Source organism: Megalops cyprinoides, chromosome 2 (assembly GCF_013368585.1).
Source record: "Megalops cyprinoides isolate fMegCyp1 chromosome 2, fMegCyp1.pri, whole genome shotgun sequence".
NCBI classification, from domain to species: domain Eukaryota; kingdom Metazoa; phylum Chordata; class Actinopteri; order Elopiformes; family Megalopidae; genus Megalops; species Megalops cyprinoides.
The window spans coordinates 19,148,256-19,217,405 of record NC_050584.1 but is presented as its reverse complement, the minus strand read 5'-3'; the positions used below and the strand labels follow the sequence as shown (position 1 = coordinate 19,217,405).

Genomic DNA, 69,150 nt, shown 5'->3' with positions numbered 1-69,150 from the left:
CAAAGGTCATACTGAACAGAAGCCCCTGACCAGGCCTTTATCTCTGAATGAATACATGTAACTGCCATTTGCACTTTTATTCTGTGGCTAAAAGTTTACACAGTTTATTTCCCTCGTGGTGTTATTGATCAACAAGCAGACATTCATTTCTTAATGAAAAGATTAAATGATGATGAGCTGGGGACCTGTTACTGCATCTGGAAATTGAACAATAGTGTACAATAACCTTTAGACCTCACCATGGGGATAAGACTGTAATAAAGTGCCACCAACACAACACGGCTGAATTTTCTTTCTATCTATCTATCTATCTATCTATCTATCTATCTGTTTACAGCAAACCATTATTGTATCTGGTTTGGTCTGTTTTCTGTCTGTTTGGTCTGTTTTTCTGTTGCTACCATGGATGTTAGAAACATTTTAACATCACATTGAAATGAAACCCTGGTTTCCCATACATGTAGCAGAAAGCCTTCAAATGGTCTCGGCATGTTCATTCTGTCGTCAGGGTACCACTGATACTAAAGAAAGACACCTTTATACATATGATGTAAGAGTCTGTTGGTGCGGTTGAATTCCTGCAGCGGGTCAATGCAACTCCCCTGCTCTCCAGCTCTTCTCCTTAACTTTGTTTCTGTACGAAAGACGAGCTCTTCTGGCAGGTATCACAGCTGCGCAAGAGCTGCTTGCACTCCATCTGCAGCCACTCCACCGTCTCTAATGCTGTTGGTGAAGCAGAATCAGACTTTATCGGCCACATACGCTTTTACACATACAAGGAGTTTGACCCCAGTTCCACTGTTTCTCGTTTTGCCAGACACATATGTAGCAGGATTAATATTGACATTATTATTTCACTAGTATTTCATATCCATGTTGCTGGGATTAGCTATTAGTTATTCATTTCTTTATGGTCGCCTATCTGCTTTTATTTTGTTGATTTGTTTCGGTGTTCTTCCTGTGTTGAGGCTTTTTGGGATTTTAGTGAATCATGGGAGGTCACTTGAAAAGGTGGTGTGGCTAACAAAGGGTTAAGTCCCCTGCGCATCCATATTTCTCCCCTTTTACTATACGCTCTGATGAGCGAGGTCAGTGTGACATGTACTCCATGTACAACTTCTTTATAAAAGTTGATAATATCCATCCACAATCAACATGTATAATCCCCTGTCTCACATTCTGTATGGTTCCGTATTTTTATTATCTGTGTATTGAGTGCAAATTTCGATTTTTACTTATTATTTTTAATACATTCGATCGTATACCGACATCACATGCTAAATGATTGACAAGCCAACTGCAAGCTGCAGGCTGTCAATCAGCTAGCTTGCTAAAATTTTCCTGGCTTGTCAAAGTCAAACATGAGTTTGGTAACATGGATGTTCCATTATATAAAGTGTTTGATGGTTGTGTCGTCGGGGCTATTGAAAGTGATTGCTGCGATGGTTTATTGACAGGTGGAAACGTTCATTCCACATCGTGGATCCTCTTTTTTTCTGTTACATGCACTCTTATGCAGGTATGCATTTATTTTCTTTACTTTTACAAACATTGTGTTTCTGTATATTTTATTTTGGAAAGTGTAAAGATATGGCGATCACATAGTTTTGTTTAATCACTAGGCTATACGTATCATTATTATGTATCTGGTCCACGTGGGTGTATGTGTTAGCCACCTGCGCTGCCCCCTCGTTGCGCTGTACGGCGCCCACTTTTACTGTACGCTCTGGTGATCGAGGTGGAAATGTTCATTCCACATCATGGATTCTCTTTTTTCTGTTACATGCACTCTTATGCAGATGACTGGCAATAAATGCGAATGCAGCTACGTCGTCGTGGGTCTCCGTCTTTAAAATACATCGCAGGGTACAAACTGAGCCGGTTACACATGCATGGAAGAGTGGAATGAATGAGGTATATAAAAATAAATATTAACAGGTACTCTACAATAGGTTAACAGCTGCTGTACAATAAGTTAAAGCGTACATGAGTGCAGGCTGTGGGTCTGTACAACTATTAGTTGTAGACAACTATTTGCTCTCACATTTGCAGATATTTCCCACAGCGATTTCAACATTTAAACAGAAAATCTTGATCCGGGAGTCTGGGGGACTACTTATAAAATACACATTCTGCCTGAAAGTAGGATACCAATAGCTAACTGTCAGTTCAGATTTTTGAAAGTGGCATTCATGCAAATCAAAGAAAAAGTTGATTTTTATTTTTGGTTGACTACGTGTTAATGATGAATTTTATAAATTAAGAAGCTAGAAATGTGATTTCAATTAACTGTCTGTTCATGTGGCACAGTGCAGCATACAACCTACTACACAGCTGTCTAGTTATAGTCTGCCTAAATGATGTGTGTTGGAATATATTTGTTACCTTGTAAATGTGAGTGTATTTTTTTATTTATTGATGTTATTTTTGCAAAATGTCCCCCAGAATTAGCCTCTTCCACTGACATCAGGTTTCAAAATACATCCTTCTGAAAGGGCTATGCTGGGGCATTTAGTCCCCTGTACTATGCACTTGCATAAAAGATTCCAGGCATGATTCTAAACAGTTAAAGTCTAGTAGTTTGCCAGCTAAGTCACCAAGTTGTAATTTCTGTAATTATTTTTCACATAAAACTTTAAATGAAAAGGGATGTTATAGTGACTGATGGCTGCATCTGTAACAATGGCTAGCAAGTTAGCATGCTTTAGCCATTAGCAGCCAGCTTGTTGTAGCAAGTCCCCTGTAATGCATATCTAACTAAAATAGCTTGCTGGAGACATGGTACAACATGAACAGCCACAGCAGAATCTGTAGGTAGTAAATGAGACTACTAGCTAAGAAACCTTCTACTCATCTATGTCTAATGGCTATTCATACTTCACCTGCTTTTGCTGCTGCTACATCCATATCTTGGGCATTCAAAAATAATATACACTGCTAGCTCAACAAAATGGCCCAGCTATTTTTTTCCACATACCATTACTTATGTTGATTTTCAGGGTTGGACAGAACAAACAAAACCCACTGAAGTCTTTGACAGGTACCCTCATGCTTCTGGGTTTTCAAATATGCACTGTGTGGTGTAGGCTTAAGCTCTTTACCAGTAAGATAATAGTCAATGCATAATTATAGTAAACACTTAAACTGATGTGACAGTAATATGTTGTACAGCGAGTGTAAATAATCTCAAGCTGTTTTGATTAGCTAATTAATTAATTTACATGTTGCTAAAATAATTAAGATTATCTAATGTAACAATGGATTGTTCTAGTATGAAATTTCACATGCATGAATCGCATAGTACTCAAAGACTAAATTAAATCTGTTGTGAGATAAGGAAATGTGCGCTCTCATTGATTTGTTATTTCACACATACTCAATGCATGATTCTGTACTTAACATAAACAGTAATAACTTGCTATGGTGTCGTTTGTCCAATTAGAGAGAAAATATTTTTCAACAGAGGTAACCGCTTGTCAATTTATGTTTTGTATGCATGAGTCTGAAAGAGTGGCTGATACATCATTTTAATTTGGGTTGCAGTTACGTTACAGCATAGTACACACAAAGCGAAGACCAGATTTTGTCTCCTACAGCATTTTTGATTACCATCATGTATCACTTTGCTTGTGTCATATTTGCAGCTTCAGCTTCAGAGTTAAATCAGATCCCATGGAAACTGTTGTAGCGTGAAATTGAGAGAGCAGAAATAAAGAATACGGTCAGATTGATTTTTTATGTTTTTGTTTGAGGTTACAGGGTGCTTTCTTTGACAGTATGGTGCATGTGTGTGTGCACATGTTTTTGTTTGTGCATGTGACACTGATAATTATTCAATGAAATGGTTTTGCAAAAATGTATTACCGATTAGTCTCTACTATGCAAGTCTTTAGCATTGTGTATTTACCACATGTAGAATGCCACAACATGACAAGTTTACCCTAACATCAAAATATTAACTGTCTTTGCAAACATCTCAAAATGCAAATACATGCATGAATTTTAAACAACTTTCAGCTGGCATGGCTGACATGATGGTGAGATGCACTACGATGCAGGAGCATATGAGTATGTCTCCCTGTGTCCAGCTCACTGAAAACAGCTGCCTGGTATATGAATTGCAGCTTCAGTCAAAGCCTCTGTTCTTCAACAGGGCCAGAGCTGCTAATGGAGCTTATGTTATCTTGGGGGTAGAATGCAGGCCTTGGGCTCCATTCAGGCTCTGCGCTCGCTAAATGTGGAGGCAGTTATTGTTTCTGCCTCCAGTGTAATCCTGTGCTGAAGGTTATTGGACAGTGCACAGCCCTTGAAAATGAAAAGGGGAATCTGAACAAAACAAATTCGCAACGTGACAAGGACAGTGCTGAATTATTCCCCGTTCACAGTCTCCTGTGCACCTTTTGCATGTGCAAAATAGAAATGATCCATGCAATAATGAAAAGGGTGATGTTCACTATCAGTGTGCTTGAAACAGGCAAATGGACTGAAGGCAAGCATGTAAGAGATTGAGGATAGTACAGTAATACTCCATAGGGACCTTTTCCAAATAACTGAAGTCATACAGGTATGAAACGAAATGACTAGGCCCTCCACACATTATGCTTGACTCCCTATTGTTCTGGGCTGAATTGAAATGATTTGGTTGTATCCATTTTTATGTCACCAGCCGACTCATTTGCCCTCATGATAGTTTAGTGATATCTATGTGTTTAAAGATTAAAGGAAGTTTAGCATAGTTAATGCATACAATTATTCAATTTTGGCTTTACCGGTACTGACTATTCACTTAATTTTACCAAAACCAAAATGATGCACATGTTAAGCAGCCACAGAAGCCTTGTGTAAGGATTATTAGGCAGGAACACTGTTATACTAGTATTCAATATTATCTGTAAGCGTAAAATGTAGGATGAGGTAGGGGAGAGCATGTGATGTCAAAGGTAATGTAACAGGTGGGGTCTTGCATTTTGTTCAATTTGATGTTACGTGGGTCGGCGAGCGAGCGAGTTTCGAACCGAGGTTCTCACTGCTCGCTGCCAACCCCTTAAAGCCAGCGTCGTTACCAGTTAAGCAAAAGGTAAATTGCCTTTAGCCTGTCGGCAACAATGCTACTTAACCAGGTCTCAGGGGAGTGACGTAGCTGCTGCAACCGCTCGGCTACCTGCTACCCGCTACCTAAGGCTTTATGCAGGACTCACACGAGCAACCACTCAGCTACCTGCTACCCGCTACCTAAGGCTTTACGCAGGACTCACACGAGCAACCGCTCGGCTACCTGCTACCCGCTCCCTAAGGCTTTACGCAGGACCCACACGAATAAATCACTTCAGCTCTGCTACAGTACTCTATCGGCTTTTGACGAACACAGAGCCACAAAAAGTCCTTGGGTGAGGGCCAGACATGTGGTCCCAACCTCTCAAGACATAAATCCAGGCCAAGACCCAACTTCTCAAGACCAAAAAGCAGACCAATGTTTACTTTGCCATGAATGTCAAGACCCAGACCTAAACCAAGACTGGGGTTACGTGGTTTTGAGAAGACCTGAACAACTAATCTGAGAGTTCATCTTCATTAACATTAGGACATCACTCGATTACCCTCCATTGAGAGCGAAGTGGTTGTTATGAAAAGCACGCTTTTATCAAAGTAATGAGAAAACCTTTGTTATGCATATTGGCATTGTAGCTAGTATATATGTCTGCAGTTAGAATATATGGATTTGTACTTGATTGACAGAATCTATCATTGTGCAACGTAAGCAGACCCAATGCACTTAGTACCAGGAATTACATGTATGTCAGCTATTTATCCACTTAAAAGGTCCCAATTACTTTAAAAGATATGGTCTGGCAAGATAGTTGTTATAATCTAAGACTATTATAAATCATTTTTGAATCCACTACAAATTATTCTGTCTTCCTCATTATCATTTGTTTCTTGAATTGTTTTCTGTATAGTCTTGTACCTTAGAAAATAACACACCTTAAGGGGTTTATCCTGTTGACTACATTTCTTAAAAAAAAGAAAAAAAAAAGTATATATATATATATATATTATATATATATATATATGTATGTATTAACAGTGTTACATTCCCAATGCTCAAAGTATGCAGTGACAAAAATGGCAGACAACCAGACATACACATTCACTTAAATCACAAATATAGAATCAGAGCTTACATATTGTACTTGCACTTGTAAATTTATTATATACATTGTTTGATAATGGAAAAAACCTGCAATGTGTGCACATTTATGAATAAATAGTATGAAACTGAAAGGCTTCTGCATACAGCCATCAGAATTCTATACAGGCTTGGTTATATACCTGAAAAAAAAATCCATATGAATTTTAAGTGAAAAGATAAATTGAACACCTTTGACCTATTTAATACAAATAGAATAGAAAGAATAGGAGATTCTTCTTAAAAGCAGTAAATAAATGTAATTCAACCTTGTCAGTTTATAGATTTTGGAGCATCTTAATTCATTACATTCTCTTTTTATTCTGATTTATGCAGGTAGTCTTGTAATGAAATTCAGTTTGAGATTAGTGAAAACTTCTCTTCAAAAGCTGTTGGCAAAATTTCAAAGCCATTAGTATAGTTTCAGTTTAGAATCATTTAATTAAGATGCACTTACTTTACATTTACATTTACATTTTACGCTTTTATCCAAAGCAACGTACAAAAGTGCATACAGTAAGTATAGCGACAGTATGGGGACAGGATGTGTACAGTTCCACAATGACACAGTTCCTGCTGAGAGCAAGGTCTGTTTGAGGACACAGTACTATCAGATTTGTACAACTACAGCGTATAGGGCAACTAATACGATACACCTTCAAACAGCAAACTTCAACAACTTCAAACAGCGCAATGAGTGTCAGGGTAAAGGCAACAAGAAACAATTCGAAAAGCACAGCAATTTACGACAGCACTGATTGGGGGGGGGGAGCAGCAATTTTGTGCTGGGTCAGTGCAGGTAGAGTCTGAAGAGGTGCGTCTTCAGGCCCCGTCTGAAGGAATGAGGTGAAGGAGCTGTCCGTAGCGGGACAGGGAGTTCGTTCCACCACTGGGGAGCGGGATAGGTGAAACGCCGATGTCCAGCAGAACAAGCACCTCCTGCCTTGACCATGCAAGGAGTGAGGCGTCCAGTTGCTGCTGAGCGCAGGGGTCAGGCTGGTGTGTAGGGCTGGATGAGTTCTTGGAGGTAGGTAGGGGCTGTCCTGTTGATTGCAGAGAAGGCAAGGGTCAGGGTCTTGAATCTGATCCTGGCAGCGACAGGAAGCCAGTGGAGGGATTTAAGCAGGGGAGTAACATGGTAGAATTTGGGGAGGTTGAAGATTAGTCGGGCAGCTGCGTTCTGGATGAGCTGGAGAGGCTGGGTGGTACAGGCTGGGAGGCCTGCGAGGAGAGCATTGCAGTAGTCCAGGCGAGGGAGAACTGTGGCCTGGATGAGGAGCTGCGTCGTGTATGTTGTCAGGAACGGACGAATGCTCCTGATGTTGTGGAGGAGGAGTCGGCAGGCCCGTGACGTGCAAGCAATGTACTCCTTGAAGTCCAGGTTGCTGTCAAGGATGACGCCCAAGCTCTTTGCTGACTGAGAGGATGGTATTGTGGTGCCATCGACGGTGATGGAGAGGTCATGCAGGGGGGAAGGGCCGGCTGGGATGAAGAGCAGTTCTGTTTTTCTGAGGTTTAGCTTCAGATGGTGGGATGACATCCATTTGGAGATGTCAGCCAGGCATGCAGAGATTCTTTCGTTGACCTGGGGGGTAGAGGGAGGGAAAGAGAAAAAGAGTTGGATGTCGTCAGCGTAACAGTGATAGGAGAAGCCATGTGATTTGATAACTGAGCCAAGAGAGTTGATATAAATTGAGAAGAGTAGGGGTCCCAGTACTGAACCCTGTGGAACTCCTGTAGTGAGGGGGGTGGATGCAGAGGTGGAGCCTTTCCCGTAGATCTGAGAGGATCTACCAGTCAGTTTTCAAACAACAAGTCCTCACAGGTTTTTTAATTTGTGAGGTCCTTGTAAATATTAGATTTTTTTTTCTCATGTTAAGTCTAGTTGAAATAAATGTCATTTATTTCTATTTTTAAAATAGATCAAATTATTGTAGGTACCCTTGACATTTCATAAAACAAACATATTTTACTGTATTTACAGCAATACACTATATAAAGTTTATTGTGATATGATGGCATATCTAAGCAAGATTATAAACATATTTTACTGGCAAATCCTGATGCAGATTGGTTGGCATTATTTTACCCTGAAAATTTTGCGCTTCATTTGTTTACTGTTGTGAAGCGACCTTATTTGCAAAAGGTCTCGCTTCCTGTCTGCCTCATATTTCTGTAACTGAGATATTATTTTTGCAAGTGTGTGCAGCAGTTGCCAGGAAACAAGAAAGTCTCTGCATTGTGCAGTTGAAGTGGAAGAATAGGATCAATTTTAAAAGCCTCTCTTTGAGACACAAGGCTTTGACATGAAGGAGCTCATCTCCCTTGATTACCTTTGCTTTGGTCCAACCCTAATCTCACATGAAGGTTTCTTAAAGGCCCCCCCCACCCCCACCAAAAAAAAAAAAACTGACACCTTTCAGAGACCTGAGGATTAAATAGTTAAATATTTAACCATATTTTACCTGCATAATATTAATATTTAATTAATATTATGCATGTAAAATATTAGCCTTAGCCTAATTATTTCACAAGTTTTTCAAAGTGAAAATGCCGTCACCCATGTTGTAGACTTGGTGGAAAATTTGCGTGTGTGATTCAAAGGTGGAATGTATGAACATCTGAAAAAGAAAAATCGTGGGTGACATTCTTGCAAAGGTCATCATATAACATGCGATTATTGAATAAAAAAGATGCTGACTCGGCTAAATGTATTTGGCCTTTTACATACAGTCAAAGGTTGCATTGATTTAAAAAAATATATCCCCCCTCCCCCAAATATTGTCTTTACACACCACTCCTGCAAAAAAGAGAGAGAAGTGAGAGAATTTGCTTACTTTTAATTAATTTTAGTTTAGGTTACCTACCTGGTGAAACAAATAAGGTGAAAAATTGTTGTACAGGTAAATAAAGCCATGAATGCACAGCATGTTTTCCTTAGAGGCTTTCCACAGTAGGATTGAGAAGGGAGGAAAATATTTCAATTGACCAAGACAAAAAATACTTCAAGAAAACAATTCAGTAACAGTGACCTAAGAAGCTACAGTGCCATATCAGCCAAATTCCCTGTTCACTTATACATTGTCAAACTCGTTATAGCTTACAGCACTGCTGTCAGTGAAGTCTGGAGTCACTGCTAGAAATGGCCCCTCTACTGGGAGAGAACACTTAATTGTTTCCCGGTACAAGAGGTTTCAGAGCATTTTCTATAATGGCTATAAACTGATTTTCTTTCAATATATCTTTCCAAATGAAATTAGTTTGAATACATGCCCAGAATGTATTTTAGAAGATACCATGCCATACCAAAACCAATCTGCTAAAACACATTTGTTGGAAGTGCTTCAAGTGTTGTTTTCCTTTTGTTTTAATTCCAGCCATATTCCCCACAAGGGTCATTTTTACTTTCCCTCATTCATGTAAAATGTGTTAAGTTTATGAACTAAGCAAAAAAAACTACTCAAAATGTTTTATTCTAGTCAAAGGTATTACCCTACTATTGTCTTAATTACTGATCAAGCCATCTTATTTAAAAAATGTCACCACTATCATTGTTATTTCAATGCCGACAGTCCTTCATTTAAAGACAATTTAAAACACCACATCTTCCCATCTCCATGTTGTTTCAGTGGCTGTGTTAAGATAGAGAACTTGTGTAACAGCATGCAAGCACAAAACTGAATGATTTGTTTGGAGCAACCATTTCACTCCTTTTGCTGGTGCCCCACTGATATAAAGAGTTACTCTCCTGGGTGCCAGGGAGCATCTTCAAACTTAATTATCTGAGAGCCAGCCTCTGAAGCCGAATGAAGAATTACAATCAATCTTGAGTACCTTGTAACCTTTTCAGGTGTTACAGAGCTGGCTCAATTACCTTGATTGGTTTCATCAGAAATGTTCAAAGCTGAATGACTGCTGTGTTTGTGTCTGTCTCACGGTTTATGTGTTAGAAACCCAATTCATTAATTTTGTTTTGCTTTAATATGGTTGGCTTCGCTGTCTGCATTCTGAAGACACTGTATGCTGTGTGTATGTGTTGCTAGTAAACACACCAAATTAGGTTCACATGGAAGCTTCAGATTTGTCATTTCAGGTGCCTTGGCAGGCAGTAGGGCATGAATTTGATTGCATCTGGAGAATTCCGTTCAGTGAACACTGATAGTGTGTTAGTGTGACTGTGTGTGTATGTGTTGTGTGTGTGTGTGTGTGTTTCAGTAACTGTAACATGCTTTCTCTCCAAGGCAAAAACCCCTTACTAAAAGATGTTTTTCAGAACAGATGTATTGAATAGTCTCATAATTCTCAACAGTTAGGCATTTAGTTGCCATACAATTGTCTTTTCTTTTGTGCAATATGTACTGGAATAGTTTACAGTGTAATGTTTCCTACAACCTTCCAATAGATACAATAGTGTCCGTGCAGGCAAAGAAAGCTCTTGCCCAAGGATAATGCTCTCCTCCTAACTCTTTCCAGTTCTCTGCAGTCCTCCATGTGAGTTGCATCCAGTGTCCATTTTGATTTTCCTTCGGTGTGGCTCTGTAGCACCCAGGCAAAGCCCTCCCACACAAGGTTTCAGTGTCACCTACATCCATCAGGAAATGAGTCCCACAGAGGGCTGTGGTGTTCAAAAAGAACCCATTATATCACAATGGATGAATGAATGCAAGGCCAGAAACTGCAGGATGAATCTTTTGTCTTGTATGCTGTGAAGGTGTCCAGCTGTGCATTCAGACATGGAATAAAGGCAAATTCTACTTTGAATGCAACTTCAGAAATCGAACATATCCACAATAATTAAAAGAATCTCAATATTCGAAGAAAATGAAGTATTGAAAATGCATTCCAAAATGTTGTCATTGATTGCCATCTAGTGGTAGCTAGTGGTATTTCTTTTCTTGTTTGAGCAGAGTTAAATGCATTCACCTTGCAGGAGGAAGAATTTTTTTAAAACGTAATTTTAAACTCATCCACTGTGTCACCACTCTCGTTATTGTGACACTGTGGTTACTGCAAACACAAAGCCTTACATTGACAGGTTCTGCCACGCGGTTCATTGTCATTTATTTATGAAAATGCTCAATTTAAATTTTCCATTTGATGTGTCTGTATGTATCCATAAAGGCACGACTGAAATGAGGAAGTATACATACAATAAAACATGTTACATTTATTTAATAAATGTTTGGTTAGCCTTTGTGTTTTATGACCGAGGAATATCAAGAAAAAGACCATAAATAATGATATATTCACTGACATTTGACTTATCAACATCTGAAATCATTGTTATCATAGAATAATACATAACTATGGGATCTGGTTGCCTGGAAACAAGCACCAGCATCTAATACCTACTACTCCAAATTCTTATCAGATCCTAGTTCAGAAAATATAAACGAGTAATCGTACATGCATATGTATGCTAATGATGGTGATGACTAAGTCAGTGTATGAGGCTGATACTATTGAAGCTCATAGAGATTTTTTTTCTTTTGCTCAGACTGTACTTTTTCCTTTTCTGTTGGAAAGAAAAGACTGAGGTCAAATATGTATTCATTAACCTAAATGTGCACTTCTCTGCAACGTAGAACAGGTGTATATTCAATACTTATCAAACAGACCTTTCAACAAGAGTATCTGAACTTTGCTTGAAATGACTGGAGTAAAAAACATAACAGTTTAAATTGGTCTGAAAACAACAACAAAAAAAAAAACTAGAGCTGTGTGTCACCTTGAATGAGGAAATGAGGAGAATATTGTACAGCCTGACAATTAACAATGTGGCATAAGAGGAGGTCCTTGATGGTGGTGAATGCCGAAGAAGACGGCAACCTGCAGATGAACAGGAAAAGGAAATGCATGTTTTGTTACATATGCTCAATATTTGCCCAGTGCGGAATGAACTAAGTTGTATAAAATATAACTTTACACAAGAGGCATAAATGTACTATGAAACATTACCCTAATTAACCTACACAAAGAGGTCCCTTTGCAAGAAAAATGGACTTTGTAAGACCAAAAGAAGAACCGGCACGGAATGTATTGTTTCACTAGTGCAGTTTCATTAATGCTGTGAATGTAAATGTCCTAATTGCATGTAATGGTGATTAAAGCCAACATTGTCAATAATGGTCACATGTCACTGATATGTTTTTAAGAACAATGAGCCATGGAACGCTTGCCTTAAAGTGGCAATGATACACAACATGTAATATATTTATAGAGTAGTAATGCAGTGACACATGCAATTGATGTTGTGTGCTTAGCTGTTTAAATTAAAACACTACTGGTGTGTTGAGTTGTGTTACAAGTGCCATAGAAGGCATATGTTAGTATTATAATGACAGTGAAAATTTAAATTCATGGTACTCTAATCTATGACCTGTAAAGGTGTATCTTCATTATGCTAAAAAGACTTCCTGAAATCCAGTAGAAACAGCAGTAGCGAAGTATGAAACATATCAAAAACATATACACCACATATACTATTTTCGCTGTTTACCAAACTGATTTATGTAAAAGAAGTTTCAGACCAATTGTGTGTGCGTTCTGTTCTTAAACATTGCATTTTTACAAACAATGCTTGTTAAAACAGGCTCCTTTCCAAACGTGCATAGTGAGGTAATGCACTATAATAATAATAGTAATAATAATAATAATAATAATAATACGTTAAACGCACATATGAAAAATGTATGCATGTGATCATAACTACTATCACTTCGACTTGCTAAAGAAAATCCATCTAAATAAACAAATAAGTGTTAATTGCAATGATATCAAAGCACTTTTCACCATCAAACCTCACAAATGGCTGAGCCCTTCCAACAATCACGGGTAAGCAACCGAAAACCAGATTCGAAGAAATTACGTGAATGCCATGTTTGTTTCGGCCCTGTATGCTCGCAGTGCACTTCATCTTGTGTTGGTTACTCGTATCAGATTGAGTGTGACGTTATTTAAGACGACGGAGGAAAAATGTCACTTGAATTGGTTGGACATTTAGGAACAATACTAAACAATAGAACAGACCAGTCCTGTTGAGGACCGTGCATTTAAATGAACCCTTTGAGACTGTGAAATGAAAATCACAAACAATATGCTTTTCGATGGATTATGCACCAAACACCCCCTAGAAAACAGGTCATGACCCCTGGAATTTGCCAATATGTCTTTCCTAACATACCCTTATTGTCGACGTAGTTTACATAACAGCCATACATTAGCTGTTACATCGGCTGCTACCACATGCGATCCCTGTGAATACACAATGCACAAGTCCTATGACACTATACCTTCCACCACACCATTGCCAGTACTACAACCACCACTACTACCCTTACTAGCACTACTACTAGTGCTATTCTTACTAGTGCGGGAGGCAGGAACGCATGCGCATGGATACTAAGCAGCCGGTTTCTGAAAACCCTGGAGCCAACGGATGTTATCAAGGCAAAGATTTACGTCCATCTGGCATACATGGTGAAATTGTAAGTACCCCGGGATGTGTCCGCAGACAAGTGTACTTATACAGTATTATGTAGAATTAAATGAATGATAATAGCTTTAACCATAGGCCTATATTATAAGTGTGACTGAGTAAAATGCAAATGATATATGTCTCTTCATTCGTTTGCCGTGGACGATGGAGCTGTATCGTAGCTAGGTCCTCTTCGCGGTTTACTTTCTAATGATCGGATGGTAATGCTATGCGTGTAACGGCTTTGTTTCATGTTAAGAACGGGTGTTTGCATATACTAACTGCATAATATCTATCAATATATATCTCTTATTTTCTTTTACTGTCGGTTATGTGCCGACAGTATCGGTAAGATTTCGTTCTTTTGGTTATTTTAGGCTCGGGAATGGGCTAAATCGTTCTGCAACAAATCTGCTTTTCCAGATAGAAATATACATGCGCTATTTATTGAACAGGGTTTAGGCGTACAGTCAGTAATTTAGACGATTTCTCGTTTGGTTTTAATATGTACAAATTTCCAAGATAAACTGCCGGTTAGGAAGACACCGGTTCGCGTAGGCTGTACAGCCTGTGATGCGATACATTGATGCTGGCGTTTTCATTCATGAGCAACGCCTTACTGCCACTGTAATCCCCACAGCCAAATACAATAGCTACTGTAACTGTCTTTTAGCTGGCCAGCCGGTATAGGCAAGTTTGTCATCATCTGCCGAGAAACAACAATCACATTTTTTATCTGAATATTCTCTTTGCCCGTCTTAAACAATGATATGACTTATTAGTTCATTTTCCGATATAAGGAATAGAAAATATTTAATCAAAAACAGTGATTTGATGCGTCTGTTATTATATAACGTTGGGCCTGTTAGACTTTCAAACAGGGCAGTTGATTTAGAGGAAAAGACACTGAATAAGACCTAATCTTGTTTTGATACCAGGGCAGGTTACAAACGTTGTACTTCATTATTAAACTTTACTTAAGCCAATTTTGTAGCCTGTGGAAGTTTGGAGGAGATGATTACAGAAAGGAACAGTTAGGCCTTAACTTTAAAACATGAATTTCAGGCAATTGTTTTGCAGCCTGAGATAATGAAATATTGTATGTAGGTAAGGGGAAAATGTACTAATGGCTTGAATGTTATGTTTAAGTTAAAGCCATCCCCTTTTTTCTTTTATGGAATTATCACTGAAAACCTGCGTTAATAATACAGTTATTTGCAAATTCTGTTGCATACATTGATTACCAATGGACCACCATGTAATGTCTTTTCCTAAGTGCATTGCATAAGGTTAAAATGTGTACCTCCCGACAAAGCCATTATGACATGATTATTTTATTAGTTTCTACTTCGAGCTTTCCTTCCCTTCTCTCTTGGCCCCCTCTTCCTTCTCTCTATTTCTCCCTCACTCACACAGACATTTTCAGTGTGTGGAAAAATCACCTTTCTTTGATAAGCTGACATTCACATCGGTATTAAAGGGCCTCAGAGATAACTGTGTTATCAGTTCGAAGTGCCTGTCCTAGAATTCACCAACCTCTCAGCACCAGTTCATTAATCTCCTCTTTAGCAGCGCATTTGTCAGACCCCTCCTGTCAAAAAGGATGTAAGATCATTGACTTGTGCTGGATAATTCCTTGGTGCACAGAGCTCCAAGAACTACTTACTTACATGTCTGCTGATCAAAGGCCAAATAAGTACCTTTCTGCCCGCCAGCTTTTTTGAGGGGCTTTGATAAACCAAAAGCTAGATGTATTTAAGCAGAAATGTGAAATAATTTTGCTTTACTATAGTTATCTTATTGCAAAAAAAGTACTGTACAATATTTTGCATACATTTCATGACTATATGAACTAAATGTAGTAAATGGCAAATTTACAAAATTTGTTAAATCAATAGATCTACATAATGTTAATTCCAAATGTAGAAAATTTTGGCAAATTAGATACATACTGACACAGATACAGTTTCTAATTTATTGTACAATATGTTTAGATAACAAATTAGCTGACACTGAATAAATTCATTTCAAGTTAATATTTTAGTGTTTTTATTTGTTGTAAATAACAGAAATCAGTATGTATAGTATATAATCAGTGCTATATTTTCCTTATTGATTCATGCATTTGATAAAGTAAGCTGTTATGATCAAAATGACTTCTGATCAAAATAAGCACGTGGAAGCTAATCCAACATGTTTTTTCATTATGTACCATTGTATTGCACATTGGAGAGGGATTGACAGCTTTATTCATGCAAGATGACATACATGAAAACAAAACCATATCCTAGAGGAACAAATCCTGAAGTGCATAGCAAAAGAGGTAGAGTCTGGGCTAAGCTAGTTTGTGTAAATTTGTCCCGTCCCATAAAATGTATGTGCAAAGAAATGTGGGCATGTCACTGTGATACATTTGTTTCTGTGGGTGAACCAATATATAACCCATAATTCAGCTGTATTTGGTGTCATGTAATATTGTATTTCCCCTGCTAGTTTTCCTATAAATCCTCTTCTTTTAACACCTACACAGCAGTGGCAATGTCATACGAGAAACCTCAGTACTTGATGGAGATGGAGCCACAGATATTGTGTATCATACAATCGTAAGTGCAGTAGATGGTACATCAAGTAAAGATGGCACATTTTAATCAATTTTCGGTCTGTGACTTCATCTGATTTGAATGTAGAATTTCCTCTTGGGAAATCATTTTCTATTTCTTTTGATTTTAAGCAATGACTGCACATTAACCCTGTTATTCTAAGCCATATGCAGGCAGTTGAATTTTCCATCTTGATTATCCCCACAGCATGCAGCTGGGAACTCAGTAAAGGCTTATGGGGAACACTGGTCATGAGTACAAAAGGAAGCGTTTGTGTGGTAAAAATGGACAAAACTGGGAAAGTAAGCAGAGGAGCAACATGTAGCAAAAGAGAACCAGAATGTCTGTTAGCTTTTGGAGATGGATAAAGGGGTGGATAGTGGGCAGCTATACAAAAGGATGGTGTGATTCAGCATACAGCTTCAGACAAGTGGTTGTAAAAAGAGGTTCTGAACCATGCAGAAGACAAGTAGCTAAAGAAATTAAGTTTTAAGTACACGACAAAGGGGGATAAATGCAAATGGTCGGTGTGGAAATTTTGAGACACTTACAAATCATACTACTTTGTCATCTCTGGAATTAGTATATGTTGCGGTAACAGGAAATGGTTTATGATGATTATAATTCAACTTCAAACCAGGATGCCCATAGCCTTTGTTTAAACTTTTGAGTTGTGTTGCTTGTAGTGGTGTAACGGACCGTGATCTGTACAGATTACCCCCCCCCCCCGGTTCGGCACGCCTGTGAACCGCGAATTAATTGCAAAGTTCAACCATAATAGTGTGAAATACAGTTTTACTGCTGCTGTTACTTTTTAAAGTAATAATTCCCTAAAATTTGAACATTTGTATGAAGATCTTTGTGTCTAACTGTGCCAGCTAGCTAGCTAAATGATTACCTAGTTACAACTGACATTAACCTGCTAGCTAGATAATACCGCTACCTGTCGAGCTATCACTAGCTAACTTGATGAAAAAACTAGCATCCAGCTTCATCTGTTCAAATTAGTTGAAACTAACCTTAGCTAGCTAGCTGGCAGTTAAGTCCAACGATCAAGTGTAAAATGTATATATGTATATATATATATATATATGTACGCTATAATAAATTGGGAGCGATTTCGGACACAGCCGAAGAACAGCAGAATGTTGCACTTTAATTTAACAATTGAGTATTGAATATTTTAAAATATTATTTAAACATTGGACATCTTGAATGTTGTTTTCATTTAAGACCATGGGCAAAAGTTTCTTGCTTTAAGTGTTCTTTAAGTTCTGTAAGTAATAAATGGAAAACAAAGTTATATTTGTCTCCCTCAAAAACCAAAACCATGATATTTGTCTCCCTCAAAAACCATGATCCGATCTGAACCGTGAGTTTTGTTTTGATGCGTTGCACCCCTAGTTACTTGTGAGTAACCTTCCACCAGGATGCCCCAACATTTGTTTACCCTTTGAGTTGTGCTACATGTGAGTTACCAGGTGGTGGGTTGCATGGCTAATTAGTCTCCAAGGATTATACCATGGTCACCATTTTCTTTCTTTATTTTTCATCCTTAAAGCAGTTATTTTCCAAGAAATTCACTGGGGAATGAACGTTTAGTTAATGAAAAATAATGGATGTACAAATTAGCCGGGAAGTTGTATTGTGTAATCCCTGGTTTTATTGACTAAACAGGAATTACCATGACTGTTGCTGTGTTATCTAAATTTAACTAACTTTATTCTTTTGGATTGGATGTGAGCTATTTTAAATAATCTTATTTCGCCTGCAACAAGTAAATTTTTAATGTTTCAATGAACAGACTAATAATCTAAGCGCATGTATGGAGGGCTAAACTGGTTCAATTAAAGTAGTGATAAATTGCATCAGTCCTGTAATTTGCTGGGTGGAAAAGAAACCTGTTGTATTGCAGCCCTCCAGGACCAGAGTGGTAAATCCTTGACATGGTGATACGGCTTTAGCAATGATTTGAATTTATGGATTGTATTAGAGGCTTTGCTTGAGGAACTCCATAGCCGAGCTGCCTGATAGCATTTTGAAAGATCTATTTATCTATCGTTTTTAAATGCATTGGGGACAGATAAATGGTCCCTGTCTTTGGAATAGATAAAACATGTCAGGGTACAGAGGTTTGGGGTGGAGGACTGAAAAACTTGGAAAGGTGGATGTTTTAAATAATCCTGAAGACTACAGTAACACTGTGAATAGGACTAGGCTATTTAGTGACCAGTGATAATCCAAGTAGGAGTATAACAGTCCACTGAAGTAGTCTATCCATTCTTATCCAAAGCAGTCGAGCAAAGAGTTTTAGGCAGTGTCTTTGCAGATGGCAACATATATTGCTCACCATTATTTTCTGGATTCTCTGTATGATCATGATTGTCTACAGATTACACGTCTTTAAATATATAGACCCACATTGTAAATCAAAATGGCACAATGTGAACAGTTAGACTATGAGATTAAAAGGTGGGTGAAAGGCACAGAGAGGGGCATAAATAAAGTTCGGTATTGTTAGCAAAAAGTAATTGAGTCCCGCTTGTCTTGCAGGATTACATGAATCTGTGTGTTTATTAAACAGTACAGGGCTTACTACTGAACCCTGTGGCAGTCCAGTTGTAAATGATCCTTAATGTACCATTTAGGGAAATTAAAAATTATCTATTTGAGAGATAAGAGAAAGTGAGACCATTGCCAGATGAGCCCATTTTATTTTATTTATTTTTTTTTTAATTATTTTTATTTTAATCAGTATTATGAAACTGATGTAGGGTTTACCAACCATAGCATTTTGAGGGGTCACATGGCAGCAAGCACTGATAACTATTAAGATGGCTGTGTCTTTGTTGTGACTAGAGCAGAACCGAGAGTGAATTGGAGCAGATTTTTGAAACTAACATGTATATGTACATATAAATGAGCAGCAAAACTCTTGAACCCTCCGAGTGAGATTACATAACAATTAACCCATTTGAATTACATTGAAACATCCTGCTTTTTCATGTTTGTTTCTGCAAATTTTGTTGTAATGTCATAAGGTCAATATATAAGGTTTGCCGACTGTGCATTTCCTGGACTACTGTGGGAAACCTGCTGGTGTTTGCGAGCATCCAGCCATGCCCAAACATGCAAACAATCACTTCAAACATCCAATAAATTCAACACCTGTTCGTTTCAGAAATTAATTTTAGGGGCACCTGTTCACACATAAAGGAGTAGGTAATGACATTACTGTTACCAGAGTTATAAATAAATTACCCATATAAATATTTTCCATTAAGATTATTAAGCATCCTGAAAATGCCTTCCCACATGCTTGCACACTGTCAGAATTTCTACATACAGTGTCCTCCAAAAGTATGTTAACGGTAGAATGGAATGTGTAATTTTTGCCATTAACTTAAGGTGTTTGCATTTGAAATGTAAAGATGAATGTGAAATAATAGTAGAAACTATCAACTTTTATTTAATAGTTTTCACATGCACATACATTTTACCATTTTAGAGAAATGGCTGTTTTTGTGTTGGTTGTCCCCATTTTGCAAAAGTAAGTTAACAAATGACTGACAGGTGTAACTCATTGCTCACATGTTTCTTTTTTGCTTGGATTGTTCACACATAAAAGGGCAGTGGGTGTCTAGCCTTGATTTAGATCTTTTCATCTGTGGAGATTGTATTTGGAGCAAGAAGACATACACCAGCATGAAAACCAGAGAACTGACTATGGCAGAAAAACAGCTATTAAGTCATTAAGAACCATAGCACAGGAAATCAAGTACAGCAACTGGGAAAGTTCTGAAAAAAAAGAAACCATTGGTGGATTTCAAAATAAACACAGAGCAGATCACCCACGGAAAACAACTGCAGCTGATGATAGAAAAATCCTGGTAGCTGTGAAGAAAAATCCTACAACAACGATCAGTGACATCACCACCAGTCTACAGAGTGCAGGTGTGAAAGTATCACAATCCACTGTTCACAGAAGACTTTATCAGCAGAATTATAGAGGGTATACTGCAGGATGCAAACCTCTTATCAGCAGCAAGAATCGAAAGGCTAGATTAGAATTCGCCAAAAAATACAGAGATGAGCCAGAAGAGTTCTGGTTGTATGGACAGAGAGAGACCAAAATACACCTTCACCAAAGTGATGGAAAGCCAAAAGTGTGGAGAAAGATAGGAACTGCCCATGATCCAAACCATTCCACCTCATCTGTGAAATATGGAGGAGGTAATGTCATGGCCTTGGCATGTATGGCTGCTTCTGGACCTGGCTCACTCGTCTTTATTGATGATGTAACAGATGATGGCAGCAGCAGGATGAATTCAGAAGTGTACAGACAGATTTTGTCTGGTTATGTACAAAGCAATTCCTCCAATCTCGTTGGCCGGCGCTTCATCCTGCAACAAGACAATGACCCCAAACACACTGCCTGTGCAACTAAAACCTTTATCAATGACAAAATGTGGAAAGTTTTAGACTGGCCAGGTCAGTCACCAGATCTAAATCCAACTGAGCATGCATTTTACTTGCTGAAGGGGAGATTGAAGACGGAGAGCCCCCGTAACAAACATCAGCTGAAAGCAGCTGCAGTGAAGGCCTGGAAAAGCATTTCCAAAGAAGATACCACACGTTTGGTAATGTCAGTGGGTCGTAGACTTGATGCAGTCATTGCATCAAAGGGCTATGCAACCAAATATTAGACCTTATCACTTTGATTTGTTTTGAAATTTATCTGTTAACTTAACTTTTGCACATCTGAAAAAGGGGACTCAACATTAAAATGGCTCTTTCTATAGAATGATAAAAACATATGTGCATGTAAATAGCGTGAAATAAAAGCTAAAAGCTAGTCTTTATTTTGCTCTCATAGTCATTTTTCGATCTCAAATGCAAACGCCTAAAGTAGCAAAAATATCACAATCTGTATATATCAAATTTTGGAAGGCACTGTACAAGTCCTTTCCAGCTCATTTTGATTTAATCAAGGACTTTTAAATGGTGACAGTCCTATATCTTATACCTGGTGACTCACGTTTTTTTTTTTTCCCTTATATGCTTTATATTTCCAGATGTTATTGCCAGCTGAACAGTCAGATATCACTGTCACTCGGTGGCATGACTCTCTTACCTGTTTTAATTCCTCTCTACTTTGTTAAATCATGCATTTGCACTTTTTCTTAATTTGGCTAAGTGCTATTTTGTACACTCCAGCAGTATGCTGTGCTTTCATAATGGACTAGATATTACAATGTGGAATCAAAGGGCTGGAAGCTGTACTGAAACTATACTAAGGATGATGCAAAGAATCCACTCCACTCCAATCCACTTGGATGAGCTGGTAATCTGTGGACTTCAGATGAACGACTACAAAACAGTTAAATGCATTTTTGCCAACACAACACAGCTTTATACAGCTAATTGTCCCTTTAAAGTGTTTCATTTGTGCTGCTGTGCTCTGACAGACTCACAGTGCAGATTCTTTTGTGTTCTATTTCAACATTATTTAGCTCACATGTGCAGCTCCTGTACTAAAAATATTACCTCCATTTGCTATCGCTATGTGATCAAATCTTATTTGTTGGCCATTTAAAGTGTGCGGAAAATACATTTTGGAAAGTTGCTATTATCCACAGGAACGTTGTCTCCAATGGTGTGTACGCAGCATAGGTTTGCATGTGATCTGTGTCCTGTGTGCATGTGGGTGTCTCACTGAGCCCGGGTGCTGCATTCCCTCCCACAGCCCATGGGATCGGAGCGGATGGAGATGCGCAAGCGACAGATGTCGGTGCAGCAGGAGACGACGAGCGCCGCCCGGACGCCGCACAACCTGGGGAACCGGGGCTCCAACGCCTGCTGCTTCTGCTGGTGCTGCTGCTGCAGCTGTTCCTGGTAGGTGTCACACGTGCCATTTTGCGGGATCTGGGGCTACAGACAGACTCTTGCGGGGGGGTCTGCACCCTACTCTGTGCTCCCATAGCGAACACTGGGCTCCCCAGGAAGAAAATGGATAAATACCTGCCCACGTGCCTGTGATTGAATATTCTGGGGAAGCTCAAGCTGAATGTTAGAGTCAGATCTGCTGACCTGCAGAAAAAAATCACATGATTTACATGACTGCAGATAAGGTATAGGGGTGTCCTAAATGAAATACTGGCAGTTTTTTTTTAATTCATTCTTTTTGCCATTGTGAAATTAAGTCATTGACCTTTGAACTGAAAGTCATTGAAAGTGTGACATAGTGATTGTATATACATTGTGCACCACTGTTGACTCTCCAGCAAGGTTAAGAGAGGGAAGAATTCAAAGTTATAAGGAGAATTTAAGGAATGAATAAGATGAACCACATCAGCAGTAGCACAATTTGGCTGTGCTGGGAAATAGGCTTGTGTTACAGTGAAAGGCAGTGTTTTATCTATTACACTACAAGGGGATAAAACCAAGTCCTCAGATAGGTGCTATTGCAATGTGAGATGTGACAAATCACCACAAAATAGAACCCAGACCCTCAATTACAAAATGTAATTGTTGCCTAAGGTTTTGAATGTGAGCGTTGGGATTTGGTTCAGTGTTTCCACATCTAGCCTTCATTGTTCCCCCGAATACTAGTTTCCTGTTTTTCTGCACGTGTGTGGAATGCAAATATGCCCAGATTACAAATGTCCTGTGTCCTAACTCTCTTTGTGTTTAGAACATAAACAAATGACCATAGGTGGGAATTACATGTTTGTTACTGCAGGCGATTAGATTCACAGATTCTGGCACTAAGTGCCTGGCTGAGTTTGTCGAAATAAATATGATAATTCTGTCCCTTGGCAGTGTTGCTCCAGTTAAGAATACAGCCTTGTTTTTTTAGCTCAATTAAGGGCTGCTAATGTTTCATAGCTACAGACGCGGCTACAAACCGGTCTGAAGTCCCACCAGGTTTTAATTACATTACAGCCAAGTGACTTCTACACCTGGTGGAAACCTGTGGCACTTAATTATGGCACAGCGGGGCCCAGAGGACTGGAGGATGCTAGTGTTTACATCAAGCTCCCCCAATGGAATATACGCACCAGGCTTTCTTTGCTTGTCAGGATGGCTGTTCGTTAGGGATTCAGAGAATAACACATCTTAAATTGGTTATCTGTCACTGAAATAAACTGAAACACAGTAACAACCAAGCTCATGACATCCTTTATGGGCAGATTATGGGACAGCACCATATGTGTATTATAGAGGAATTTGGTTGCAATTCAGCATAAAACAGTGTGTTAACCAAAGTACATATGGCTGTATTTTAGTTCTGGATAGACATACCAGGTGCAGTTTTACAGGGTTTTGCCTTTCCCTAATGAAATATGTATGGTGTGTGTTGATGTGTGGGTATGACGCAAGCACTTCCACTGAGGGAATGCAGTTTTCATGTAGTGTGCAATTTAAATGGATGGTAAACATCAGCTCACTCAGAAATGGTTACATATTCTTACTGTGCATGCTGAAAAGGGTCAGATACTTGAAGAACCAAATAAAGTTTCGGGGTTTTATTGGGTGCATTTTCTTCCTGGATCAAATGATTTGCCTTCTGGCCTGCAGTCTCACTGTTAGGAATGAAGAGGGGGAGGAGAGCACACGGAGACCCTCCTACGACATCAAGATAGAGGGGACCACAAACTGTGAAGAGAGGTTAGTCACAAGCCTGCCACTTCCCCTGAATGTAGCAATGGACCATTTGTACTGCCAATCAAACAGGTGATAAAAGCACTTTTAATTGGTATAAACCTCTGAATAGATGGAGCGTACAGAAGATCATGTGTGATAGAAAGCGCTGAAGCCTTCAGTGTGTTAGTCTACAGTGAAACTCAAGTTATCATTAGCAATCATGTTAATATTTTTATTGAACACAACATGTACATGTACCATGATAATATTCTACATAGAACAAATAACAATATAGATGGTACTGTATTGCGTTATACTTGCGTGTTGAACCAAGTACACACCTGTGATCTCAGTAGTGTGCTTGGCACTGACACATATTCAAATATGGTTAGCAGGGTCCCATTTGTACACCTTTTCATCACAATTTATTAGATAGACTTTTCACTCATGCTTTGTAAGTTGCACTGGGTAAAAGTGGCTGCTAAATGACTGAAATGTAAGTTTAAGTGTGTGAGTTAGAGTTGTGTGTGTCGCCTCCAGATGATACCTAAGATTTTCCAAATACTGGGGAATGGGTACATGTAGCTTCAAGACTTGCAGGTGTTTTCTCTGGTGTCCTGCAGCCTGAAGCCCACTGTGGAGGAGGTTCGCTCCTGGGGACAATCCTTTGACAAACTGATGACCAGCGTGGCTGGAAGGAATGCCTTCCGCGAGTTTCTGCGAACAGAGTTTAGCGAAGAAAACATGCTCTTTTGGCTAGCCTGTGAAGACCTTAAAAAGGAAACGAACAAAAGTGTTATAGAGGAAAAAGTTAGGGTAGTATATGAAGACTACATCTCAATCCTTTCACCTAAAGAGGTAAGTGTGCCTGAACTGAATATTGCAGAAATATTCAACCAAAATATATTCAATCATACATACAATGCTTTGCTGGTGTGTGGAGTGAAAAGTGCTGTCCATAAACTGCATAGAAATAAAGCAATAGTCGAGAGTCTTGATATTTTTCTGTTGAAATAAAACATAGATAAAGGTTTTGAGCTGAATTACTGTAGGGAAATACTGCGACTACCTTTGAACATTTGTGATGCATACAACTGAACACTCGAACAGCGCTGTTACCTCAGATATATCGCTGAGAGAGTATGACAGCATAACTGCTGTTTTTCTTTCTCATCTTGTAATTCTTTGCCTTTCCCCCATTCCTTCTTTTTCTCCAGGTGAGTTTAGACTCCCGGGTTCGAGAAGTGATCAACAGGAACATGCTGGAACCGACCTCCCACACCTTTGATGACGCACAGCTCCAGATCTACACGTTAATGCAAAGAGACTCGTACCCCCGCTACATGAACTCCGCAGCTTACTTGGGTCTGCTTCAGGCCTTTCCCGAGCAATCCGCAGAACCGTAGGTTCTGTCCTTCTGATCATTACTACTGTTCCTGTTTGTTTGTAACTTATTTAGAATAGAATAATGGGAGAGGGCCTTCCTGCTCCTCACAGGGATTTTACAGCTATAGTGATCTACACCTGAGGGACACTCAGGCATATCTAGCTCTGGACTTAAATGTCTCAAGTTTGCTGAGGGCTCAGTGCCACAAGTAGATATCTCTCACTTCAGATCAACAGAGCAAGACACTCCAAAGTATATGAGTTTTTATTTTTTATATTTTTATTGTCTGTCACTATAATTTTATATTGATGTTTTGGGGGAAAAAGAGCATGTTATGGGCTATATTTGTGAAAGATGAATTTGTAGTATATTTCTGGTAAGTTATTTTCTTGACTTTTTGTTTCTGTTTTAGTTTTACAAAGTACAGAAAAGGGAATTTTGGCAGATGTACCTGCCTGTTTCTATAAATTGCATATGAGAATCTAAGCTTGCCAAGGTAACATGTCTATTCTACAATGAAATAATGTGTTTGAAGTCATCTGATTGGGTTATATTCCTTTTTTTCCACATATCTATACCCATTTCTGCATATATTTTAACAGACTTAAGGTAGCCACCAAAAATTATTTGGAAACCCTTTCAAGAATTTTAGAATGGAGTAAATTATGGTAACTGAAAAACACTACTGTTTTAATACTTGACCTCACTATAACAAGAGATTCAGGACTGTCTTCCTGATAGCTGGGCAATTGTGCTCCCTTTTCCATTCTTAATTCCAGGTATATCAATATTGTTGTCACTTTACTATTTGTAACTGCATGCCTGTAACAAAGCTAAGTACAACAAAATATGCTGTACTACGTATAGTCCATGTAAACGCAATTACATTTATTGAAATGGCAATGGCATATCTTGGATATATGCTGTATTTTGACATATCCCTTTTTCATATTTTAACATACATGCATTACATTGTCCTAAGCCTCTGTTCACTTTACAACTTTATAAGTAAATACAGAAATGTTTGAGTGATAAGTATAAGCTCAATTAATGATCACTGTGACCACATGAAGTAGAGTAATTTTAAGGCCATATTCAAAAAGATTTTTTTGGCATTACACAATTTTAATGTAATTGCACAACAGATATGCCTGCTGAAGGTGAGACATTAATATTTATTTCTATGAAAGAATTTTATGGACATTTGTGTAAAAACAGGCCCTAAATTTGTTCATTCAGTGATGATGGAGACATAATCAAAGATCACTTATTGATAGTGATATCAAAGAACCTGCTCCATTTCCATGGTTTCTTAATTTTGATATATTGGGATTTGTGAAATTGGTGTTGTTGCGCTTTTTGCATTACTCTTTCTTTTTTTGTTGTTGCCTGAATTTCATGTCATGTTCTCAAAGACAAGAGCTACATTTGGGGAAGTGCCTTGACATTCAGTCTGTGACATTTATAACCAAGTTCTATCCTTATTTCAACCTTTTTGCCACATGAAAACGAACTATGGTGTCTTTGCCAATTTTGGTAGTTAAAGGTGGTGCTGTCATTTGTCTTAAAGTATACGTACTTGATATGTGCAATTCGAGCAGATGGAAAAATCAAGTAGATCAACCTCAAATAATCTAAGCCTGTGGTTTGGAGTTATACTGCCTATAAATGTTTTTCTTTGGTTATTGTTGTAAATTTTATTTTAAAATCAGAGTTTACAAAGAGATACATTTTTAATTAATAACTTGTGTATGTTTATAGTATTTGGTTTATATTTTACCACTGAATTGACAATGTGGGCATTGCAATTCTTTTAAAATATAATAAAGCACAATTTTATCCAGCGTTCAGTAGTCCTGTATCTGTTTTCTCAGAATACAAACACTGAGTAGAGACCACCAATGCAATTACAAACACAGAGCAGACAATGGTCTCACAATGATCTAATGACTAACAGTAAGTTTTAAAAGTCATTTACTCTTTTTTAGTTATCAAAACAAGAAACCGAATTCACTTCGATCACTTCTATCCATCTGATTGTAACGAAATTTCAAGAACAGACACAAAATGATGAGAGGTTCAGACACTGAATACAGTGAATACGGTATGTGGCCAGGCAGCGTTGTTGCTCAGTGTACGAGTCCAACTGGACAGAAAAAGCAATCTGTTGCTCAGCAGGACTTCCCAGCATTGACTGCAAGTCGATCGCTTAGCGGGTTTTGGAGCAGTGTACTCATAAGTGCTACCGAACCTCCAGGGAAACACATGCGCAACAATCAACTCTTTACAATAACTTGGGACACAAGAAGCACAGGAACGGGTTGGGTGGCTTGCTGCCACATGCTTCCCCGCCGCTCCTTAAAAGAGCAGGACTGTGATTTTGCATTATTGTTTTATTCAAGTGATAAGGTCCTGAGATACATGGAGCAGTTAGGTGATGACACATTTGTTGACACATGTCATTTGATGCTTGCAATAACCAAATTATATTCTAAACAGGCCTTTTTCCCAGAATAAAGCTGAACTACAGGAAAGCCAGACAAAAATCAATTAAACTGAATCAAAGCCGATCGTTGCCTAAAATTGAACAGTACCAATTAGGAGTATATTAGAGATACCAAATAAACACGGCTTCAACAAAGCAACACTGGGAACAGAAGCTGCAGAACTTGGTGCCGCTCAGTCCCTGCCGGCAGCATTTGTGACCAAAGGTAATGAGAAGACAGCCTCTTATTCAGCGCTGAAGTGGTTGCACCTGGGAAGATTATAAAGGAGAGATGCTGCATTCACCATGCCATTGTTAGCTTCTAGGCTACATTAATAATGCATAAGATTAAAATTCACAGCCCTCAGACCATCTCATTTAGACTGGCCACCCTGAGGTAAACAGCCAAAATAAATGTGACTTGTCGTTTCACACCAAAAATTAGAGGTTTGACAAAAAATGAGTAAATATTTCTTGAAGTGATACATGTAAATCCCCACAAAGAATGCTCCCATGTGCAGAAAATACAGCTGGAAAAATAATCAGCTTGTTAATATTTTCAGTTAACATTCAAAAATACTTCCTATATTTATGTGGAAAAAAAGAAAACACTCAAGACTTTCTTGGACAATGTTCCCAACTCCACATTAGGTACTAAATGCATTGGACACTGAAATGGAGCATTTCATTAAAATATCAACAATATTACTTTATTGTAATTCCAGTCAGAGGAACATCTGTTTGACAAAAAAGGCCACAACAGAATGTCATCTAATAAGAAAATTATTGTCACTTACTGGCTAAATCCATGTGATTCTATTTAATCATGTGCTGTAATCAATTTTATATTTGTGTAATTAAGTATGTCAGACAAGATCATTTTGTTTTGACTCAGCTAAAATGAGAAAAATGAATGAAATGGCTTTTTCAGGCCATTTTGGTGCTACTTATTCTGACAAACACCAGGAGAAAGGACACGCACAGTTCATGTGTGAAATAATGAAATTTCTCAAGGTTTTACAAATATATTTCAACAGGCCGCAAGCTATAGTCTATCTAATGATAACACTAGTTCTGATGAATTTCAACAGGAAAAGTGATGTTCTTGAAAATAAGCCTCAACCCTTGCCAGAGTAAATCTTTAACAGGCAGCAGTACATGAACACCATGCTTGGCATGGAAACAAGTCATACAACAGACTAGTACTAATTTTGCACGTTAGAAAGGGATAACCTCTGCAAGCCTTGAGGACATTCCTGTGTTCCCCAAAAGGATGAACTGCTGTAAACATAAGTGTTTTTAACTTCTAAAAATAAACAATTCACTTCACTTTGATTCTTTTTTTACTGTGAGCAAATTTAACAAAGACGGCAATTAATTTTTTAAGGATACAATGGCGCAAAACGGTACTTATTGATCAAAGTTTAATGTCAAACTACATATAAAAAAATGACAGTAAAAGAAAAACACATTAACATTAATCGTAGTTTGACAGCTGTACCTAATGTATACTTAAAATACAGGAAATGCGTCTATGAACAAGATGGTTTCAATAAAAACAGTGGTGGTTTCTTTTGTGGCTGTCCACTCTGCAAGTTTCACTAAATGTGAACTTTCAAACGGTTTCTGTTTACAAAGACAGGTACAAAGTGAAGTCCTGTGGTCCGGCAGTCTTGCTGCATCTCTTTCGTGGGCTCTCGTCTTCCGACTAGCAAAACTACAAGAGAGAGAACCAAATCAGCAATGTTGCACACTGGCACACGTTATAGTGCTTTCGTCAAATGCTGAACAGTATAAAACATTATTGTTATTTCATATCAGTGAACAGATCACAAGTGTGGATATTACGTATGACCATAGCAACATTACAGAAAACATAACAGAAAAGTAGGGTTATTACAACTGAAAAAATGAAGCAATCTCAGTTTATAACATTTAGGTAATGTTGACTGTAAAGGAATCAAAACCATTTAAACATTATTGCAAATTCTCCCATTAGACTACATGACATGCCTTACCTTCCACCTGTTGCCACATTCATTACAGAGGACAAATGTGGTCATTGGTTCATCAGCACTCCGGGTCTGAACCTGTGGGAAGCGAGCGGAAAGCCAAAGTTAATGCTAACACTCAATTCTAATCAACTCTATTACACTAAGCAAAACAATAAACGCAGTGTTTCCCACAGAAATGAGCTTAGTCTTGTACAGGGCATAGAGGAGGGGCTCTAGGGAGTTCTGTTCACAATAACACCTGATGTCCGATATCAGCACTGCCCACACTTAACTCACTTAACTTAAACTTAACCAGTAAGATCCATTGATATATCATCTTAAGTGAAAACAACTTTTTGCCCATAATCGAAGTTTGTATGTGTTACATAAGGCACAACAACATAACAATAACAATGTATGGGACAAAGTGGCATGTTATTTTAAAGGGGTGCAAAAAAACTGCAAAAACAACAGTTCTGCACTAGTTGGCACTAGTCTCAATATGTGAACTTGAATATCTTACTTCTCAATAATACGATGTAATGTTTAACTGAATAATATCATGTTTTTTCCTTTATTAGTCACTACACTATTGTCTCATTTCTGCAATAAATGACAAATTCAGGACCCAGTGAGGGCATTACTGTCCTATGACTTGCCCATACCTGGGTGTACGTGCAGTTCTTCTTTTTGCATTTGCCACAAGTGAACAGGTCGGTCTCAGTGCCGCCCGTTCGGGCCATCTGGTGCTCTCGGATGGCCTCTTTGGTCAGGTTTTTGCGCATCTCCTTCAGCTCGTCACTGGCCATTTCCTGCGACCGGGAAGGCAGAGGTGATCAGATCCCCTCAGTGGGCCATGCATGCCAACCCTGTCCAATGGGCAGCTTGGACACTCACCTCCGCGGTCATCCGGGCCATCCTATCGGGAGGCACGTTGCCACACAGCACGTTCCTCCGCAGGCTGGGGTTCTTGATATCCTTCAGGTTGGCGATTCGGCTCCGAACTCGGTTTTTGTATTTCATATCAGTGTTTTTAAACTCCTGGAAAATGCGTGCTAAATTATTAAGGAGCATGTTGACATTGATAGCTTCATCCTGAATATTCTTGTGCGGAGAGTTGGGTGGTTATTGAACTACTGTAGTTATACAAATTTTCAGTTTTTCATGGATGGGGACCCTGAAAAGCAGGTCAAGGTCCCCATGTGTGAACTCATCCAAGAACTTCATGAGATGCATGTATGGCATACGTATCATCACTACAGCTGTATCAACTCATGCGTTACTGACAAGAGGTACCAGCCACAGACATACAAATGGACTGACATGATGGCGACAATACACCTTGGCTGAAACAGACGGGCTTAAAAATGAAAGAGCTCTAAACATGAGTGATCTGACACGGACACATATTATCACATATTTTTGATGTTATGCAGAAAAACCCCAAATCCGCTCATGAGCTGCTGATCTGCTGAAATCTATGACAAACTCTGGAAGGCTAGAATGCAGCTTTGCTAACAAAGGGCTACCTGTAAGCTAACATGACATGAGAAGACTGCCAGTGAATGCCATGGAAGTCATCTCTCAAAACACCACTTCAGTTCAAAAAGGATATATTCCTCAATTTGAGCTCCAAGCTCATCGCAGTCAGCACCAATGGCAATGTAGTCATCTGAAAGGAAAAAAAGTAATGACTAACAGCATAAAGTCTACCAAAATGGAAGAGTGAAAAATGCCGTGAGCCACTGTAATTTGACCAACTCAGCATGCACAGACTAGTTACAACATAACCATCTACTGCCAAAGAGACTGGCTTCTTCAAAACAGGAACAAACAGGTCTTTCCCCAAATAAAACGATAATGAAACTGGCTCCTCTGAATACTCAGACAACCCTGCTTTCTTGTGTTTGCAAAAGGACGGGGGCGTGGCGGTGGTGATGGAACTTACTCCCTGCTTGCAAGGCACTGGACAGCATCTCCCTGCATTTGTTCCTGACAGAATCGGACGTGTTCGGTGCTCGTGGGAAGGTGGTGATCAGCGTGTTGGGCGTGATGTCGCTGGTTTCGCTTTTGCTGCTTGAGTTGCTGCTGGAGCTGCTGCAGAGAACACGTTCTGAGTCACTCACTGGATGACGAGGCTCTAGGTCTGCGAGAAGGCCGTTCCCCTGGCAGAATGTTGGATTGGCCTTACGGGATATTTATACAAATCATCCACCTAAGGACCGGCGGCTTTAAATGTTCTTGATGCTTCCGATTAAAAAACGTCTTCCACATGGGAAATTTTAAATACCTCCTTTTTCCAGAAAACTGAAAATAAATTTCAGCATACAGTCAGAACAAGTGAAATAGTAGCTTTAATGTGAACTACAAATATTCTTTTGGCCCCAGAGAACAGCCTTTGTGTTATGCATACAGTTTGGCTTGCCACATTAATTGTAAGATCAAGTTCAGTTTAGCAAGCCGACAGCCCTACCTCTCCTCTCTTGGCTCAGGACTGTTCTGTGAAGAGGAGACAGTTGGAGTTGTAGGTTCCTTTTTCTTCTCCTCTGATGACTTGTCGCCACCCCCTGGCTCATCTGTCAACGGACCAATGAAATAAGAGGAAAAACGTCCACACCCAAGTGGAATAAGCATGTATGATTACATGCTATCAAAGTCTCCTGCCCTTAAGTATGTACAGTTGTGTGCACAACAGGGTTGCCTGGTAAAATTTATAAAAAAACGATAAATTAAAAACTTGCCGGTCGAAATGTCCAGTAATAATGCTCATAAAAAACATAGCTATAACAAAGGCTATACCTAAACAGTGTTTTGACAGCAAAACAGCCTATTAACAACCGACTGAATCAGCAACCGCACCTCTCATTGACGCCAAGTGCGCACGACGAGATGTAGTGGCAGTGATGATGGCGCTCCACGGTTATGGGGGTTTCACTTTTGCAACAGCTTGAAAAGTGCTTATTTATGAGTTCAGTGAGCTGTACCCCAACTGGGCTACACTGGCTAAAATTGGCTGTGTTCTGCCCGTATCAAGCGTGCCACCAGAGAGGGGCTTCTCTCTGCAGAATCGAATTACAGACATTAGAATGAAACCATGTCATAGAAATGTAAACATTTTTTCTTTTTGTTTTAAAAAAAGCTATATTTTAATCTTCAATGTTACAGTTGTTTTGCTCAATCGTTACTGTTCATTAAATAGTCAAACTGATTTGAGATCGTTGTCATTCGTTTGTAACATAGACTGTTATTGAAACGTGACCAGTAGGTTTCAAATTTGTCCAGTAAAATAAATTCTTTCCAGACAACGGACTGGCAAGAAAAAATCCTAGCGGAAACCCTGGTGCACAAATATATCCACATTTGTATACATAAATATATACATGCATGCAAACACATATACTGGCTAAAAATGTGTTATATTTGTGTCAGTTTGCAATGTCAATGTATCCCGAGGCGTGAGAGTAGTAACACAAAGACACTGAACACAAACCATGAAGATACTTATTAAGATCTTATTCCCCCCATATGTCTTCATTATATTACATTACACTCTTATCCAGAGTGACTTACATCAGTTACAGGTTTTTTTTTACAATGTTATCCATTTATATAGCTGGATATTTACTAAGGCAATTGTGGGTTAAGTACATTGCCCAAAGATACAGCGGCAGTGTCCCAGCGGGGAATCAAACCGGCAACCTTTCGTTTACGAGTCCTGCTCCTTAACCACTATGCTACACTGTCACCCCTCGCCGTTGACCCATCAGCTGCCCTCTGCTGGGCTGATGGGTCAACGGCTGCTCACTACCTGACAGTTACGCTGAGAACAGGAAGGTGCACCGCATCTTCGAGGAAAAAGTGTGGTGCACGGTGGTCCAGTTTAATAACTGGACACATGAGATGTTCAGTCTCTCAACAGTTAAGATCCACACAACTGAGTTCAAGCTCTGACATTAAATTCTGTTAGCTATGTTAACTAGTTATGTGCACCTCGTGGATGGGGTTCATCTACACTGCATCAAGTAAAACTTACAGGAATTGCTACTTGGACATATCTTTAGGGGAGCTAGCGGCAATACATACAGTATAGAACAAAAGCAGCTAAGTTCTCTTAAGTCATCAATATGTCATGGGGAAAACAGGACTATCTGGCAGGCAACACTCAGGGAACAGTGCCAAATGCAAAGCTAATTAATATGATTAGACGAAAATGAATAAAAACGCAAACATAAACATCATCACAAAAACTCTAGGAAATCAAAACAATAAGGATATCATTTAAATCTACACGACCTGCCTAATACTGCAAGACGAGAAATGACGTTATGATAGCAAGCCACCTTCAGCCAAAAGTAAATATTTTGATCAAGCACAAATGCATGTATGTTGTCATTGCTTGTATACAACTGAAAATGCCACTTTATCGCTTTAAAAGAAAATAAAAACCTGAATTCGCTTACCTAGAAGCTTCTTCCACGATTTGATGAGTGACTTGGCTAGTGATGTAACCTCGTCATCCGTGCTCTGCTTGCGAATGGCATTCACAGACATCCCTATTCTGGTAGACTAATGTTGGAAAAGACAATACAGAGTCATTTTAATACATTTTCTTTAAAAAAATAATAGTGAAATGCACATGCGCCGCGCATTGCTTGCAAACGACCTACGTTACCTGTAGCAATTCCAGAGTCATGGGAATGTTCTTCAGTTCTTTCAGCAGGTCCAAGGCGCCAGCCTGCAATTACAGATACAGAGCCGCTATGTCAGCCTAATTAGCCAGCTGGTTAAGGTGACACACCAGGGGGCAAGTTTTTCAACAGTCACATGCAACTTCAATTAGCATAAAAAAACGTATGTTACTGTATGATCATGTCGTACGAAACATAATCGTTCTTTCTCGCGTCAGCTTCACAATCATAAGGAACAAATAACTAGTTATCGATAACAAACATTAGCTAGTTAGCTAATTGTCAACTGAAGTCGCTAACGTTATCAAAGACTTCTATAATTCGTTATATCTTGTGAAATCATGCAAGCTAGCTAAGCAGCTGGCTACTAACTAGGTCTAATTTGATGTTTTACAGTGTGTAGCACAGTTATCTAAGCAGTTACATTTAACCATATTGTCAATTTTAACAAACCACACGTCGATGTTAGTTAACCGGTTAGCAAGCTAAAAGGCACCTCTGAAGTGCGCCGCGCTCGGCGACACAAAATGTTATGTCGGCTTCACTCGAGCTGTACACACGAGGATCGCTGAGGCCCTCATTACCTTCAATTTTACCTATTGGCGAGCTATCAGCAATACGATTGCACGTTACCAGCTAGACCATGTTGACAATGGCTGAACAAAGCACCTAAGGTCATTAACTTACTGCTAACAAAACACCCATAACTGTTTGGCTACATAGCTAGTTAGCAAGATAGCTATATACTGCCCAGCAACAAGCCACCGTCGGGGTCGGTGTCCTGTCGCGTCTGTCGCTGTGATGCAAGTTCAAACGGATCATTAGCTACGCTTACCAGAGCATGTAGTCTAGCTCATAAGTAACTACTATTTTTGATTTTTTAAAGATAACCATGAGAACAATTCGGATCTTGTTTCAAGATCAGTATGTTGCCAACCCATCTCCATTCGATGAATGGGGACCGGGAGCGGCGCTCCAACATGCAAACACAGCCACCTCAAACTGCTTCTCACCCCATTCTTTTTCTGCGCCATCTTATCCATTTTCTTTGCGATCCTTATAATGTCTTCTTCCTCTTTCTTTCCCATGTTTTCTTTTATGTTATACTATATCCAAACCAAAATATATAAATAAGGGTTCAATCTAAAGCCACCTCCGTGGGAACGCACAACACATCGGCGGGCTGAGCAAGCGCAACCACAAACAAAGCAGGCCAAACTAATCACCAAGAGGAAGGAACACCGATCTACCTTACTGAGTACAGCAGGGATGACACGCGTTTTCCTGTGAACCGCACTGAAGCCACGCTGAGGCTCACTGCACACGCGCATTCCAGCAATTTCGACACCCTGTGGTGGTGTACATTTTTGAATTTATTGTTTTGCATTCAACGAATAATGAAATGCATAATGTTTAAAGTAAGAAATTATTTGCAGTGAATGCTGGAACGGTCAGAAAACTCATATAATTCTCTATAAATATGCCGTGGGTACACTTCATAAGATGGCGACGTGTGCCATCAGCATAAGTCGTTAGCCATCCCTCGATCACGCAAGTAAATGGCGATTTGCGGGAAAGAAATCGATAACCTACGTGCCTTACTGTGACCACAAATCGGTCAAGAGTATGCGGTTGTCGGCTGCGTTGGCGTTTTGCACATTTCTCTCCATTTTCTGGTTGTTCTGCTTTTCATTTTTGTCACTTGAAACCATGGACAGAGCTTCGCTTGAATCCCCCGTCGTGTGTTAATGCTGATATACATACAGTTGACTCCGCCATGTGTATAGGCTACCGGTAGTAAACGCAAGCGTTACTGTACTATTTAGCAGTAAATCAGCAGCCCTCGATTAATCTTAAGATAAAAAGTCTTGATCAAAAAGCAGATAAAACACTCAATAAACGAATAATTAAACAGTGCAGTAAATGTTATTAGCTAAGATGTAAAATTTCAATAATTTTTCTTATACATTGATTCTGCTATACAAAGGTGATAATGGCAAGTTGTTTCATGCCTGTGTAGACTGTACTCAATTATTATTCATATCCTAGAACAAATGGGAATGAAAACATGCCATAAAATGTAAACATTTGATCTTTTTGTTTTAAAAATAGCTATATTTTAATCTTCAAGGCATTGCATTCAGCACATTTGGATTGTTTACAAATACATGAACAAATAATGAATTTTACTTTAGGAAACAAAAATGTCACATTTATTCACATCCTTGTAATTATTTATTTATTTATTTTGTTTGTAAATCATATTCTGGCATGGGTTACAGTAACTTGTGTTTTATGTAGTTATGGCACTTCTGAGCATAATTTCCCCCAGAATTGCTCTAGGTCTTCCTGAGATTTTGGTTTTTGAGTTGCTCTCTTGAGTTTGAACAACAAAATTATGATTGCTTAAAGTCTGGGGATTGAGATGATCAATCCACTTCTTTGCAGATTTGGAGGAATTCTTTGGATCAATGACATGCTGGAATGTCCATGTTCAGACACGCTGGAGTTTATTGGCAGAGGGAACCAAGTTTCTAGACAAAATGTCCTGATATGTACTGGGATTCATAACACTATCTAAACAAGGCCTCCAGGAACCACAGATGCTCAACAACACCAAAACATAATAGCCACAATCCAACTTGCAGAGGTCAATGATGATTTACCTGCAGTTTTCAGAAAGTTCTTTGACCTTAACCATGATAATGTATGTCAATAAATCTCTTTTGTGTGTGTTACCTCCTTTTACACTAGCAGGGAAACGGAAGCACTTGGAAGCCAGAAACTTCCACAGAACCTCAAGTCAGAATTTTGTAGATATTTTTTTACCCAGAATGTATTGTTTATTTTGTCATTTTTGGATTACTGAAATTTCTGAATAAGAATGACCCTCAAATTTTCTGGATTAATTAAAAATTATAATCTGTAAACAATCTGAATTTGCTCTGTATAATGCTATTAAGAGTAAAGCATTGTTTACTTTCATTAGTACTTTTTTTTTCCTTTACAATATGTTTGTTCTTTAGTCAGGGGTATGAATAAACATGCATGGCACTGCAAATCAGCTGCAATAATCCACCTGCAATGGTACTTAGCCCTCTTTAACGAATGGACATCCATACACCCAAATGTCAACATTATCCGTTATCTGTTTAATTTTCATTTGTTATTAGTAACCATTTACAATATATAACACTTAGATGTCTAGACATTTTGGTAGTGTACTTTACTGTAAATTCACATAAATTAAGAGTAACATTTCCAAACTGGACAATATTAGATAATCAAATGCATTTATTACCTGGAAGAAATGGCTTTTTAATAGTTAATAGTTACATCCACAACAGTTGCAGCACAACACTAGCCATTCAAATACTGAAGACTCCTTGCAGCTCTCCCATAGTTTAAAAGACCATGAAATGGTATTTCTTTTCTTACAGCCTCCCCTAAGCCGCAAGTTTGTGTATCTGTATGACAGGCAAAATGTAGTACATACAATACAGCAGGCGTTGACCAAATGCGTTTTTGTGATCTAGAGGATCTAAGAGCTTCTGAAGGATTCAGGTTCAGTCAGAGCTGGTGCTGGTGTATGGTTAAAAGGCCACTGTTGTGAAGTTAATTGATTGGAGGTAGCTGCTTTTCAATAAACTGTTTGATATCCACCATTTCCTGTGGGAGAAATGACATCACAAAATCAACACTCCCAACACCTCAGGTCTGTTATTTCAATGACAGCATGTTAGATACTTACGATTAACTCTAATCTCTCTATAATCTTTTGAGTCACCACAGCCACACCACAGAGTGCTTATGGTGCATCTAATTTCATTGGTTAACATTCTGCATTAAACTAAATGTTAAATAATTCTGAAATATGAGTGTGTAAATGTTTCATTTCTATAAAGTCAATAATTGAAGTTATTAGGGACTGCCCTGACTTGATCACCAACTGCAATACTGACCTGAGGACAGGAACTGTGTGGCATTCTAGGATAGGTCTTGAAGTTGACATTGGTTGGATTAACAACACTTTTTAACTTTTCCACAGTTAGGCAGCCAAACACCAGAGGTACGAGGGGGTCAGCCTCTCCATGGCACTGCAGAACGTGCATGTCTTTATTGCAGCTGTTGGCTGCTGCCTGCAATGGGGCAGTAAAGGAAAAAAATCATCAACATAATGCTGAACCTTGTCCTTGTCCTAAAGACTCTATCTAGTGGAAATGACATTACACATGTAGCTTGCTCTACATTATCTTTTTTACTATCACTTTGTAAAATTTGAAATACACACCATATATGTTGGGAATCTTCAACTTCTTAATAAACAGAAGTCCATCTCAGATATGTGGACATGCGTGCTACATGACCAGAGTAACTGCACCAAATCTATATAAAGACATTCTGTTAATGTTACATCTAGAAACAAAAATATAATGACTGGGATAAAAATCCTTCTCTTTAAGCAGAACATTTTCTCTGGGTCAGTCAAAATGCTTTAGTGCATGCTGCAGTGCTCATATTCAAAGACACTGACTATCTGTTCAAATACCTAGGCTATAGGTCATTTACACAGTGCTCAGAGTCAAAACTAACAGAGAAAGGATGGCCTATTTGGGCCAAAGGCCATTTAATTAAGTGAAAGGATTCTGAGTGGCAGGAAAAACAGAGTGTACTGCAAAAGGAGAAGCAGCACCTGGGGGAATGAACTCCGCAGTGGAAGCCAGCAGCTGAGAGCCACCACACCTGCCAGCTTCTGCTGAGTTGTAAGAGCAGTGTACAAAGACAATGCCCCTCCCTGTAACCATACACACACACACACACACACACACACACACACACACACGACACATCATCATTTGCAAGTGAGCAGGATAATCCACAGCAGCAAGCCCTTAAATACACATAACATGTTTAAATGAGCCAACACATAGATTGGGCCAGAACACAATCAAAACTTTTCCATGGCAGAGATTTTGAAACCTTCAAACACTTACATCTACTTCAATTGTATCTGCTCTTCACAGCCTTTATGTGCTTTTAAATGAGCACAATAGCTCTCCAAACAAGCTTTCCACCTCCCTTTCAATAGGTCTGCTGTTCATTATTGTTTCATACTATCTTTTATTAATAAAACATTAAGGTATAACTAATAGTAAAGCTAACTGTAGCCAGACAAAATATACTTTTATTTCTTCAGTTTTACACAAGGCTGCAGTACCCTTAGGCTACAATTAGCAGATATGGTTATTATTTCTCAATGCCCTAAACTTCAAGAATGTGATCAGACAAAAAATAAAAAGTAGGAAAAAGTCCTGTGTTATTACTTTGATTAGTTGGTGGATTAAAGCATTGCCTTGGTGTAAGGCTCAACTGTGAACAGCTGATGATCTGTTTTTGTTCTGCCTGCAAGGTCTGAAATTAACATCCACCAGGTTAAGCTGGTTAAGCCTGCAGAGTCACTAACCACTTGTTAGTGAACAACTTGTGAACACTTGTGGGTGAACAAAAATGAACATGGCCCTCTATGTTAGTCAAAGAACCCTTGTAAAATGCAAGATGCCCAAATACATGCCCCTTCAGTCCAGTTCCCATTGTTTTGTTTCCCTTTTTCCAGTAAATCAATGGCAGGAACTCTCTGTTTTTCTAGCTGTGAAATCTACATATGATAACAAAATGCAAATTAATATGAATATTCAGCCTGATTCAACAACTAACTAGCTAGTTTCGGTCTGAGAGGTAGCCGCCCTTAACCCATTCTGTCACATTGCTTATTTGGACAGCTGGCTCTACTATCAAATTAAAAATGTGGAGACACTAACTACAATGAGTGAGCGCACTGCAGATAAATGAAGACTATGTTCAGAACAGTACATGGATCAGAAAAAAAATGGGAGACTTTTTGGGATTTTGAGTGGCTGTGCAAGTAAGTTTGATTCCAGCTTCATCAATTCTGTATGTACTTCACTAGCTAGTAATACTTGCCAACTTTACTGTGGATTAGCTGTCAGCTTTAGCTGTAACATTATCTTGCTGGCCTGCTGTTTAGGCGAGAAATATTCAATGTTGCTACCATATGGACTAGCTGTGTTCCTCATAGGATCCAGAGAAAATGTAGCTTAACTTGTAATAATTTATTGTGGGTGATGAAAAATTCAACCAGCAGGTGAATTTTTCCACCTACCAGCCACTCATGGCTTGTGGCTGGCTGGTGAACCAAAATGTTAATTTCAGAGCCTGTGCATACCTTCAATTACACTTTATTACATCCAGTAAATTATTTCCAGTAGTCATACCTGTGAAAATCCACCCAGGACAATTCTGTGAGAAGGTATTCCATTCTTGACTTCTTGGTCAATCAGTGCTTTAACTGAGAAATGTACACAAGTCACAATTAAACGACAATGTAAATGACAGGCTCAAAGCAATATCAATATCAACAGATGAAAGAAATGGACAAATTATTTAGTATTCATCATAACCAGCAGAATCAAGGTTTTCTTTCAATGATCATTTAAATGAGAACATTAATATACGATATCAACCTTACTGACAAACATTCATTGTATTACATAATTTAACTGTAAATTCTGTCCTGCATATACTTTGTAAAGCTATCCAGCTGAATATTTGTGTATTTCAATGACTTCATGACATTTGAGGATCTTTCTCTAAAAATAATATGGATCATCTAATGATATTCATCTAGTGATAAGACCCTGTCAAAATGAAAAAAAAAGATATGCATGGTTCAACAAGATACTGCTAACAGCACCTCATCTGGTATATGCACACATTATATACGCATACATTAATGAAGCTCTGGATGTACATTACATCATTGTCATTACAGACGTTTAATGCACCCATTGTAAACTCACTGTTTTCTGCTGCCTGTTTTATACCAGACTCATCTTCATCTGCATCAGGGCTTAGGCCAATTATATCAAACCTTCAAGATGAAAAGGAGAAAGAAAGAGACACACATATGTACTTGCTTCCATTTTGCTTTTCACTCCCTAAAACTGAAGACAAAATGTGGTTCTTTATCTGTTACATGTCATTTGAGCTGAGATCAATATGCTAGACTAGAGTGCACTCAATAACCCATGGGAAGTTCATGTGTATGGGGATTTTTTTTTTTTGTATTTTTTACACATTATATCACTTTGATTATGTCATTATTTTCTTCCTCTATTCTGTCCAGTATTTTCATGTCCAATATCACATCAAAAATCATTTTCCTTCATTCATTTGTAGCATAGCAACTGCATAACAGGCAATAGTCAGGTCAGAAGAGCTTTATTGTCGGCCCATCCACATACAAGTATACAGTATGGTTGAAATAACATTTCTCTGGGACCCATGGTGCTACATTTAGACAGTCCAAGACAAAAACAACATAAAGTACAATGTAAGCAGTGCAAAAAGACAAAAAGACAGTAGAAAGACAATAAAAAGTTGACAAATAACAACACTATCAATAGACAAAGTGTGCAATAGGAAAATACCTTTAAGGTACAACTTAATATTTATTTGTGGACAATTATATTATGCAGAACATTAAAATACAAGATAAAATGAAGTTTAGCATCTTACCAAGAGGGCATTGCCATGTTCATGTTCAGTGTAACTGGCATAATTGGCCTACAAAATTGATTAAATGACAAATGACATGAATGAAATTAAAGTTCACAAGGTCATTCTTAAGGATCAGAATAGCAGAGAAAGGCGGGTATTAAAGATATCTTAACATAAAACATTCAAACATAAAATTTAAATTATTTTGGAAAATCACAATTCAGTTAAGGATTTTGTTCAGTCACATTTCACTGTTAAATCAAGCTATTTCTCTGATAAAGAATTAGCAATTCAACTGAATCCTTGTTCAACTGATTAATTCTTCTTTTCAAACTCAATCAGAATAGGGGTTATGGTCATTATTGAAATGAAGTATTCAAATGATTGTACATGTAAATATAAAATTCAATATTAAAACAAAAAAAGGAAATTTAAACATCAGAGGAGAGATGAGGTGTACTTACGCGTGAGGACAAATGTACTTCACATGAGGAGTCCTTATCCCGGCAAGGGCCTCTGCCCAGCTGTGTCTGGGTGGAAAAATAAACCGCAAAAGCGTTAGTATAACGGGACAAATCTCTTATTGGGGTACTTTTTACATTTAAATGATAAGTAATGTATTTCGTACTAAGTACCACACATAACGTGGCACTCTAGAATAACTTGGATAGGTACTGTAATTCTTTATGTCATGATATTATATAATAACGTCTGTGTGCGCTGAGGACACCGAGTAACAGACGTCACCTAACATAGCATGGGCGCATTCAAATAAAATGACAATGTGTAACAATGCAATTTGAAAAGTTTAATGCAAGCTGATGCGAAGCTAACAATATACCTACCCCGTGTCTCCCAATCCATGTAGAAATATAACCTGTCCAAAGGAAAAAAGTACATGAAAATTGTTCTTATTTCTATCTCTTTGTATTAAGATTGTCTAGGTTGGTCTGTCGTAAAAAGAAAACCTACAAAGGCTTCAAAGCAATTAATAACTAGCGACCACTGAGCAACTACTACTCAAGGGTCATAAATGAGAATATACAACAAACAAGGTAAAAGACACTGCACAACAATGTCGCACCAATATATTAGATACATATTTGAAAGCGTCTCCTAATCCAGATAACCCTTGCTTGGTAGCTAGATAATTACACAATCGTAAATTCAGCATCTCGATTCGTTCCGAACGGTAGCTATCTAACTAGCTGCTAACCAGAGGCATAAACGAGTGCTAAACGCTTCAGTCACGTGGGGTTGTAAAATACAGTAGCTACGTTATTCGATGACTTACAAAAACAAGATAAATGACCTACCTAGCAAGGCATTGATGAAGACACTCATTGCCTTCCGTTGCACTGACCGTGTCGCGGTTTTCTAGCTAAAACATCTTGTGTTGTCGAAGCAGCTAAAGCTAACCACAAAAGGGCGCATCAAGTTCAACTTACCGCTGCAGTGGCTTTCCGTGCGGCTGGTACAATGGCAGGAAGCGGCGCTGACATGTTATTACCGCACATACAATGGACAGGCAGCTGACATTCAACACGAGAATTGACAATATAGCTAGCTAGCTAACCTCCGATTGTCTGTGAACGGTCACTTTGTAACTCCCCCGAGCAATGTATCTGCAGGTTGTATTGATATGTTGATTGCCACTTTAGCAGAATAAATACATAATATATCTCACTATGTCAAGGTTATGGCTTCCGCTTCTTAGCAGCTGTAACGTTGGCAAATATATTCACTGCCTATCCATGTAGTACTGTTAAGTTTAAAGAGACCGAGGTGATAGCAGGCTAGCTTGATAACTAGGTAGCATGAATCTCGCACTGATACAGGTTTAGGAAATCCCGCCCCATTGCTTCCCAGTTGGCTTACTGCTTTCCCTCCGTAGAAACAAGGGTTTTTGTTGGTCGATTCAGTTGTCAACCAGACAATTTCTCAGTGCACTACAAGCTGTTAGTTGGAGACACAGCATAGTAGTTTATTACACTTGGTTATGAATATAACTTGGAAGATGTGTTTAGGACATTTTTTCTACGGACAGAATTTAAATGCTTCCTTCCTTGACGTGCTGTTACTGTACGCTGAATGTTTTTAGTTTTGTGTCAAATGACGACGTCAATGGCAATACAATCATGAGACACACTGCGGCAGTGTTATTACGTTAAATCAGACCCCATACAGACACGAGCAGTACAACTATCCTGATCCAAGTCTTGGGCTCAAGTAAGGCAAGGCAGACTCGTTAGCTAGCTGACTCTAGAGGTGATATGCTGCTTAGCTACCCACGAAGCCTGATATCTAAAACTACGGTTAGCGCTGACGTACCCATGGGTACTGATGGGTATTAGTAGTTATTAGTAGGTTATAGTATAAGTAGCTAAGTTTCAGCTTCCCGTTTTCAGCCTCGTCAGCCAACCTCTTGCTAAAGACAAAATTTCCATTAACGCGGTTATTCAGGTAATCCCCCCAGTAACATGCCAGTCTCTGTGCTTACTTTGAAAGGTTTTGTTTCTGTATCAGCACCGGAACTCCTTTAGTTGCAGGCATTGCGTTGACTACATCCTTGGAAACCGGAACTTTTGTGTGAGACAGGAAGAAGTGAATGTAATCGTCTCCTGAATTATCTCTGTTATAGCCGTAAACAATTTTCCGGGTTTGTACCATGTGACTGTCGTTAAACCTAACAGTGTCCTTGGGAGCGTGGTAACTACGGATAACTAGGTGTCAGACGTTAGCTATGTCTGTTTCGAAGACCCCGGGTGGAAAAGCATTAGATATCTTAAGAACATTACCAAGGATAACATTAGCAAACCTTCGACCCAACCCTGGATCGAAGAAAGCTGTAAGTGCAAGAGATCAACGGCGTTACTTTGCTAGTTAGCAAGATAGCACCATTCAAGAAAATGTGTATCAACAGTCTAGTTAGACATTTCCCACACTTTACGGCCCCTCGACTTTGAAATTAAATCAATGTTTTCATTTCCACTTGTTTAGTTGGATAGTTATCTTGAACAAGCATCCTAGCCCCAAATGGCTATGGAAATTGCTTGCAAGCTAGCTAACGACCTCACGCTGTAAGGCTAGCTATAGCTACAGCGTGTTCAAAGTGAAAACTGGCCAGCGTAATGTAATTAGCTGTCAGGACACAGTCACCTGGGGCTGATTAGTTATGAATCCAGCAAACGATGACCGTGCATGGGTAGCAGACGGAAATATAATTATGTAGTCCCTAACATGTGTGATTAGCTATCCAGAATAAATTCAATAGATAGTCAGAGATAGACTTCGGTATTTTAGGGGTATGCATAGGGAAAAGGCAAGGTGGTTAGACAGCTGTCTTGCAAGATATCTCAGTCTGACTATTGCAATCTCTCCGCTCTGTGTTACATTTATTACACGGATTATTTCAAGATTCCCTCCTCGCTTATTTATTTATTTTACCAAGAAATCTGTATCATTAAGTAGTCGCCATTTTTTAATTTTTAAGGAGCGTGACAAAGTTCTTTTTCGATTTTAAAAATTTTCCCCATTCTTTGAGTCGTTTTCTTTGAGAATTGAAGGGGCTATCAGTTTTAGTCTGTCTACAGCCTTATCGAATGTGTTCCTCTCTACTTGCACATGGAGAGTTAATGTTACATGTAATGAGCTCACTGGTGGCCAGTACAGGTAACAATGCCACTGCACACGCATTTTTCTAGGAAAGGAGACGAGGCAGAGGTGCTCACGGAGGAGGTAAATGTGGCAGAGGTCACAAAGGAGAGAGGCAGCGAGGCAACCGTCCTCGTTTAGGGTTTGAGGGGGGACAGACCCCTTTTTACCTGGTAATTCCCAAGTACGGATACAATGAAGGCCACAGGTAAGCTTGTGTCCCATGTGTCTTGTTCTTGTCTCTCACGAGAAAATGCTTTGTGAAAGTTCTGTAGGAAATGAAAATGTGTAACAGATGTTGCCATGTTTTTTTGTGTTCCGTCCAGTCGGCGGCCTCAGTATCATCCCTTAAGTCTCAAAAGACTGCAGTATTTGATAGATCTTGGCAGAGTGGACCCCTCACAACCAATTGACCTCACGCAGCTGGTGAATGGCAGAGGGGTGACAGTGCAGCCACAGAAGAGAGACTATGGAGTGCAGCTTGTGGATGAGGTAACAGTTATTGTAATTTTGTGGCAAATTGGTTAGTCCTTGGCCACTAGGGTGTGTAGCTAGACATTGTAAGCCAGATAGGTTTGTGATGGAAGTAACTTTTACAGTAGGTGGCAGTATGTAATAACATTTCAGTCAGGTGTTAAGGGTACAAGCTGACCGCTGATATTTTGTTTTCTGCTGAAATTATGACTTTGTCTTGCAAAACATTTTTGTGTTCAAAAATACACATAAAACAATTTTCTTTCCTTGTTTTTTCAGGGTGCTGATATCTTTGCGGCAAAAGTCAACATTGAGGTTCAGATTGCTTCTGAGTCGGTAATAGCGGCCATAGAAAGAAATGGTGGTGTCATTACAACAAGTTTCTTTGATCCAAGAAGTCTGTGTGAGTATTTTGATTTATGTTTACATAGTCTATGTTTTGTGCTTAGAAAGTCATATTTGTGCATGTCATTGAACAAATACACATCATACCACGAATATTTCAAAATTGTTAATTTCTTTGTAAGTTTTTGGATCCACTAGTACTGAAATGGTGTTTAATCCTTCCCTTGACAGCAATCCTGTGTAAACCTGTTCCATTCTTCCTGAGAGGTCAGCCTATCCCAAAGCGAATGCTCCCGGGGGAAGACATGGTTCCTTACTACACAGACGCCAAAAACCGTGGTTACCTGGCAGATCCAGACCAGGTTCAGCAGGCCAGGCTAGAACTGGCCCAGAAGTATGGATATGTCCTACCAGACATTACCAAGGATGAGCTGTACAGCATGCTCACAATGAGGAAGGACCCACGTCAGATTTTCTTTGGCCTTTCGCCTGGCTGGGTGGTCTGCATGCCAGAGAAAAAGATTCTAAAAACGACAGATGAGAAGCTGCTCAGATATTACGGTTCTTGAAAAACATTACAAAAGAAAAATAGTGCTAAAATGTAAACTACTGTTGGCATTGTAATAAAACTTTTTTTTGTTGCTGTTAATACCAATATCCATGAGAAATTAAAAATTTTGCTGTAAAATTCTTAATCAAAGGACATGTCTAGACAAGTTCTTTGTTGTTATGCTACTTCATCTGCTGCATGCAGTTCTGTAGCAGTTCTTAGACACAGGATGCAACAAGGTAAACAGGAGCCAAAGAGTACATTGTGAAGTAATGCACTAGAGGAAGAACTTGAGCAACAAGAGCCTCATTAATATAATGATTCAGATATGGTGGTTACTCACTTCCACAGTTTGCCCCTCAGCTGCAGATGAAAGTAGTGTAATAAATTGGCTTGGGAGGCCAGGCTAATCACTTAAAAAAGAGAAATAGATTTGATGGAAGGAACATTGGCGCTATCCAGGTGAAAGGGAAATAAGGAAAATAAGATAACTCTATGAATCAAAACAGGAAACAGATGCCCAGTGATGTGTATTACATGGTAAATGGTGTTCCTTGGCTGAAAAGGGGGAATATGAAATTAGTCATAGGCAGCTGTATCCTGGCTAGGGCTTTCAGACGATATACAGCCTCCCCCCTCAGCACACAATTACAGCTACACATGCTCACAAAGGCATCCCTTTTATGCCTTTGAGTTCAGATCAGCTACCAGGTGATTTCCATGGAGCAACATTAATAAGGTATTTCAAAAATGCATTTATAATGACCAGTGTGCGGAAATTCCTTCCTTGCACCTCTGAAAAAGGATGAACTGTTGTCTTCCAAAAAATGACTGATGACATATCAAACTGCACATTCCGCAGATTTTTCAACATGGCATAAACTGGCACCTTTGACCTTTACAACAGAAAATTGTTAGAGATGTCCCTAAATCCCCCTTAGAATATATCATTTAAAAGTTTGAATGTGTGAATTATTTTCCACATAATTTTCTGAATAACAAATTCAGTGGATGACATGCCTGGTGAACAGTGACTATTGTTTTTGGAAGCCCTGACCAGTAGAGAACATTTAGACCCCACCACTTCATTATGCCAATCATAAATATTAAACTTGAGCAAGATGGTTTTTCATAACATTAATGATGAATGTAGAATATTATTTTTGCTACATTATTTTGGGACTTTAGGGGCTCTGTAGCATTCAGTTCTACACTATTGCCAATTACAGTGGTTTTCAACAAAGTTCACATTGGGAGTAAGAGAATTCCCTCATAGAGTTAATTATTTTCTCATCATGCACTCATATTTATTTTGTCAAGTACAGTACACTTAAACTTAGCATGTACTCTATAAATAGAGTGGTATTTAACGCTGATATTGTCTCGAGAGACGTGCCCATAGAATTTCAGCTGGTATAAAGGCCTTTATCAAAGGAAGCATATGTTTGTGAGTGTGCTTGGCTATGAGCATTGTGTAAACTGAGCTTTACACGTAGTTCCCACTGCCACACTCTTCCTGAATGTGATGCAGTGATTTGAAAAAAAAAGGCCCCTGCACATGCGAACAAGCACAATGCCACTCTAAGGAAACAATTTTTTGAAGTAACTGTGAAGCCAATGGCAATGTTCCTAACTGCAGGTCCAAAATACTATTTCATATATTTGACATTTTGTGAACAAGACTGATTATGAGTACAAAAAATGCATTTTTCAATCATTAATGGTTTATCAGGAAAGTTTCAAATACCTACTTAGCAATCAGTTTTGAGTGAATGGAAAGTAATTGTGCTTTCAAAATGTGTTCTGTACCTAACAGTTTATTTACAATTAAATCTGAATTCTGTGTATGTCCAATGTAATGCTTCCTTCACATTATACAGATTGTCAAAGGTGGAAGTTAACATTCATGTCATTTCTTAATGCGGTTCAATGTTAATAATTACATTATTACACATGTTGAAATACCTAATTACTGTATAACTGATCCATGCAAAGCTGTATTTCATATAATTCAACCTCTTTCTAATCCCTTGACTTGTGTTTATTACAAGTGAGCTATCATAATAAATGTTTTGGTGGCAGTGCCAACATTATGTTATGGCCTGAAATGATTTAGTAATTAGGTAGTGTACCTATTAGTCAATTTTATTTGGCAAAACACATCTCTGAATCTGTACAATTAAAATAGTATGCAGACAGAAAAGTCAGCACTTCAGATTGTATTTATCATAATAGATTCATAAGGACTGGTTATGTTCTACAAGAATTACAGAATGACTTTTCCTTCATTACTGATCCTCGTAGGTATTTGTATGCACAGTTTGCTGGTTACAAAAGCAATAACGTTTTGCAGCCACATACAATTTGCTTTATAGGTGGGGTCTTATGCTAGCTCTTACACTCAAGTGTTTTCTTATTTTCCTGCATCACAAGTAGACAATAATAAACTGCACACTAGTAGTAGATATTTACATGGCAGGACTTGGCAGGATAACTAGTTTGAAACCTTTCAGCATAATGCTTTAAATAAATCAAGCCACAGGAAAGAAACTACACAATTATTGTTTATGGGAGGGTGGGCGTCCTTATCTTCAAAGCAACAGAAATCCTTTTGTATCTGGAGAAGGTCCTGAACTATTGGCACAAAGATGAGAAAGAACAACCATTTAAATGTTTTCAGAAAGATCACGGGGAATAAGAAATGAACATTTCTTCTGAATAAAGGCAATTAATTAACAAAAAAATAATAAAGAAACAAATGACACCATATTGATAGTGTTTATTTAAAACAAATCCTGAGTCTGAATCCTGAGTCCTCAGTGACAGATGATATGCCTTATGTAATAAGTGTATGAGCAGAGACTACATTAAAAACATTTAAATGGTATAAATCTGTAAAGCATTTTATCATTCATTGGGCTCCAAACAATTTAATGTCTATGTCTAACCAGTTCACACTAGCTAATTAAATATTCAATTGTCAGCATCGGACTAGACAAGATCAGATTATTGAGGCTCTATCACTGTGGAAGCCACCTCAGACAGACGAAGGGAGATACCATTGTGTCTCACAGGTTTGAAGGCTACAGACTGATTCCAGTTAATTATTAGTTAATTACAGCAGAGAAGCCTCTTGTCTGGAGAAGAGAATGGAACCTGGAGCCTGGCTCAGTAAAGCTCAATTGGAAGCAGTAAGTCTGGGCCTCAGATACCTGAAGACTTAGGGATGGCAATGACCAAGAATAGAATGGAGCAGGACTGGGTGTGGTGCCAAAGCCTGCTGTGCCAATACAATACTTCATCAGACCTCAGGACCCCCAGCTTTCTGAATACAGAGGCCCAAACCTCATAAGTGAAGCAGGCTGGATTCTAATCACAAGCTGCAAGACACCATTTACAAAGAATGTGTGTGTGTCTTTATATATACTTCAAACATACAATGTGGCTTTATGCATTGCATGCATGTTGTTAAAAGACTAGTTTTCTTTAGTAATATATTACACATTAACAAAGTAAAAGACATGCAACTAATTGTTGGGTAGGGAAACTGGTTGCATCAACATGTTTTGGCAAAGTGTTTTATCTGTAAAGAAACTGATAATGATTTCACATTTTTTTCTCACATACTCTGTAAAACTCTATAAAAAATGACTTTTAAACACTTTAAAGATAGCAAGAATGGCTGGTGTTGTGTTTCACTCACTCTGCTTGTGGCATGTGGTTTGAGTGTGGGTTTGACCTAAGCTGGTGCGTTATCTGTACAAGGAGGTGGGGACCCCATTGTGTTCTGCTAATGAGCTCACATTAACAAGGGACACACCAGGGTGGGGGCTTGTAATCCTCTTAGCTGTCACCTAAACTTGGGGAGCCCACCCGTGGTGGGGGGGGCAGAGGGATAGAGCCCAATTCACAGCGACCTGTGGGCCAGAGCTGGGGCATCAGCCAGACGCAGTTCGATCAGGCACCTAATTAAGCAAGGCGGAGAGAGGCAAGCGAATAGAATGGAGTCTAAGAAGGAGACTATCTGATGTCACAGCCTGCTGTGCCAATACAACACAGTAGGAGCTGCCTGGGCCCATCCTCTCAATGAATACAGAGTCTCCTTGGCATCCCTGAGGAAGACACATCCTCTGGTTCACACATTTCATGTGAACAATACAACACTTAAGATTACAGGTAGCAGTAAAATTGACGAACCACTGTGTTAAAACAAGCTGGGTCCAAACAACCGCTTGCTCTTCAAATAGATTAAAATTGAATGCTGGTGGTCTGGAACAGAAAGATTTCTTTGAAGATGAGAAATAGGCTCTGTGTTTGATCAACTTGATCAATCGCTCCTTATCTTTTTTCATCTTTCTAATACCACAATACAAAATCAAGCAATGGAAAACAGGTTGTTTTGTCAAATCTGCTTTTTCAAACCTTCCCAACTCTTCACATGGAATATCAAGGGTTAAACATATTTATGGAAGACATGAAAGACTACCACAATCACTAGATTTCCAGGCTGACAGAAGCAAGTTTGTCCTGCATAGTATTTGTGTATGGCAGGTAAATTCCCAATAAATCCATGTGGAGATGAAGGTCTCACTGGCCCAAACAGATCACAGGTTCGTCAAAAGCAACTCCATCAGGAATCCACCAGAATGAAATTTTAAACTAAGAAATCCAGAGAAATATACTTCTGACTTAAGAACAGAGAGGAAAGCAATCCATTGTGAACATAGTGTCCTTCTGTGGCCTCTCAGAGAAAATGTCCCTGCTCTCAGAGCCTAAACGTTGTTCCATGTGTCAGCAGTACTGCAAACTGATGTGCAATGAAAGTGTGGAGGGAGAAGAGCATCCAATATATGTTCTGTCCAATACAATGGAACATTGTCAGTTGAAACCGTTTGAGAACAATCCCTATTTAGAAGACATAGTAGCCATTCAGAAAGGTACATAATCCTTGTTTGAACATCGATTCTTTCATTGATATGCTTTTACAACACAGACTGTTACCGCAATCGCTCGAAACAGACCAGTATATGTTTAAGCAGCACCGCGTGCCAACTACGCAAGTTTGTACATTGTAAATATTACATATTTATATTAATCTGACCACATAAATATAGGAAAACATTTTCCAGATATTATTGATTTTATTCGTTTTAAATATTAGCTAACGCAATGTGTACAGAACTATCAAATAACTTTAAAGCCTTTGCACAATTTGTGAATCCAGTTCAAAGTAAAGGCGAATTAAATATCTGTTCTATGCATCCATTTTATTAAATATTAAAGACATTTCGGTAGATTACAAAAAGTTCCGTTTAATATATATGTTATAAAAGAGTGTATTACTCCTCAGTATTTTCTCATTTACATAGACGTCACCGAAACTAACATTATTGTATTCATGCTGAGTCGGTCAAGCTAATTGATTTACTCCATTAGCGCCTTTAACATGACTGCTAGCTCTGCGTGTGTTGTTTAATGGAAGGATGTGGATTCCGCTCCTAATTCTGACAACTCGTAAACAACAACAGCATTCCTTTAGGACATTATTTATGCCATTCATTTGTATCTGCGATGTTGTCATTTTTAATTCGTCAAATTAAATTATAATGTTGAACAGTATAATTTAAAGTTAACTTGATTGTGCAGCGCAGGCGTTGAAAGGTTCATTTATTTCCTCTTCGGTCATTCATTTTTTAAGTGTTATTCGAATTTGTAACTCAAGCATATTTCTTTCAATACGTTTTTAAATTACAGACGGGCGCAGGCTATATTTCATTTATTTTCGAATTTAAGAGCTAGTCTAATTCCTTTAATCAATTTAAGAGGCATGGTTAATTTAATTACGAAATTAAGACAGAGATACATTTCGTTTTTCGTTTATTTCATCCTGCTTTTAAAGATCCGAAAAGCTAACACTAAATCAAAGACAAACTGGGATTTTATCCATTAAGCTGTAAATGGCTACACCAAAGGAAATGCAATTGCTCTTCTGAAAGCATTACGCATTTTATGTGTATTCTAGAACATATTCAGTTCTATAACCTTGCATAGGCCTACTTCATCTACAGAATTATTTTATGCATACTTACAAAACTATATTATAGACTAGACTATACAAAACTAAATTATCAAATTGCACATTAAATAAACATTTACTAATCGTTTCATATAGGCTGTTTGATGATGAAATGTATTTCAGTTTGCTAATATCACCTCTGAATCATGAGAAGGTCAAATAAACATGTAGTTAAATAGTATCGATTAATTACGAAAAACACCTCTACTGGGATGTGCTGTCCAGGGAAAAGTTTCGCTCCGCAGACATTGGGACGGGTCTGTCTGCTTTGATGAAGGATACATAGCAAAAACCTTCTGATCACAGGGCTATTAAATTAACCGAAGACAAATGCGAATGGATCTCTCTGTTTGATGAAGGTGTCAACGAGTTCCACAGTACGTTTTCTGAATAGTCACGGGATGAGGACGCGGTTGACAGCAGTCGTCTGGCACAATAAAACACGGAGCAGGTGCAGATCAATATGCACCGGTTTCACAAGGTTGTGGATTGAGCAGTTTAAATAAACGAATACTCCACATATTATTAATTTTCTAAAAGGGCAATATGGATAATATAATCAATCCATCTCTCAATTTGTATGTGAAGTTCAAATTGTGGAAAAAGTCTCAGCTGATTTCGTCATCATAACATAAAAGCAAATCATAACCAAATCCCAAGTGTTAATACAAAACAAACACCTGTTCATTGATACCTTAATTACTGAAGTGAGAAAGGGCCAGTTGAGGCTAGTCACTGAGGGCACAACGCTGGTAGTTTTCACATTCGTGCCGACCAAGATTTTGCAGGCTGTGGAGGAATTACATCCAAATAAATTAACCGTGTTGGGAACATATTGAAAGTGGCCACATGATTTAAACGCAAGTGTCATCACAAGTATTAGATGCAAACACAATGCATGAAAATAAAGTTGATTTGATGTAGGCTGTGACGCACGACAAAGTGAAAGAAACAGCAGCGCGCGGGCGAAGCCGTTCGTGCAAAGCGATTGACCAATAATTGTTCTATTGCGGTGTCCGCGACAAACACAATCGCACTTGAACCTTGCTGTTGACTCGACAAGGTTATCTTCACATTCTAATGTACACCTTACAGGGGAACAATTTTATAAATAAGATTACGACATAACAACATGTTTATGGGAATACACACTTGTCCTTGCTATACAGTTCACTTTATTCTCTGTGGTACCTCTCAAGTCAAATAGTGTTTCCTTCCTGACCTTTCTGAGCTTCCTGCTTGAATCTTATCACTCCAAAAAACCTTACGCTGCACTGGAAACATGGCTATGTCAGGGGCGTGTTTTATTGTAAAAAAAAAAAAAAAGAGCGAAGAGAGCGAGCGAGGGAGAGAGAAAATATATCATCGACATGCATATATTATTTAGTATCTATCCAAAACTGTTTTAACCAGGAACACTTTATCTGGTCTTAAACTAAGTAAGCCCATCAGGAAACCTTATCTAAAGGTTAGATATCTTTTTTTTACCGAGCAAATTGTGTGTTTGTCCCCCACACACACCATACATTAAATGTCCCTTGATAATGTTTGTGAAAAGGCCAGTAAAATGTGCCTTGGTAGATACAGCGGATCTGATTGAGTCTGAGAACACCTGACACGTGACCTATAAATTGCAATAATGAATAACCTGTTCTGCGAGAAACTTTGATGTTCAAACACACCAGAACCTCTTTTGTTTCTTTTGACTTCATTTGATTACTCTGGAATGGTCAAAGGTGATGCAACAGGCCTACAATACACATGAATATTATATTATGCAATATACATAATATACATTGATTATACCTATAAATATTTTATACTTCCTCTGTGTGGATTAACATTATTTTATCTATATTTTATCTAATATTTAATATCAAAATATAGCATCCATTGTGTCACTTCTAGAAATCCTATGCAAGGTAAGAAGGCTATGCTTATTGTTTTTATTCGTAGGCTACTGTTAATAATAGTTGTGTGGTTAGGATATTTGAACCTCAGAGTAGGCTATAAGATTATTTCAATTTTTAAAAGAATCGACAGGAAATAATTAAAGGGGGTGACGTCTTCATTTTGATGGAAGATAACAGCAGGGAGGATTAGAATTATCGCAACAGTGGGTAAACACTTTTGATTTTCACACCTTAAATCCACTCCTACTTGTTTCCTATTGGTCATTGTGGCGCATAAAATCAGTCTTCTTCAGTCGAGCAGTACTACTCACCTTGAAGGAAATAAACGCCGCTGCGTCACAGAACCATGTACTTTGATCAAATGCATCCAAACTTTGAAATCGGCGCAACGAAGGCAGGGTTTGTCAGCACCGAAGGACAGTGTGCGACATCCAAGTCGGAGGTTACGACAGGAGCAATGTCACCCGGCACTGGGCGCTCCAGTCCGCTCTCAATGGACTCAATGGAGTCCAGCTGCTCGAGCCCAGAAACGAAACCCAATCCTGAGCCGCGAGTACGCAGGCCTTTGAACGCCTTCATCATTTGGACCAAAGAAGAACGCAGGCGCTTGGCGCAACTTAACCCTGATTTAGAGAACACCGATTTAAGCAAAATTCTCGGTAAGTTTAGTGATCTGCAGCGTCGACGTTTTGTTCTGAGTAATTATAACGATTATTTAGCTTTTATCGTTTAGTAATGGCAATTTAATAATTGATCATTACTATATAATAATAACTGATACACCAAACATCATTTTCAAGACGATATTTTACTTGGGCTGTATTTGCAGGCCTTGTTGATACTTGTTACCTGTTTGTGTGGTAGTCTTTGCAGAATTGTTTTCTTTTCAATGAATATGATTGAATAATGACACATTGCATAACTTAGCATGTGTGTATTCCTTGTCCAGTGGGGCCCCTGTGCAAGGCTGTGTGATGAAATGTTAATGATTATTCTTTTGCTGTCCTGTAGGTAAAACATGGAAGGCCATGTCCTTGGCAGAGAAGCGGCCATATATGCAAGAGGCGGAGAGGCTGAGGGTACAGCACACCATTGACCACCCCAACTATAAGTACAGACCTCGGAGGAGGAAGCAGGTGAAGAAGGCCTCCAAAGCACCACAAGCCGAAGCCCCACACTTCAGCAGCACCCGCGCTGAAAATCTCAGCTACCTGATTCAGAGCCACTACCAGCAGCACATGGTTCAGAACGTGCCAGCCTACACAGGAGAAGCCCAGATGCTTTACATGCAGAGGTCCCATCTCTCTGACCAGCAGTACCATCACACTAGTGCCGCCCATGTTCCCTCACTTGGTGAGCAGTGCGACTGGAAGTCCTGCAACTGCCAGCTTTGCACAAGTGTCTCATGCCTTGACTACTACTTAGAGCAGTTCAAAGTGGACCTGCTCCACGACTTGGACCGCAGTGAATTTGAGCAATACCTTGGGCCAGCTGCGTGCAGACCTGAGCCAGTGGAATGGCATCACCAACCTAGTGCTCTACAGTGGTTCTGATCATTGCTGTTATGTAAACTCATTAAGTCATGCTTTCTTTCTTCATGGATTTTTACATGAAGCTTTGTATTTATTTAACTTATTGTTTTCTGGATGTATTTAATGCCATTTAAGACAAGTGGCACTGCAAAGAACCAACCAGTATTGAGTTGACTTATTTTGTTTTTTCCCATGTATGTCTTTTTTATGTTTTGACAATTAAATTTATTGATTTGCATACTGGTGGTATTTAATAAAATGGATCAGCACATTCCGATGAGAATCTTTTTGTTTTTTAATCATTACTACATAAAATGAAAATATTTGTACGCACCTGTTCCTGATATTCTGTCAGACAATAATAATTCACAAACGCTATTATTTAAAACAGAAATACATAGTTATAATACAAAGAATTTATTTAATAGGCCACACATAATCTGCACATTGAAATGACATTTCCAAGCAATAATAGACTTTCAGAATCACTCGACACAGTTTGCAAATGATTGCAAATGTTTATTAGTAATTTCAACAGTTGTGGCCCCCTTGAAAAGGTTGTTGAAATAATTACCCACCTATTGGCAGAAGTTGTTGTTGAGATATTGTTTTATCCAAGTGCCGTCTGTCTCTTTTGGCTTAGAGGGAGGGAAATTGGGTGGGCGCTGAGCATAAAGTTCCCGTACTTCCTGTTTCATTTTAAAACATCTCACAAATGTTCTAAAAATATGCCAAATATTGAAACATCTACATTGCTTTCCTTCTTCTGGCAGTAAACTGTCCCTCCTTTAATTAAACATTATGTTCCTGTCTTATGTGCACTGGAGCTTGGAATCTCACTAGCAACATTTCGTTGCGCAGATGGGGCCAGTGCCTCCGAACAACTGATGAATGCTAAATTAAACGCATTAAATATAGGCATTTAACAACCGGCTTCTCACACAATTCAGAATCGCTAATCAGGTCTTCAATCAAAGTGTTTATTTTACAAGGTGGAGCATTAATTTGAAGCCCTATAGAGAAACATCAAATAAAGAAATACAGAGCTCGTTAATTGTGGGAGGAAGTGGTGGCTGGGGGCCAAAGACAGAGTGCTGGTGACCTGCCCTTGTCTGAGAGAGAGGCAGAGGGAGGTGGACCTGGTGCTCTGAAGTCAACACAGCAAGGACAGCTACCTGGGGTAGGAACACGGGAGCTGCGTACATCAGACTGCTTTCCCTAGCCATTTCAGCAGAAATGTGCACGTGATCTTTTCACACACAACCCATAGCTGTGCCGTCTCTGTCTCTTCTCCTTCTGTTTCTCTGTGTCTCAGTCCTCTGTTTTTTTCCTTCATTCTAGCTCGTTTATTGTGGTGTATTTTCCACTGTAAATGGTCTCCTAGCAACATTTTCATATTATTCCATTGTAGGAATTTCCTGACAGGCGTAGAGTCTCAAGGTCATTGATGTCTGCTAAATGTTACAATGATCAACAAATATACCAACAGGCATCTACAGAAATATACCACTATTGAACAAACACGTGGAAAGTACCTGAGTATAAAGGAGCAGCTAGTGTCTTTCAATAATACATGTTTCTCCTTGGTCTCCAATAATGCATGCTAGCTAACTTCATGTGATATGTGATATAATTGATGGTTCTTACATCTCTTAATACACTAATGCAATGAAATATGTTTGTGAATGTGATTTAAGCAAAGTTTTTGAGGCTTTGGAACTAAGATTTTGGATATAGATATTTTTTCTTACATCATAATTTTTATTTGATTGTCAAACATTCATCTCTATCTCTCTCTACAGTTTACCTATGAAGGGCAGTATCACTTTGGCTGAGTGTCCCACCTCACATTATATTTCACCACACTGGATCCCACCTGACATCCAAACCCATAACACCCCACATCTATAATCACTGGTTTGCACTGCTGTTGTTATTGGACGAAATTAATTTTTCCCTATATACGCTGGTTTAGTAAGCAAGCCTACAAATATTCCTTATACGCATTGCCAAAATTTTAGACATGTCTGGAATTTCTACACATTCCATTTAGTGTTATAAGGGAAAGGGATGTTTCCTTGTTATTATCAGCTGCTAAAAATGCATGGAATTTGATGACTGATGCCATAAAGTATGTTACAACTCTCCAGCTGCCATTCCTAATAATAAAGCAGATTCCTGGTTAGAGATTAAATCCCTTTTGATTTTAAATATTCAAATATGGTATGTGACATATTGATTTTTGAGTGTCTAGAGTTTGCTTAAATCTAAAAACATGTCCGTAACTGCTTACATTTTACATTCCCAGAATTTCTCATCTATTCATAGACATTTTCTTCTTTCACCTTTAATGTCCAGGTCATGAATTAGTTCCTGTTTTTATCAAGTGTCCTTTTTGAGCAAAGTCGTAGCTGCTCTCTCAAGATTATGGTTAGCCACATCTGATTCACTGGAATGCATCTTGTCTCTCAGAGTTCAACAGGAAACTCAAACAGGAAAAAGGCATGGTCATCTCAGAATTTAAGAGGTGACTTGCTTAAATTGGATCAAAGGCTCCTATTAATGTTGTGTGTCTTCCACAGATATGTTTTTAATCATTCTCTGATTCATCTGTTCCTAGAGGAAATGCAAAAAGATAAACAAAGTGAAAACAAAGTGAAAACTGTTACTGAATTTGTCTGTCACCTAGTAGTGGACATGTTGAGACATGTGCTTTGGTTGCCTTTGGTTAGCTGAAATAATGTCTGTGCTAATGCTTGTCATGTTAATGTCTGTTAAAGGAAAAGAAGGAGGAGACAGAGGGAGAGAGGGAAGGAGGGAGAGAGAGAAAGACAGAGAGTGGGAGAGAGGGAGGAAGAGAGAGAGACAGACAGAGAGCGAGAGGGGGAGAGGTAGGGAGAGAGAGAGAAAGAGGGAGAGAGCAAGAGTGAGAGAGAGCGCTTGTTTACCCATATTAGTGCTTCAAAGTCCCTTGAAATCTTCCCAAACCTCAATTACATCATATTCAATCTCAGCAAAAGAGTTGTTGACATAAATTAGTATATATATATATACACAGTATGGCATGATAGTGTTTGTTTGAACTGTTAGCCAAGGGTATTCCTTATGTTCCCTAATCCACATAATAACATATAAACTGATACATACTTGCATTCATATTGCAATTTGAAAATTAAGCACTGACCAATTGGATCTCTATAGTGATATATCATGAAACTTGATATGTATTTGAATTATACAAAAAAACATGATCAACACAAGAAAAAAAAGCATGAATGAGATGTGAATATCCTTCAATGCCAGCAATCTGTCAGTAAAATGAAAGCCATTAATCATCAACATTTTTCCAGAACCATTCAATGTCTGGGTCTGATAAAATCAGACTGGAGCATTTAATTAATGGTTTAGCTTAGATGTCTCAAATCAAGCTCTAATTGACCAGATCAGATTATCGTAACCTCATCACTTGAGATCTCCAGTTCAGGGAGGTGGAAACCTCATTGTGCCTCGTCAATGAGTCTCGCGGGTTTAAAGACTGCAAAGCTGTTGTCAATGCCCTGTGGGACAGAAACTGTCTGGAGGAGAGAGTGGAGTCTGTAGCCTGCCCCAGTTTAGCTCAATTACGAGCAGTAGGTCTGGGCTCCGACAGGGTCTCTCGCACTGATCCCAGACCAGATGACCAGGAGCAGAATGGAGCTGGACTTGGTATGGTGCCACAGCCTGCTGTGCCAATACAATACTTCATCAGACCTCAGGACCCCCAGCTTTCTGAATACAGAGGCCCAATCACAATGTCACTTGATTTATGCTGAGCCAGCAATTATATACCTGTATTCTTGCAATGAGTACCAAAGCAATGAATGGCAGTTTGAACAAAAAAAAGGTTTGTTGGTTGCAACATTAATCTATTAAAACTGTATAAGCTTTGATTACAATCCATATGAATAGGTACCTCTTAATTTTGTCAATAGCTCTAATTTACCCTATTAGTTAATTATTTCTGTTTTTATTAGGCAGTTACACTTATCCAGAGTGACTTTCCATAATGAAAATACACAAGAAAATCATGTCACACTACTAACAAGAACAAGAAGAACAGATACAGATATCAATATAGAACAGTTAGTAGTGTTAATGTCATGTCTAGGTTCAGCATTTTCCAAGGAATTTTTAAAGCGAAATGTCAAACTGAAATAGAGGCTATATCTGTTTTTTTCTCTTTTTTTTGGCTTACATCTACTCTAACAATAAACTGTCATTTTTGACCTCAAGCCAGGAACAGTAAAATGAAAATAACAATCCATTTTACAATACTAGCATATGAGCCATGTCATTTTCAAAATGAAAATGGTCTTTGGAAAATAAAGAGGACACAAGTGTAGTTGTATCTGATCAAAGCAGATGTGTTAATTATTATTGCCAATACACGCTAATACCATCACAATGGGTAGCTATTAAATGTCACCTGCCACTTAGTATGAATCGGCGCATGACATCTCAGTGATTGTGCCTGCTAGGCGAAGGGGTAAGTTCCCTGTGCAGTGTTTTCTTTTTAGAAGCCCTACGCAATCTCCTTTGGAAACAACGTCAGCACTCATCCTGTGTGCACCAGGATACAAGGTGACTCAGTGTTGACTATCCAATTTGTAGAGATAATATCTTGGACACTGACTTAATGATTCTAACAGATGGGCTTCCCCGCTTCATGGAGAAAGCATCAGTGATGCAACTTTCAGTCTCAACTCCTATGGCTTTGAAAGGCTCTGTGAATGGGCTGGGAACAGAACCTTGCATGATTTTTTTTTCTGACTGTCCAATTTGTCTTTTCTTGTTTGGACCGTTTCCATGTAATTCCTTTATTCTGTTCTCCTGCCAACTCAGAGGAAATGTAACCACCTGATATATCTATCACTTTAGAGAGTGTGTGGATACCCTAGATTGTTTTTTTTGTGCACTTCACAGTGAAAGCTGTGTTTGTGAGTCGACAGGCATCATTTTAATCACCACAAAGGTGAGTCTAAATCTTTAAAAAAAAAAAAAAACCATTTCCACCGGCAGTGCTGTGTTTCCTCACTTGTTAATTACAGCCTTTGATCCTACCTATGCATTTATTTCCACCAGATAAAACAATATTCTCAAAGGCAACGGCATTCAGGAGAGTGTCACGGCAAGGGCTGGAACAACGCAAGGGGATCGCCAAATTTCCATACAATGTGATTTCCAGTAGCCACGGACGAGTCCTCTTGGGGAGACAGCAATCTCGCCTTCCCCCTGACATTCCAGCTCCCCAGTGGACACTTGTTAGTTTGTTTTTAGCTGAGGACTTTAACACCTGCAGGAATAGAATTAGCTAAGTAAGCCCCTCTGATACGGTTTCAGCCTCCCTACTGGCAACTCTGTATGTTTCGCACCCCGTTATCAGCAGCAGTTTAGTCTCCTTATGAGGGGGGCATTGTATGGCAATCCTCCTTGTCAGCTACCTCTGTGAACAAACAATTAGTGCACCCAAACTTCACCAGTTACAGAAAATATACAAGAAAGGTTTTGTTTCAAAGTGGGCCATTACTGTAGTTGGAATTTATACTTCACTTTTTGGGACATAGCTCTCTGTTTGGAATGATATGGTTATTGCGTCAAACATAATGGAGACGTTGAGTTGCACTTAGATGTTGAATCAAGCACACATTTGTGATCTCAGCACTGTCTTTGGCACTAATACATGTTTGAATGTGGTTAGTAGTGTCCTGTTTTTACTGCTTTTCATGAATTTTTATTAGATGCACTTTGTACTCGTCAACTATGTAGCATAGCAAACCACCAACGGTTTAAATTTGCTGAGAGGAATACAGCACACAGTCGTCAATCACAGTAAGTCACCTGGTATCTGCAGGGGCATTGAAGGGGTCCCTAAAATGCCCAGCTTTTGGCTGGGGGAGTCCTGTAGGCTGTGTATTCCTTGTAGATGTCCCTCGCCTCACAGGACGCGCCCCCCACTTCCCATGATCTGAAACGAGCTGGAGGAACAACACGCCTTTCAACTTTTATTTGTCCACTGTTTATAAACTCCACATTCTATCAGCGGCCAGCAACCTCTGTTATTTTTCCTGTAGTGTTTGTCGGGTCGCAGCTGCAGTTTATTATTTTTTGCAGAAAGACAGGAAAGCCAATCTGGAAAAATACTCCTTGTATGTCATCGGTAATTACTTGCCCGTCGTGCCCGGAGTTGGCATGCTGAGGCAGTGACTTCAACGCAGGGTGAGTCTCAATAGTGGGCTGTCCCCGGGGAGATCACTCAATGGAGCTCCGCTCAAGGTCTAGGCCATTTCGTAAGGCAAGGAATTTTCTGATTCCACGGCTCTCTGTCCACCTTCTTCCTGTGGATAAATGCATGAGGAAACTATCCGCCCTGAGGTGGTGACCATTCTTCGGGACTTTCAATTTCATCCATGATTTTTTTTCCCCCTTTCAGAAAACATTGGGAAACGCGCAGCATTTCGCATTGCGGGTTTAAGCTAAGCGGCCAGCGTGATCAATTGTTCAGTTAACTGTTTATGTTCTACAGCAATTAAGACGTTCCTGTAATCCTCATTATAGCCCTCCAGTGCCACACAAACCATTTTATGTCTCACACTGATACTTGTAACCATAAATACCATGGAATCAAATGAAGTGAAGCTAACAACTCACACAGAATGTGTAAACACTCCTGACCATTCCAAGCGTGGCGGAGAGAACTGTGTAAATCATGCAAAGTCAACACGAGCGTGCTTTACGCTGTGCTCTGAAAATAAAAAAAATCAGGAACATCAGCAGTGTCTCAGTTTATTCTTGACCTCTCCTTTCCGTCTTAACCCCTTTCCCATGGCAAAAAAATCCCGAGGTGAGGTCCAGAGGGATCAGCAATGACATAACAGCCCAGCCCCTCATTGTATGTTTAAGTTTACACAGCACGTGATGGCAAGGACTGTAAGTCTCTCCGTTGGAATACAATGGGGTCATATTTATTTATTGCTTAGTGTCTACCAGGGAGGGCTCCTTACACCTGATAGCAGCACACAGCTTAGCTGAGGATTGGGGTCCTGCCCTCTACAAACCCACCTGACATAAATCCTCTGGACGACCACCTCTTGCTCCCAATCCACTTGTCTTCACTTCAGTCAGCAATGTAAGGCCAACAGTATAATGCACTGTGTGGGCAAACATACAGTATGTTAGCATCACCATTGCATTGGTTAAGTACATCTCAGCTATGTACTGTAATGCATACACTATGCTTGTTAGGTAGGAGTAAACTAACCTGAATTTTATGTCTACCATTGCCACGATCACTGTATTAATGTTTCATCCAGTTGTTTAAATGGATAGCATTGTAAAAAACTGTAACAGATGTAAGTCGCTCAGGATAAGAGCATCTGCTAAATGACAATGATGTAAATGTAATTCAGTGTCATGGGTATAGATTTCATTAAGCCAGAACAGTCAGTAAACAATGCCTTGTAATGTAAGGTACCATCCTACAGTTCTACTACTGTACTAAAGAGTTCTCCACAATATTTTAAAGGAATCATACAGACTTGAATAATTAGTTAATGACTAATAATAGTAATGATAATAATAAAACAGAAACAGATACTACTGGTGCAATACTTTGAGGAGTATCTCTAGTTATTTTAAAAAATAATATGTTGATTAAAAAAACGGACAAGCATATACAACTGCTTGCATTTTTGATCATCTGTTGTAAGGAAAAAAAAAATCAGCTTCACATATAGAGGGTTTATCACCGTTTTGAAAATAATGTGCCCATTATATACAAGAAATAGTCATAAAAGCAAGAAAAGTAACTGTTTCTTCAAAAGGAATTTCAAGTGGAAATCTTAGAAATACATTCAACTGGATCTTTAAAGTGTTTCTTCTCTAACTAATTTTTCTCAAATTAATCACACAATAGTCATATGAATATATGTTTTGTCTCTGAAATTTGTTTTACAGCAAGCCTGCCTGAGTTAAACTACCTACTGATTATGAATCCTGCAGTCACCAAGAGCTGCCAGAGAGGGGTGCTCTTGATACTCTTTGATATTCTGATTCTGGAGTTCAAATTTATGTTAAGTCCATCTCTCATTCTGAGGGAAGTGATTTATTTTATTATTATTGTTTTATAATGGATACTTTCTAAATGTGTTAGGTTTGTTTTTGAAATTCTTTCTTTGAATTGACTTTCTTGACTTTCTTGAAATGTACAAATTCAGTGACAGTGCAGTGAGAGATACAGTCAAGAAGGGAAGCTTACCTGAACAACAACAAAAACACAGCATCATAAGGCAAACAGGAGTCAAAGAAAGTTCAGTAGGAACATAAGTATCTCATCTGTGTTGCACTGCAGTCAGAATGAATAAGACCGATTCTTATATGTAAGAAGTGAATTACTCAGTTCAGTTTCACACACGCTTATTGGACAACGTCTAGGTGGAATTCTGCTCTGGTTACTGCAGATCGCTGTAGGATCACAAACATGCATTTAGAGTGTCAGATGCGATACCTGTCTTAGTTAACTCCACGTTTTCCTTGAGACCATGAGACTCAAACAAACATACCAATGACCAGCAGAGAACAACTGAAGTTTGCTGATTTAATTCAAGCTTCCACCAAATGTTATCTTCCACCCACAAATTAACAAGAGCTGTCATCTCATTGTCAGCCCAAGTCTGGCTTGGCCATCATTCGGACACTGTTGCCAACAATAATCTTCTTGGAATCCAGCTGACCAGCAAACTGTATGCTTACGTCTCTCTCTTCCTCCTTTGTATGTTTACTGTAAGGTTCCACTGCGTGATGGAGGTCACTGGCATTGCATCCCTACCACTTTAGGGCTATGCTTATTTGGAATATATGTTGGGTATTGCTGCACTCTACAAATTTACAGTTTACACAAAGTAACCAACTGAGCTGCATTAAGAGTTGATACTCGATAAAGGAGAAACTAAAACTGCACCTGATGCATTACTGAGTGTGGAAAATGTATTAAGGAGAAAAGTAACGCTTGCATGCAGTCATAAACTCCATGCAGTTGTTACAATTCCAGACCAGCTCTTCAATGCTGCTTTCCAAGGAAGGGAGGGATGGATGATATATCTGAATAACTGGTATAATTCAATTCACTAATTACCAGTTTTAGGGCAGTCACTGCAGTTAAAACTAGTAAACAGTTTAAAGTGGAAAAATGGAGAAGTAATAATAAAAATATGGTGAGCTGTGAATTACAACTTGCATGAAAGTTCATTTCACCTCACACTAATGAGAGTTCCTCATATGAAAACCACAGAAAGATCCTGGCTTCAAAACGTGCTTCCAAACACACTGTCACAGCATACTATACCTTCAAATTTGCAAACATGCAGTCAGTGTGATTACAGATTCAGATAAAAGTGAAAAAGCTTTAAAATAAACAAAACCTTTCTGACAGTTTGACCTACATGGGAATGCTTGGTTCTCACAGTCTATTGCAAAATTAATTTCGTAAGAGGCATTATGCGAGCTTTATTTATTGGTTGCTTTTATTTTTTGTCTGCAATTGGAAGAGCAGACAGGAGTTGTGTGGCTTTAATGCCTAGCTCTCCCCCTCCTCCAATCCACACTGCTGAATTTCAGAGATTAACGCAAACCCCAGATTAAATTCTCAAAATAGAGAAATCCTTTTTAGATGAATAGACTGATTAAAGAGAGAGAGTTCAGGAAATAAAGTGAGACGTGTTGCAGGACTCATATTACATTCTCACCTTTATTTCCCAAAGGGAGCCATCCTACCTCAGTGGCAGATCTGAGCTAGAAGGTAATCTGTGTCAAGGCATCTTGCCTGACTATCCAGTTGATGGCCATTTGTTCATTTTAATGTTCATTTTGTGTGATTTTTCTAAAATATGGTTCAGTTAAATTTTCAGAGAAAGGATCACAACATCATTTCACATTACTGACATTAATATAAATTCATTAAAGATAGACATGTGGGTGAAACGAGCTGTCTTGACCTTTTTAAATAATGAAAATGCAGGATTGTATTTAACTATGGGAAACAGGTGTCAGTTGGACCAGTGCCATCACAAACAAGTAGGCCCCTCAGACCTAATTTAGACACTCAGGTCCTTCCTCCAGCTTGCCAGGTTTCCAGTTGATTTCACATAGAGGCACAGCCAGCATGAGGGAACACGTCTACCTGGAGGACAAAACAATACCTCAGCCAGTCCCCCTGCCTGGGCCAAGACAGGCGACTGAAGTGAAATGTCACAAATCAAATCGAACCAAAATACGGGATATAAGCAGAAGTGACTGAGAGCATAGTTCCCCTGGTCACCCCTTCCTCTCTCGCCCCCTTCCCCCACCCCCAGCTGCACTGCTCCCCTCTCAGGCCTGATAGCTCTTCCTTCCTGACCTCTCATGGCTTCCTGCCCCCGCTCTTATCACAGCAGAAAACGTGACTGCGTCTCAGCTCAGCTCCCACTCGCCACCAACACCTTAAATGGAAGTGTTTGGCTCGGTCCGGCACAAATGCTCACAGGCGAGTGTCACCTGCGCAGCAAAGTTAATGGACTTATTTATCATAAACAATATAGTTCCCATTTCACAACCCAAAGAGGAACAGCAAATTTCATAAGTTGGGACCATTTCACTTGTGTTTTTAATGCAGACAAATTCACTCTCATTGGCATTATCAACTGATTCCCAGTTAAGCGCTTTCCTCTTTGTTCCAGAAGCCAGCAGAGAAATTTTGATTCAGTTTATAAATCTGTGCTTTACTTCAGAGTACTGTAACAGACAAGAAATACATCCTCTATCAGACTTCCTCCCCCATTTCAGAGGGAAAGTACCTACAAGTTTTTAACTTCCACAGTGTTAGGTAGAGCCAGTAAGTCTTGAGGAATATGAATTAGCAGTTTTAAAATGTCCCCCCTGCGTTCATGTTTGTCCGCATTGTACAGGCGTTCATCATAATTTCAGGTATTTTATCACTAATTGATACAGATATGTTACTTTCACAAACCATTTGCCATTACTTGCTGGATTGGTTTGCTCTTGCTTCTTGGTAACTAATGTCAGTATAAAATGGGTAACTCTGCATTTACCTTTTGAAAGCTTGGAAATGCAAAAATAAGAGTGTCTGCCAGGTAACTAAATGTAACTATGAAAGAAAGCTGTATTTGACCAATGGCTGGTGAGTTTGCATTTATTCACAACTCATTTGAGGGACCTCTAATAATGTTACTGTTCCAAAATGAAATATTTCTGTTATTGGTTGGATTGCTGATTTATGACACAGAGATGTCATACATCCATAGCGCACATCCAAGTCTGGGGATGTCTTGAGTCGATTTGGGAATGCTCCTTGCATGTTATATTTATTGTTGCTGTATGGCAGAGATGCCAGATTGTGGTCTGCCTGTGGCTGATAGTGGCTGTGTTATTGTAAGGGCACAAGGCCATCTGATAACACTCCACACTCTGTAGCATCAAGCGATAAGAAATGTTTTGGATGGGAGAAAGCCAGAATATGGAACCCGCCAAACAAAGTCAACAATAACAACAAAGTTCAAGGTCCAGTTTTGGTCCTGTGACCAGTATTTCATGCGGTTATTTGGCTCACGATGGAGGAAAAGTTTCAGTTTGCGACAGTGTTTTTCATCTGACCATTGAAGATAGTGGATGTGTTATATTGTGTCTGAGCATCTCACGATTACCTTGTAAAGCAAAGGGAAACTGCTCAGCTGACCTGGGTCACCACAGTTCTGATCCAGGGTTGCTGAATGACTTTAGGGACCATGGTTAATGAATAAATATGAAAAGAGATTGCAATTTTTCTCTGATGTTACATTGTAACTCCTTGAAAGGAACGGCCAGTATCAAAATGCTATAACACGAATGATGAGTGCTCGGGCATAAATGTACTATATCAGTCTTTATCTGCACAAATCAGAGACTGAGGAATTATGTTTATTGACTATTGACTTATTAGACAAAAAATGTAAATAAAGTCTTAATTGTTTCAAAGTACCTTTCAGTGTAACTTTACTCAGAAAGGGTATTCAAATAAAAATAGATCCTCACTTGCACATTTGTAACCATGGCAATGCATTTTAAGTGTTTCTATCATCACAGAAGCAGATCTAAACAGTGACAAACTTAAAGAAAAGAAGTAAAGAAACTTGATTGCAGAAAAGGTGTATTATTATCATCATGTGAGAATATTGACTGTCACCAAGCCATGTTAATTATCATTGTAATTATATAATTATAGTATACAATTATTATATATAATTATAATACATGTTCACACATCGGGAGAGAGGATGTATTTAAGTGGCTAGCTTACTTTTGGATCAAATTGATAAGATTTTATAGGTTAAGCCGCATGCCAATATTTCCACATATTGTAGGTGACAAGAACATGCGTAGGAGTGTGGGTGAGCTTTGACTCTGAATTCTATGCGGCACAAGGCATTCCTGTAAGAGGTGATATCAGTTTCTATAAGGCAGTATAATACAAGGAACTGCCGGGGGAGGAAGCACAC

At 38.9% G+C, this 69,150-nt stretch overlaps 5 protein-coding genes across 7 annotated transcripts; 3 read left to right on the top strand and 2 right to left on the bottom strand.

Moving 5' to 3' along the window:
- Positions 1 to 13,624: 13,624 nt before the first annotated feature.
- On the top strand, positions 13,625 to 25,317 carry LOC118770469 (regulator of G-protein signaling 20). Its single transcript, XM_036518158.1, has 5 exons — positions 13,625 to 13,674; positions 22,011 to 22,159; positions 23,846 to 23,935; positions 24,535 to 24,769; positions 25,129 to 25,317. The coding sequence occupies exons 2-5, from the start codon at positions 22,014 to 22,016 to the stop codon at positions 25,315 to 25,317; spliced, it is 660 nt and encodes a 219-aa protein (XP_036374051.1). The 5' UTR covers positions 13,625 to 13,674; positions 22,011 to 22,013.
- A 3,867-nt stretch (positions 25,318 to 29,184) lies between these two features.
- Positions 29,185 to 35,696, bottom strand: LOC118772879 (transcription elongation factor A protein 1-like). 2 transcript variants are annotated; one of them, XM_036521525.1, is made up of 10 exons: positions 35,479 to 35,696; positions 34,450 to 34,512; positions 34,238 to 34,343; positions 32,251 to 32,353; positions 31,726 to 31,874; positions 31,393 to 31,449; positions 30,675 to 30,829; positions 30,443 to 30,589; positions 29,802 to 29,873; positions 29,185 to 29,500 (listed from the first exon to the last, which is right to left on the bottom strand). In XM_036521525.1, exons 1-10 carry the CDS (start codon positions 35,551 to 35,553, stop codon positions 29,492 to 29,494), a joined length of 936 nt encoding a protein of 311 aa, XP_036377418.1. In that variant the 5' UTR covers positions 35,554 to 35,696; the 3' UTR covers positions 29,185 to 29,491. The 2 variants fall into 2 exon arrangements, with proteins under 2 accessions (XP_036377418.1, XP_036377419.1); XM_036521526.1 differs by having other exon boundaries at positions 31,726 to 31,871.
- Positions 35,697 to 37,695: 1,999 nt separating this feature from the next.
- lypla1 (lysophospholipase 1) lies at positions 37,696 to 44,557 on the bottom strand. Of its 2 annotated transcripts, none has more exons than XM_036521405.1 (9): positions 44,544 to 44,557; positions 42,889 to 42,920; positions 42,508 to 42,573; positions 42,062 to 42,109; positions 41,344 to 41,414; positions 40,759 to 40,832; positions 39,159 to 39,260; positions 38,428 to 38,604; positions 37,696 to 38,134 (listed from the first exon to the last, which is right to left on the bottom strand). In XM_036521405.1, the coding sequence occupies exons 4-9, from the start codon at positions 42,100 to 42,102 to the stop codon at positions 38,081 to 38,083; spliced, it is 519 nt and encodes a 172-aa protein (XP_036377298.1). In that variant the 5' UTR covers positions 42,103 to 42,109; positions 42,508 to 42,573; positions 42,889 to 42,920; positions 44,544 to 44,557; the 3' UTR covers positions 37,696 to 38,080. The 2 variants fall into 2 exon arrangements, with proteins under 2 accessions (XP_036377298.1, XP_036377297.1); XM_036521404.1 differs by lacking the exon at positions 44,544 to 44,557 and adding an exon at positions 43,492 to 43,867.
- Positions 44,558 to 44,727: 170 nt separating this feature from the next.
- mrpl15 (mitochondrial ribosomal protein L15) lies at positions 44,728 to 47,908 on the top strand. The gene is made up of 5 exons (XM_036521840.1): positions 44,728 to 44,891; positions 45,748 to 45,905; positions 46,024 to 46,189; positions 46,451 to 46,574; positions 46,748 to 47,908. The coding sequence occupies exons 1-5, from the start codon at positions 44,787 to 44,789 to the stop codon at positions 47,083 to 47,085; spliced, it is 891 nt and encodes a 296-aa protein (XP_036377733.1). The 5' UTR covers positions 44,728 to 44,786; the 3' UTR covers positions 47,086 to 47,908.
- A 7,493-nt stretch (positions 47,909 to 55,401) lies between these two features.
- Positions 55,402 to 56,608, top strand: sox32 (SRY-box transcription factor 32). Its single transcript, XM_036518147.1, has 2 exons — positions 55,402 to 55,714; positions 56,067 to 56,608. Exons 1-2 carry the CDS (start codon positions 55,402 to 55,404, stop codon positions 56,606 to 56,608), a joined length of 855 nt encoding a protein of 284 aa, XP_036374040.1.
- The last annotated feature ends 12,542 nt before the right edge of the window (positions 56,609 to 69,150 follow it).

Excerpts from the sequence above, each read along its gene's own strand:
- LOC118770469 (XM_036518158.1), top strand. The coding sequence starts at position 22,014 with ATGGGATCGGAGCGGATGGAGATGCGCAAGCGACAGATGTCGGTGCAG. Across the intron at positions 23,936-24,534 it reads ACCACAAACTGTGAAGAGAG|CCTGAAGCCCACTGTGGAGG; the intron begins GTTAGTCACAAG and ends GGTGTCCTGCAG. Across the intron at positions 24,770-25,128 it reads CAATCCTTTCACCTAAAGAG|GTGAGTTTAGACTCCCGGGT; the intron begins GTAAGTGTGCCT and ends CTTTTTCTCCAG.
- LOC118772879 (XM_036521525.1), bottom strand. The coding sequence starts at position 35,553 with ATGGGAAAGAAAGAGGAAGAAGACATTATAAGGATCGCAAAGAAAATG. Across the intron at positions 31,450-31,725 it reads CAGTGCCTTGCAAGCAGGGA|ATGACTACATTGCCATTGGT; the intron begins GTAAGTTCCATC and ends TTTTCCTTTCAG. Across the intron at positions 30,830-31,392 it reads TGGAGCTCAAATTGAGGAAT|GCATTTTCCAGGAGTTTAAA; the intron begins ATATCCTTTTTG and ends ATAATTTAGCAC.
- lypla1 (XM_036521404.1), bottom strand. The coding sequence starts at position 43,560 with ATGTGCGGTAATAACATGTCAGCGCCGCTTCCTGCCATTGTACCAGCC. Across the intron at positions 42,574-42,888 it reads CATGGATTGGGAGACACGGG|ACACAGCTGGGCAGAGGCCC; the intron begins GTAGGTATATTG and ends TTTTCCACCCAG. Across the intron at positions 38,605-39,158 it reads TGCGGAGTTCATTCCCCCAG|GCAGCAGCCAACAGCTGCAA; the intron begins GTGCTGCTTCTC and ends GCCCCATTGCAG.
- mrpl15 (XM_036521840.1), top strand. The coding sequence starts at position 44,787 with ATGTCTGTTTCGAAGACCCCGGGTGGAAAAGCATTAGATATCTTAAGA. Across the intron at positions 45,906-46,023 it reads GGATACAATGAAGGCCACAG|TCGGCGGCCTCAGTATCATC; the intron begins GTAAGCTTGTGT and ends TGTTCCGTCCAG. Across the intron at positions 46,575-46,747 it reads CTTTGATCCAAGAAGTCTGT|CAATCCTGTGTAAACCTGTT; the intron begins GTGAGTATTTTG and ends TTCCCTTGACAG.
- sox32 (XM_036518147.1), top strand. The coding sequence starts at position 55,402 with ATGTACTTTGATCAAATGCATCCAAACTTTGAAATCGGCGCAACGAAG. Across the intron at positions 55,715-56,066 it reads CGATTTAAGCAAAATTCTCG|GTAAAACATGGAAGGCCATG; the intron begins GTAAGTTTAGTG and ends GCTGTCCTGTAG.